Genomic DNA, 72,089 nt, shown 5'->3' on the forward strand with positions numbered 1-72,089 from the left:
CGCAGTACATCCGCAGTGCAGCTGCGGATGGAGTCACTGGTTACTATGACTACAGGAAGTAGGCATGGTAGGAGGCGTCCCAACACACAGCACAGAGCTTCACAGGCAAATTTCAGCAGCAGCACTGCCCTTCCAGTCACCTCATCCACCAGACAGCAGCCAGCAGCCACCAGCCTGCAGCCACAAGCCACCAGCCTGCCACAAGCCACCAGTCATCAGCCACCAGGCGTAACGAATAATGATCGACATGGGCAAACTTGTCGCAATGATGCAGGACTTCCCTAGCATATGGGACAGTAACTCCCCAGAGTACCTAGACAAGAATAGAAAGGAACAATCCTGGCTTCAACTCTCCGCTCAGGTTTATGGTGATGCCTGGACGAACGCAATAGAAGCGGAAAAGAACTTGCGTGAGTATTATTCGCTATTGCGTCAAATGTACTTTTTTTCTTCATTTTAACCCCTTAGTGGCCAAGCAGTTTTACTTTTGTTTTTATTGTGCTTTTTTCCATCCCCACTTTTAACCCCTTAGTGACGGAGCTTTTTTGCTTTTTTTCCTTTTTTTTTCCCCTACTCCCTAAAAAATCGTAGTTCCTTTATTTATCCATCGACGTCGCTGTATAAGGGCTTGATTTTTTGCGGGACGAGTTGTATTTTGCAATGGCACTATTTATTGTACCATATAATTTACTGAAAAACCTTTAAAAAATTGTAATCAGAGAGAAAAAAAAAGACTTTCCACCATCTTTCGGACGTCCTGTTTCTGCAGCGCGCAAAGTGCAACAAAAACGACCTGATATTTTTATTCTATGGGTCAGTACGATTACTACGATACCAAACTTATATAGTATTTTTTTTGCTGTAGTACTTGTATTTTTTTTTTTAAGATATTTAATTTTTTAAAATTATTTTCTGTGTCCATTTTCTGCGTGCAATAACTTTTTTATTTCTTTGGCAACATAGTTGTGTGAGGGCTCATTTTGTGCGGTATGTCCTGACGTTTTTGTTGGTACCATTTTCGCATACAGTTGACTTTTTGATCGCCTTTTATTACATTTTTTCTTGGAAATAGGGTGACCGAAAAAGTGCATTTCGGGCGTATATTCTTTATTTTTTTTTACCACGTTCACCATGCAGGGTAAATCATACATTACTTTGATAGATCAGGCATGCAGCGATACCAAAACGATCACACTGCAGGACAGACGACTCTCCGCAACGCTGGCAGAAAAGAGCACATGACCGGCTCCATTGCCGGACTTGTGTTCTTTCCTCCAGCTCTGTGGAAAGACGTCCATCCTGCATTGCGGCCGTCTTGTGCAGGAAGACGGGTGCATCAGCCGCCAGGATGCGCCCAGGTTACTAAGCCCTCCCTGTTTGTTTTTTGCGGGAGCAGTTGTATTTTCCACTGGTGCCACTGAAGCAGCATTTATTGGGTTAATAGCCTTGTTCAGCAGACACCCGCAATGTGTAGAGGGAGATAGGTAGTATTTCTTGCCAATGCAGGATGTAAGAACGCAAAATCTGTAGTAATGAATTCCTCTTGTGAATTTTTTTGCAGTGACTGAAATAAAGTCACGCTGGAGAAGCGCCTGAAAAAAGTTACATGGATCAACCATGCCCACAAAGACATCTGCTCACCGGGTGAAAGCATGTTGCCAGAATAATTTAACGGTGCTCGCACAAGCAAGAGGGACAAAACGGAGTCTGGGTGTTGGTTTTTAAGCTGTTTTCCAAGGAATGGGCAGTTCTCTAGGGGTTGGGTTTACAATAAGGGGTGTCTGCTGTTTTTTCAGTGCGCTTTTTTCCGCAACACATCCGCGTATATCCGTGCGTGATTTTTCACGCATCCGCACCTATCCGCAAGCACATTTAGGTACCATACGCGCGTGAAAATCCGCTAGCGGAATCTGGAACGCTCGTGTGCAGGCGGCCTAAGCTGGAACTTTGCAAAACTTCATACAGGTGGTGTATGAACAATGAACATTTTGTAAAAATTTCAGAAAAATTGAAAATATTCGAGCAGGGACCCTCTCCCAAATTAGATCATTTGACGTGGAATGACGCACTCCCTACATTACCACAGAGATGATGTCCCCCTGCGCAACAGATGAACGCTGTGACCAATAACATTAAAGGGCTTTTCTGTGCTCAGGATAGGTCATCAATAGTTATCAGTGAGGGTCCACTATTTGGGATCCCTACCAATCAGCTGACTGAAGAGACAGCAACACTCAGATAAGAACCTCTGTCACTTCAGTCCATGCCAGGCACAGCACCATACACTGTATAGTGCCTGTGGCTGGTACTGCAGTTCAAGTGAAATGGACTGAGCTGCTCTCTAGCCATGACCGATGAGCGTGATGTCACATGCCTGAGAAGAGGACGTGGCACTCATCAAAGCACAGCATTTCAATTGGAGGGGATCCCAAGCCCTGGATCCTCCATGATCAACTATTGTTGACCTACTTTTAAGGATAGGTCATCAGTAGTGTTGTTCTGAAAAACCTTCTAAGTAGTAACATATCTCTTGGCTCCTTGAAGGTTGTGACACAGCAACTTCATCGTCCTGATTAGTTTGTTCAGCATCTTGAAGCTCTGGATGCTTGGGTTGTTTTTTTGCTGCGACCTAGGGCCATAAATAAAAAAGTAGAGATTTGTGAAACGTTGTATGGATAAGATACAATATAGCCGGCTTCACACGGGCGGGCCAGATTCCGCATGCGGAAGGGCCTGCAGCCGATTCGGGCTATGAAGCCGGTGACCCCACTTACCTGAATTTTCTGTCCGTCGGTCATGTGCAGTAGTTTTTTTTTCCTTTTTTAATGCTTGTATTTCCGGTGCAGTCGCTTAGCAATGGCGTGGATACCCGCGGGCCATACACAATGTTAGCTGCGTATGGGCTGCAGGTTAGACTGACTCCACTGACTTCAATGGAGGCCGTCTGTGTGGAGTCCGCAGCAAAATATGGCATGCGGCAATTTTTCCCCTGGTCACGGAATAGATAATTCATATCTGCGAGTGTGAGCAAAAATGTGATTTAACATGGTTTACAATGTGGAGAGCGGGACTTGGGAGCCACACTTCATCTGCCGCAAACCTGGAAGGACCGCTGCAGGCCCCCACAGAGAGAGTAGCAGCAGGCCACACACGGCACTCCTCATACCGCTGGTAGTGGGAGCTCCGGCAGCTAGACGCAGCTCAGAGAACCACGTGTGAGGGACCAGCGGCTCCCCATCAGGGACAGAGCGGGAGACGCTCACAGCACTCCTCTGCAGCTTGAGGTACTCCCGGGTGCCAGAGAAGACCCCCTGACCCCGGGAGAAAGAAGCTGCACAGCCAGGGTTGCCACCTTTGTCACGAAAAAATACCGGCCATGGTTAAATGGGGGCATGGCTTGGGTGTGGCTTATCACGGCATTCTGCTGGTGATAGTGCCCCCTCAGTAGCTCCAGTGGTAATAGTTCCCCCCTTGGTGCCCTTCCCCACAATTGAAAATTCGGACCGCACATCACTATATACAGGAGATGCCCAGAGCTCTGCTACATCTCTGTGTGACTGCTCTGCCCCCTGCCCCTCCTGCAACAGTTGTGATCCAACCTGGAAAGTTGGTGTCACTCACTGACTACTGTAGAAACCCCCCCAGACCACCAGGAGTGACAGCAGCCTGTGCCTGACCTCTGGATGCCATATAAGTATGCCATATACTGCCATCCAGGAGCACTATATGGAGCTACAGGAGCACTGTATGGAGCCACAGTAGCACTGTATGGATCTACAGGAGTACTGTATGGAGCTACAGGAACACTGTATGGAGCTACAGGAACACTGTATGGAGCTACAGGAGCACTGTATGGAGCTGCAGGAGCACTATATGGAGCTGCAGGAGCACTATATGGAGCTACAGGAGCACTATATGGACCTATAGGAGCATTGTATGGAGCTACAGGAGCACTATATGGAGCTGCAGGAGCACTATATGGAGCTGCAGGAGCACTATATGGAGCTACAGGAGCACTATATGGAGCTACAGGGGCACTATATGGAGCTACAGGAGCACTATATGGAGCTGCAGGAGCACTATATGGAGCTACAGGAACACTATATGGAGCTACAGGAGCACTATATGGAGCTACAGGGGCACTATATGGAGCTACAGGGGCACTATATGGAGCTACAGGGGCACTATATGGAGCTATAGGAGCACTATATGGAGCTATAGGAGCACTGTATGGAGCCACAGTAGCACTGTATGGAGATATAGGAGTCCATACAGTGCTCCTATAGCTCCATCCAGTGCTCCTGTAGCTCCATACAATAACAGTGCTCCTATAGTAGCCCCATCCAGTGCTCCTACAGCCCCACCCACCCAGTGCTCCTATATTGACTGTCTGCAGTCAGGCACCGTTCAGGCTCTTTTGTGTGTCCCACACTCCCTGGGACCCAGACTCCAGAGTCCCCACTCCCCAGGCAGCGAGCAGCCTCCTCCCTCGTCACCATATCGACTAGTCTTCTGTGCTGCTCTGCAGCCTTTTTACCTCTCTCAGTCACGGTCTCACCACTAGACTCACCCCTGCCTCTATAGCCACCGACGTTCAAGGTCCGAGCAAGTCCCGAGTCAGTACTCCCACTCCTGAGTCCCGACTCCCGCCACACACGCGGGCTGTGTCTCTGCTGCCCGCGCACGCTAGTAGTCCAGGAGGCTAAAGCGCATGTGCGAGACTTCCTGTGCTCTGGCGGACACTCAACAGGGGCGCGTCATCACCATAGTCTGCTGGCTGCTGACTGACGCTGCCCTGCATCATGGGTTGCCTCCTGCAGAGTATACAGGCCAGTATTTTTGTCGCAGCCTGCTGCAGTCCCCGGGGCCCGACAAAAATACCGGCCTTTAATAGGGCCGGTAAAAAAAATACCGGCACCACCCTGGGCGGTAAAAATACTGGCCAGGCTGGGGATTTACAGGTCGGGTGGCAACCCTATTCACAGCGGAGGCACGGCAGCTGGACCTGCAGAGTGCTGGTGAAATGACTGCAGCATCTACCAGGGTGAGTCCCCTGTTGCTCTGCTACACCCCGCACAGCAGAGCCAGCAGCGCATACACCAAGAGGCCACTCAGAACCACAGGGGCACCACATAGGACTGACGGCATCCTGCATATTGTCCCTACTGCCACAATACCTGCAAGCCCTGTAAGGACACCAACTGCACTAAGGCAGGACTCTCCCACCATTCCTAGTTGGCTCCACCCCACAACCAGTACCAGCTCTGTAAAAGGGCATTCTCCACCTTGTATGGACCCATGCAGGGTTCTATATCCCTCCCAGCACTGTGAACAACACCCCACCTACATTGGTCAGTGCTGGTAGTTCAGGACCCACTGCAAAGCTCTAAGTTTTCTCCAACTGCAGTACACCTTGCCAGATATACACAGTAGGAGGAATCTGTTGCCACCTAGTGGTCGGTATTGCTATAACAAGCAAAAAGCAATCGTGCTTTAGTTACAGCGCAGACGAAAGCTTGTGGTAGCCCCTGCAGTACAACATACATATAACGCACGCATCGCCACACCAGTGCATCTTACTGAAAGTGTATCAAGAAAGAGACTCTGGTGTCTAAATAGAATGTTGTCATACTAATGCAACGTTAACCACATACGGCTATGAATAGTGATCACAACTCCGGAGAGACCCTAAGACCCACCCTACCCAGGAACTAGAACAAAGCATCTTTTAGCCTACTTACTTCTAACACAGCAACCATGCACCCCATTCAATGCAGAGCAGGGAAAAATAGCCTAAGATCGCAGCAGGATGCTAAAAAATCATCAACGCTGCAGGAGGCCCCCTATTTCCTCTGATGGAGGACTTACAGCTTCCCTCAAATGCCAACACTGGGAGCCCTAACCATAATGCTTCAGAAAGTCCAACTCTCCAAAATAGCGACTAAACTTTCCAACGAATTTCGAGAGCTTAGCTAGAGGACAATTACTCTTGAAGACAGGATGTGCAATGCTACCATAGTCCTAGACTCCCATGAAAAAAAAATAGAGCAGCTCCCTGAAGAGATACTTTCTTTATCATAAGTTGGAAGTTGTTGAAAATAGGGTGCGTCGGGAGAAAATACAAATCATGGAGTCCCCATCAAATCCTTCAATCAACAGTGAAAGAGAGAAATAACAAACCGTCAGAAAAAAGAGATCCGCGCTCACAGGTAAAGTGCACTGAGGACAAATTCACGTGTAGACAGTGGTGAAATGAAACACTTACTTGGAAGGAGGGGGGTATGATGTACAAATGCCCCCTCCTCAGAGTGTCCACCACAAGGTATAGAGCTGAGCTCCAAGTAGCAAGATGATTCTCCAGTTGTTGAAATCAAATAAAACTTTTAATACGGCAACGCGTTTCGGTGCAGAATAAGGCACCTTTCTCAAGCCATTAACAGATGTTAATGGCTTGAGAAAGGTGCCTTATTCTGCACCGAAACGCGTTGCCGTATTAAAAGTTTTATTTGATTTCAACAACTGGAGAATCATCTTGCTACTTGGAGCTCAGCTCTATACCTTGTGGTGGACACTCTGAGGAGGGGGCATTTGTACATCATACCCCCCTCCTTCCAAGTAAGTGTTTCATTTCACCACTGTCTACACGTGAATTTGTCCTCAGTGCACTTTACCTGTGAGCGCGGATCTCTTTTTTCTGACGGTTTGTTATTTCTCTCTTTCTTTATTATATCTGGGGGAGTTCTTCTTCTAGACCCCCCAGCTTGTATCTGCAGCTCTCCTTTATATTGAAGGATTGGAGCACTGAGGAAAAGACACTTTGTGACCGCATCCACACAGCGTATTTTGTGTGGATTGGATCCACCTGTGGCGCTCTCCACTTTTTTCCACTTCCATTTCAATCAACAGTGACGGCGTTGTTCCAGGAGCTCTACCCGAGCATCACAATTGACCAATTAGAACTTGACAGAATTCATAGAGCTTTGCGAGCACCAAACCCAAACGGCCCCCCCCCCAGGGACATTGTGTTAAAACTCCACTTCAATCGCATTAAAGAGCAATTGTTGCGCGCCACTCGCTCTTCCCGCAAGCTAACATTCCAGGGCTTTAACTATCAGTTGTTTCCCAACTTGGCACCATCAACACTATCCAAGAGGAGGGCCCTTAAGCCGTACTTATTGATCCTGCATCAGGAAAGGATACAATACAGATGGGGCTTTCCATTTAAGCTGATAAGGAATTAAACCTTCAAAAACCTCCTCCTCAGCTGGGCTCTGCAGCTTCATCTCCTACATCCCCTCACCTCCTATACCTACACCGGAGTCAGAGAGAAAAATGCCACAACTCCCAGAAATGATCCATAATCCCATGTTCCCCGAAAATAAGACAGTGTCTTACATAAATTTTTGCTCCAATATGTTTCTTTTTTACATGTATAACTGCCTGGACACTATTTAAACATCTTGCTAGGGTTTATTTTGGGGGTAGGGCTTATTTTCAGGGAAACAGGATCTCTTGGTATCACGGTTATATAAGATTTTCGAGGCAAAGTGACCTGGAACTCTTCTGCTGGCTCTTTCTCCCTCACCTGTTGTGAGCATTTCTTTGCATCCAAATGAGTGGGAAATCACCTCCCAACAATACTCATGAGTTCCCACCCAACAAACAAGGAGAAAAGAGTACAACAGGCATGCTCCTGGTGACAAATCTTTAGGAGAATGGAACAACGCACCTTCTAAACAGATTAATACCTACAAACAAGCTTCCCTCTCTCTCCTTGCTGTCTGCTTCCCCCCCTTCCCCTCCCTACCTCCCATAGGGTCTTTTCCTACCTTTTATCTTTAGCCATCAGCACTATAAACCACCCCATTTCGGAGCTGACTTAGCTCCTAGAGCTAATTGTATTTGTTGGCCACACCCTGTTTCCCCCTGCCTCTTCCCTCTCCCTACTCCCCCCCAACCTACCCTCCCATGGGGTGAAGGATCTAAGACAGTTTCCATTCTTAATAGTCCTTACTTCCACCCATGGACCTAAAAATAATTTCTGAGAATGTACAAGGCTTTAATTTACCTCCAAAGTGTTCAAAGGCGTTCCGATATTACAAGAGCAGACATGCAGATATAGTGTGCCTGCAAGAGACCCACTTCTCCACCAACTCTGCCCCACGTTAGCTTTCTTCTCAATACCCCACATTTTATTCAGCGAAAGCACAAACCAAAACCAAGGGAGTCACCATCTTCTTTAGTAAATCAGTTCCTTTCACACACGCCTCCACTATTGTGGACCTAGAGGGTCGCTACTAGAGATGAGCGAACGTACTCGTTTCGAGTAATTACTCGATCGAACATCGCTATTTTCGAGTACCTGGCTACTCGGGTGAAAAGACTCAGGGGGCGCCGGGGAGCGGGAGATGGCGTGGTGGCAGCGGGGGGTAGCAGTGGGGAACGGGGGGAGCTCTCTCTCTCTCTCTCCCTTTCCCCCCCACTCCCCGCTGCAACCCCCCACTCACCCACGGCCCCCCCGAATCGTTTCACCCGAGTACGGAAGTACTCGAAAATCGCGGTGCTCGGGTGAAAAAGGGGCATGGCCGAGTAGGTTCGCTCATCTCTAGTCGCTACCTATTATTAACAGGCTCCATGCAAGATGTCCATCGTCTCCCACTATACTCTAAATTCAAGGCAAATTCAATATTTCACAAAACTTTTCAAACTGGTTAAGGCCAATAAAAGGGGCACAGTAATTTTCTGCGGTGACTCAAACTGCATTCTTAACCCGAATCTGGATAGAAATTCTATCACTCTCCGTGCCCATCCTCTGTTGCACAACGTTAAGTCCCTCCCTCAGCAATACCACTTAGTAGACTTGGCGGGAACAAAACCCAACCCCTAAAGACTATACACATTTTTCAGCTTCACACTCCCTATACAGGAGAATAGACCACATTCTAGTTCCCGACATTTTCGTACCTCAAATACTGCAGTCTAAAATCCTGTCGGTGCCATGGTCTGACCATAGCCCGCTGTCCATCACCTGTAATTCCTTGATGTCTAAATCCAGAAACACATCTTGGATCCTTAACGACTCTCTTTTATCAATCCCTGAGGTTGTATCCCTATTAACGCCACAACTGGAAGAATATTTTCAAATTAACAACCTGTCCGCCTCCTCCCCCATTTCTCTTTGGGAAGCACACAATATAGTGATTTGAGGTCACCTAATACAAATAGCCGCCTGCCGTTAACAGGAACGTATGTCACAACAACTGGAATTAGAACGAGTCTCTAAGTTTGAAGAGGTGTCCAAAAAACATCCATCTAAAAATAATCTCCAAGCATTATCTCGAGCTAGAACTGAACTGGATCTTTGTCTTACTGACTCCATAGAACAGAAAGTACGCTGGTCCCGTCAGCGATACTATGAACTTAGTAATAAACCCTCCTTGCCTCTCCACCGCAGACTCCGCTCACACCCCAACATAAACCCCTTTTACAAACTACGTACAAACAGTACGTTTCTTGCAGGCCAGTCCACTTGAATATAACGGGATTTCTAGAAATGAGCGAGCACGCTCCACTTGTGTTCAGCGCATTTAATTGATTCGAGGGGGCTGTCATGTTTGTATAGGTCTCCTTCATGTGAACTGCATGACCAACAGGAATAGAAGGAAGACGGTTGGCATTGTGAAGTAATACAGCTTCAATCTAAGCTTGGAGGAGTCTATGAATAGCCTTCATTCAGTTGGATCATGGTTCAAATTCAAACATTTCATCAAGCCATTAACGTCACAGCAAACAACCAGATTGTTTTTCTTCTCAAAAAAAGGAAGCAGATCCCTCTGACGTTCTCTGTACTGTAAGACCCTGACATCACGTTGGAGAAGATTCCATTGCTGTAGTCTTGACTCTAGAAGTTCAGCCTTCTCCTTTGACAAGTCATGGTCTTGAATGAGATCACTCAATTCCCCTCAACTCAGTCTGTGCGTTGTATCATCTTTTACCTCAAACTCAGGGTCATGGGATGTGGAAGGCTTGTTGGGTTCTTCTTTTTCCACACTTTCTTCATTTTCTACTTCAAGCTCATAATGTTGTGGTGGAGAATAGAGATGAGCGAGCACCAAAATGCTCGGGTGCTCGTTACTCGAGATGAACTTTTCGCGATGCTCGAGGGTTCGTTTCGAATAACGAACCCCATTGAAGTCAATGGGCGACCCAAGCATTTTTGTATATCGCCGATGCTCGCTAAGGTTTTCATTTGTGAAAATCGGGGCAATTCAAAAAAGTGATGGGAACGACACAGCAACGGATAGGGCAGGCGAGGGGCTACATGTTGGGCTGCATCTCAAGTTCACAGGTCCCACTATTAAGCCACAATAGCGGCAAGAGTGGTCCCCCCCCCCCCCCAACAACTTTTACTTCTGAAAAGCCCTCATTAGCAATGCATACCTTAGCTAAGCACCACACTAACTCCAACAAAGCACAATCACTGCCTGCATGACAGTCCGCTGCCACTTCTCCTGGGTTACATGCCGCAAATCCCCCCCCCGCACGACGCAGTATCCACAGCGCACACCAAACTGTCCCTGCCCAGCCTTCAGCTGCCCTCATGCCACGCCACCCTCATGTCTATTTATAAGTGCGTCTGCCACAGGAAAAGCAGGCACACACTGCAGAGGGTTGGCACGGCTAGGCAGCGACCCTCTTTAAAAGTGGCGGGGCGATAGCCCACAATGCTGTACAGAAGCAATCAGAAATCCAATCCTGTGCCACCACCATCTGGAGCTGCACACGTGGGCATAGCAATGGGGAACCTATGTGCCACGCACTATTCATTCTGTCAAGGTGTCTGCATGCCCCAGTCAGACCGCGTTTTTTTATATATAGTCACAGGCAGGTACAACTCCGCAATGGGAATTCCGTGTGCACCCACAGCATGGGTGGCTCCCTGGAACCCACCGGCGGTACATAAAAATATCCCATTGCATTGCCCATCACAGCTGAGGTAGTATTGTCATGTTTAATGCAGGTGGGCTTCGGCCCACACTGCATGCCCCAGTCAGACTGGGGTTCTTTAGAAGTGGAAACAGATGCATTTACAACCATGCTGTGGACCCACAGCATGGGTGGGTGCCAGGAACCCATCGGCGGTACATACAAATATCCCATTGCATTGCCCAACACAGCTGAGGTAGTAATGTTGTGCTTAATGCAGGTGGGCTTCGGCCCACACTGCATGCCCCAGTCAGACTGGGGTTCTTTAGAAGTGGAAACAGATGCATTTACAACTCCCTGTGGACCCACAGCATGGGTGGGTGCCAGGAAGCCACCGGCGGTACATACAAAAATATCCCATTGCATTGCCCAACACAGCTGAGGTAGTAATGTCGTGCTTAATGCAGGTGGGCTTCGGCCCACACTGCATGCCCCAGTCAGACTGGGGTTCTTTAGAAGTGGACACATGCAGTTACAACTCCGTGTGGACCGACAGCATGGGTGGTTCCCTGGAACCCACTGGCGGTACATAAATATATCCCATTGCAGTGCCCAGCACAGCTGAGGTAATGTCAGCTTTAATGCAGGTGGGCTAAAAATTAATTTGATTACACTGTAGGCGAGGGCCCACAAAAATTGCTGTATCAACAGTACTAATGTACCTCTGAAAAATTGCCCATGCCCAACCAAGAGGGAAGGTGAAACCCATTAATCGCTTTGGTTAATGTGGCTTAATTTGTAACTAGGCCTGGAGGCAGCCCAGTTAAAATAAAAATTGGTTCAGGTGAAAGTTTCAACGCTTTAATGAGCATTGAAACGTATAAAAATTGTTTAGAAAAATTACATGACTGAGCCTTGTGGGCCTAAGAAAAATTTCCCGTTCGGCGTGATTATGTGAGGTTTCAGGAGGAGGAGCAGGAGGAGGAGGATGAATAGAATACACAGATAGATGAAGCGAAAAGGTCCCCGTTTTGGATGGTGATAGAGAACAATGCTTCCATCCGCGGGTGCAGCCTACGTATTGCTTAGGTATCGCTGCTGTCCGCTGGTGGAGAAGAGAAGTCTGGGGAAATCCAGGCTTTGTTCATCTTGATGAGTGTAAGCCTGTCAGCACTGTCGGTTGACAGGTGGGTACGCTTATCCGTGATGATTCCCCCAGCCACACTAAACACACTCTCTGACAAGACGCTAGCCGCAGGACAAGCAAGCACCTCCAGGGCATACAGCGCGAGTTCAGGCCACGTGTCCAGCTTCAACACCCAGTAGTTGTAGGGGGCAGAGGCGTCACCGAGGACGGTCGTGCAATCGGCTACGTACTCCCTCACCATCCTTTTACAGTGCTCCCGCCGACTCAGCCTTGACTGGGGACCGGTGACACAGTCTTGCTGGGGAGCCATAAAGCTGTCAAAGGCCTTAGAGAGTGTTCCCCTGCCTGCGCTGTACATGCTGCCTGATCTCTGCGCCTCCCCTGCTACCTGGGCCGCGAAAATGCGCCTTCGGCCACTAGCGCTGTCGGATGGGAAGTTTACCATCAGTTTGTCCACCAGTGCCCTGTGGTATAGCATCATTCTCGAACCCCTTTCCTCTTCGGGAATGAGAGTGCAAAGGCTCTCCTTATACCGTGGATCGAGCAGTGTTTACACCCAGTAATCCGTAGTGGCCAGAATGCGTGTAACGCGAGGGTCACGAGAAAGGCATCCTAATATGAAGTCAGCCATTTGTGCCAGGGTACCTGTACGCAACACATGGCTGTCCTCACTCAGAAGATCACTTTCAGGATCCTCCTCCTCCTCCTCCTCAGGCCATACACGCTGAAAGGATGACAGGCAAGCTGCATCTGTCCCCTAGATAGCTACAAAGCAGGTAGCGTAGGAGCGAGGGACTGGGGGGCGGGAGATTAGGACAGGAAAGGGTTAAGCGACCAGAGGAGGTGGGAGGAGTTAATGCAGGAAGAAGAGAGAAGGAGAAGGAGTAGTGTGCCATTCCACGTGGAGTAAGAGAAGAAGGAAGACGTGTGAAGGAAGGCAGAAGATTAAAAGAGAGAAAACATGGACCAGCTTGTTCTGCAGATCAAGGAAGCTGTTGCCAGCCAGGGACCTGAGTGGCTGATGAGGATGGCCGCGGAGTTCGGAGCCACGCCGTCGGGAGAAGCCGGGGCAGGAGAAGAACAGCCGGCGCAGATGGCTTCCAGTGCGCCCCGCGGAAGATCCCAGAGAAGGAGGATTCCCCCTACCAGGCTGAGCCCGAGCCCAGCCGTGAAGAAGGGGGGCCAGAACGCAAGCCCGAGACCTGCGCGTTCAAGTATCGGTGGCGGAGCGCGGCCGCAGCGAGCCGCGGCGGGAAACAACATGGGCGCGACCGGAAGAAGCGCCGGAAGAATAGAAGAAACCCCCGAGGGACTTACCGGGACTTCAGCAGCGGCATCAGGAGCGAGTAAGTCCAGAGTGGGAAGGGGTTGCCCCGCGGCTGTCCAGCGTCAGGCGGAGAGAGAAGGGGGACGGCCTGCGCGCCGTGCCGGCGGCGGGCGGATGGATCCGCGGGCCGGAAGAAGTACCGGCGCCGGGACTCCCGAGCGGAGGGAGATGAGCGCCAGCGGCGGCAGCGAGGCTGGAAACAGCGCAAGCGGCCACAGCAGCACGAGCGCAGTACAAGGGGGAGGGGGGGGGATGAGAAGGAAGAGGCGCAGGGCGGGAAAACAGAGGGGGGGAAGGTGGGGAGTACTATTAGGCAGTATGGCCCCCTTGTCGCCCCAGGGCTCATGCCCTAATATGAGGGGCAGCGGGATATATTATAAAGACGCCTCAGGCCGGCAAGGGGCTTACGGGGTACGAAGGAAGGAGGGAGGGGGAGGAGGGGCAGCGAGCAGCGATCACATGTCGCCCCGGGGTTCTTTCCCTTTTGCGAAGGACAGTCGAGCACAAGCAGTCGAAGGCACTTCAGGCCGGCAAGGGGCTTACGGGGTGGAGCAAAGCGGACAGGTGAGACAGAGGAAGGGTAAAGGGGGGGGGGAAGCTACCTGCCCGGTAGTCAAGGGGTCGGTAGCGGGACGGAGGGGGGGTTAGGCGGCAGGCAGGGGGTTGGCAGCATGGCGCGAGGAAGCTGGCGCAGCGAAGCAAGGATAGATAGCTCGTCATCGGAGTCTGGTGAGCCTTGTACACGTCGGGAGGCGCCCCATTTCGCCAGAGGGTACAGGCGTTCAGAAGCGGTGGACAGGAGCGGTAGGCGCAGCGGCTATGGGACTTCGGTTTGGGCTTCGCAGCAGGCGTTACCATGTTCACCGGCTTCCTCCACAGATGAGAGGCGGGCCTCACGTACCGAAAGGCAGGGCGAACGGGCCGCAGCCTCCAGGGCGTCCTATGGCTATAGCATGCTACCCCGTGGTGTCTCCCGTAATAGGGACAGGGTACGACACGCGGTGGCGAGTCCGGAAAGGAGCCAACCGGGACCGAGTCACCCGTCTTTCCCCTCGGCAGAGCCGGAGGACGAATTGGAGGGTGAGTCCCAATGTGATAGAGTGTGGGGTGATTCATCGCCCAATAACGTGAATAATTTTATGGTAGCGCTGAGAGCGCTGGTGAATGAGTTTGATAAAGGTAAAGGAACGGTGTCGTGTGTTAACCCGGGGAGACGAGACTCACCCGTGGTTGGTGATGTGGCTCACGCTACCGGGTGTTCGCCAGCGGTGGCGACCGGGAAAAGCGAAGAGTCGGTAAAAGATGGTCTACGTTTTTCAGATTCTCTATTTTGTGGCGTGGCCCCGCTGGGGGTGGGCCTCGCGGAGGACACAATTGAGAAAATCAAAAGTGGAATATACGTGGACATTTGGTCGCTCCTATCGGTGGAGCATGTGTCGGTTGATAAGGAGCGCTTCGCTGAACGGGACAAGAAGCCCAAAATAGCTAAAACATTTAGCAATTGGCTACAAGCCATGTTGACCCTGGCTCACGTTATATGCCAGTACCAGCCGGGAAAAGGCCCGGAGCTACTGGTATATATTAACACTATTCATAGCGCTTACAAGCTGCACGGCGGTGCAGCATGGTGGCGCTATGACGAAGATTTTCGTTGACGGATTTCGGGAATGAGTAACGTGAGTTGGGCGACAAAAGCGACGGATGCTTGGATCCAGTTGATCCCGGCGCAAAAGCCGGCGAAGCCCCTTTTTCAGAGCAGTAACGCGGTAACTGGTGGACAGCAGGCACCCGTGGCACATAAGCCCTCGGGTTCCTGCTGGGCATTCAATGAGGGTAACTGTCGGTTTCTTGCAGCATGTAAGTTCCGGCACGAGTGCTCCTTTTGCGGCGGTGCGCATGCAGCGGTACGTTGTTTTCGGAGACAAAAGCAAAACTTGCCCGCGGCCACAGCGTCGCCCGGGGGCAACGCCAGTGAACGCGCTGTTCCTGGAGGAGTGGTTAGGCAAGTACCACAGGATAAGGGAAGCAAACCTTCTTAAAGAAGGTTTTAACACGGGTTTCGTCATTCCGCATCAACCGGGTTCGGCGTTAACGCTTAGTCGCAATTTAAAATCGGCGTAAGACAATAAAGAGATGGTGATGGAGAAGCTGCTAAAGGAGGTAGAACTGGGTCGGATGGCGGGGCCTTTTCAGGAACCGCCATTCGAGAACTTACGCGTTTCACCTTTGGGCTTGGTACCAAAAAAGGAAACGGGTAAGTTCCGGCTTATCCATCACTTATCCTACCCGACGGGCGAGTCAGTCAACGACGGGATTTCCAAGGAGCAAACAGCCGTATCATATACTTCCTTCGATAGGGCTGTCTGCCTAGTACGACTGGCCGGAAAGGGGGCTCTGTTGGCAAAAGCTGATATCGAGTCCGCTTTTCGACTATTACCGGTGCATCCAGATTGCTTTCACTTGTTGGGCTGCCGCCTGGACGGCTTATATTTTGTGGATATGTGCTTACCGATGGGGTGTTCCATCTCTTGTTATTACTTTGAAGCGTTCAGTTTATTTCTGGACTGGATGCTTCGATACGAGACGGGCATCCGATCGGTGTTACATTATCTGGATGATTTCCTTTTCGTCGGGCCATCAGATTCAGAGGTATGCGGGTTGTTATTGGCATAATTTCAGGATCTGATGGGAATAAGCGGGAGTACCGCTGTCACGCGAGAAAACGGTCGGTCCGGTGACATGTCTTACATTTTTAGGCATTGAAATCGATACCATGGCAATGGTATTTCGTTTACCGGACGAGAAAGTAGCGCGGTTGCGGCAAGAAGTTAAGTTGGCTGGCAGTTCTAAAAAAGTTACACTGCACCAGCTCCAAGTAATTATAGGCTTGTTAAATTTTGCGTGTCGGGTCATTCCGATGGGCCGCCCGTTTGCAAGGCGGCTGTCATTGGCGACAGTCGGGATAAAAGAGAAACACCACTTTGTCAGAGTGACAAAGGGTATGAAGGAGGACTTGCACACATGGCAAGTCTTTCTTCAAACGTTCAATGGTCAGGTGATTTGTCAAACTGCGGAAGTTGCAAACGAGGAGCTGGGACTGATGTCGGATGCATCGGGCTCCTGTGGTTTTGGTGTAATTTTGGAGGGCAGTTGGTGCAGTGCACCATGGCCCAGAGAATGGTTCGAAAGACGGTGGGTGAAGAACATAACACTGCTGGAGATTTTTCCGCTAATGGTGGCGGTGGAGATCTGGGGGCCGGTTTTGGAAAACAGGAATATCTGCTTCTGGTCGGATAACCAGGCTGTAGTGACAGCGGTGAACAAGCAGACATCCAGATCTCCCTTGGTTTTGGCAGTTTTACGCCATTTGGTCTTGAGATGCCTGCAAAATAATATGAAGCTGAAGGCGAGACACGTACCCGGAGTAAACAATAACACGGCTGACGCTCTTTCTCGTTTCCAGATGGAGAGATTCAGGGAACTCCACCCGACAGCGGATGTCAAAGGGATATGTTGCCCGGCGATCTTATGAGAGATAGTAGAAGAGAGCTCACGACTCTGATTCGCAACTCCGTTGCGGAATCGACGTGGAAGCGATATATATATATGCAATATGGAAAACATGGTTGATGGCAGCAGGGGGACAATTCCCTGATGGAGCGCGGGCGAGAGCGGTGACGTTAGACATTATGGCGGAGCTGCGGCGTCGGGGCGCATCGGCGAGCTCGGCGCGTAAGCACTTATCGGCCATTGCGTTTTTGTTGCGCCTGCACGGACGGCGCGATGTGACAAAGGATTTTGTCTTCGGACAGATACTTAAAGGTTGGAAAAAAGAAAGGTCGTCAAGAGACGACAGGCGGCCGATAACATTTGAATTGCTAAATGCAATGCTGAACGTTTTGGGAGCAGTGTGCAAAGACGAAAGCGAGGTGCTGCTCTTTCGGGTTGCGTTTTCGTTAGCGTTCTTCGCAGCATTGAGACTGAGCGAAATAGTGGCTCCCAGCTGTAGGAAGCTGGGGGGGTTGCGTTTCGAGGATGTGCTGTGCAGTACAGATGATATAAAGTTATGCATCAAAAAGTCCAAGACTAATGTGTATGGCGCAGGCGAGTGGCTGCGCTTGACGGCGTTGGGGACAGCTGCGTGTCCTGTGGCGTTGCTGAAACAGTTTTTGTCGCAACACAGCGGAAAAGGACAACTGTTGGCGCATGCTTCAGGCGCCCCACTAACCAAGTTCCAATTTGGGGCGGTCATGCGCTCATGCTTGAAGAGATTAGGTTTCGAACCCAGCGAGTTTGGCACGCATTCATTCAGGATTGGCGCAGCAACGTCGGCGTTCGCTTGCGGATTAAGAGGAGACGAGGTGAAGCGGGTTGGACGCTGGAGGTCGGAGGCGTACAGGGCGTACGTCCGACCAAATTTGAGAGTTTTATAGTTAAAGTTACATTGTGGTGTGCCGTTATGTGTTTGTTTTGCAGGTTCGGAGTGGACAGTTTGGGTGGTGGGCCACTCTTTCATTCATTGGGTAGAGAAAAGAGCGGGGACCCGGTCCATTGGCAGGAACCTGGGCCTGAAAGAGGTCCAGGTGAAATGGCACGGGATAAGAGGTTTACAATGGGCCAGGCTGCTGCACGAGGTATTGTGTATCAGCAGATGGTCTTAAGGAAAAGTAATCCTAGTAATTCATGCAGGCGGTAATGATCTGGGGAGGGTGAAGGTAGCGGAGTTTGTCGCCCTCATGAAGGAGGATATGCTGAGGTTTAAAAAATGTTTTGAGGAGACTGTTATAGTATGGTCCGACATAATCGCTAGGAGAGTGTGGAAGGAAGCAAGGGATGTGGAGGCGATTGACAGGGTCAGAAAAAATGTGAATTTTAAAATTTCAAAGTTTGTTAAGGCTATAGGAGGGGTAGCCATTAGGCATTGGGAGTTGGAGAAGAAGGTGCCAGGGATGTGGAGGAAGGATGGTGTCCATTTAAGCGACATAGGCATGGACACATTCTTATCGGGGTTGCAGGACGGGGTTGAGGCGGCGCTGACGCTGGCATGTGGGGGGCGGATGGCAGCGTAGGCAGGCTGCATCCTTCGTGGTGGTTTAGCGGTATTTCCATGCCAGCTGGAAGATTGAGGGTGCGTACAGGCTGTAACGGGCATTCTCACGCCTCGAAAGGTTTAGAGCATTAGAAGTTAAGAATAGGCGATAGGCATGGAAAGAAGGAAATAAGTTGATGTTATATATTAATAATAAATAAGCTGTGGCCTTCCCACATAATTTATGCCAGCATAGAGTGATATATAGATGTCTAATAAAGAAGTTTTGTTAATAAAGAAGTTTTGTTACTAAGAAGTGGTCACGTGTTTTATTGGAAGGGAGCGGGAAGAGTGGGGAGTCCCCCCAGTCCCTCAGCAGTGGGCCAAGCTGTCTCTTCCCCCTCCTCCTCATGCTCCTCCCCCTCCTCCTCAACGCGCTGAGATATAGACATGAGGTTGCTCTGACTATCCAGCGACATACTGTCTTCCCCCGCCTCCGTTTCTGATTCCAAAGCGTCTGCCTTTATGCTTTGCAGAGAACTTCTCAAGAGGCATAGCAGAGAAATGGTGACGCTAATGATTGCAGCATCCCCGCTCACCATCTGGGTAGACTCCTCAAATTTTACAAGGACCTGGCAGATGGCTGCCAACCAGGCCCACTCTTCTGTAAATAATTGAGGAGGCTGACTCCCACTGCGCTGCGCAAGTTGGAGTTGGTATTCCACTATAGCTCTACGCTGCTCATAGAGTCTGGCCAACATGTGGAGCGTAGAGTTCCACTGTGTGGGCACGTCGCACAGCAGTCGGTGCACTGGCAGATTAAACCGATGTTGCAGGGTCCGCAGGTGGCAGCGTGCGTGTGGGATTTGCGGAAATGTGCGCAGAGCTGGCCCACCTTTCCGAGCAGGTATGACAAGTGGGGGTAGCTTTTCAGAAAGCGCTGAACCACCAAATTAAACACATGGGCCAGGCATGGCACGTGCGTGAGGCTGCCGAGCTGCAGAGCCGCCACCAGGTTACGGCCGTTGTCACACACGACCATGCCCGGTTGGAGGCTCAGCGGCGCAAGCCAGCGGTCGGTCTGCTCTGTCAGACCCTGCAGCAGTTCGTGGGCCGTGTGCCTCTTCTCTCCTAAGCTGAGTAGTTTCAGCACGGCCTGCTGACGCTTGCCCACCGCTGTGCTGGCACGCCGCGTGACACCGACTGCTGGCGACATGCTGCTGCTGACACATCTTGATTGCGAGACAGAGGTTACGTAGGAGGAGGAGGAGGAGGGTTTAGTGGAGGAAGCATACACCCCCGCAGATACCACCACCGAGCTGGGGCACGCAATTCAGGGGGGTGGGTAGGACGTGAGCTGTCCCAGGCTCTGACTTTGTCCCAGCCTCCACTAAATTCACCCAATGTGCCGTCAGGGAGATATAGTGGCCCTGCCCACCTGTGCTTGTCCACGTGTCTGTTGTTAAGTGCACCTTGGCAGTAACCGCGTTGGTGAGGGTGCGTACAATGTTGCGGGAGACGTGGTCGTGCAAGGCTGGGACGGCACATCGTGAAAAGTAGTGGCGACTGGGAACCGAGTATCGCGGGGCCGCCGCCGCCATCATGCTTTTCAAAGCCTCCGTTTCCACAAGCCTATACGGCAGCATCTCTAGGCTGATCAATTTTGCAATGTGCACGTTTAACGCTTGAGCGTGCGTGTGCGTGGCGTCGTACTTGCGCTTGCACTCAAACTGCGGCGCTAGCGACGTCTGGACGATACGCTGAGAGACATTGCTGGATGGGGCCGAGGACAGCGGAGGTGAGGGTGTGGGTGCAGGCCAGGAGACGGTACTGCCTGTGTCCTCAGAGGGGGGTTGGATCTCAGTGGCAGGTTGGGGCACAGGGGGAGAGGCAGTAGTGCAAACCGGAGGCGGTGAACGGCCTTCGTCCCACCTTGTGGGGTGCTTGGCCATCATATGCCTGCGCATGCTGGTGGTGGTGCCTCCCCAGCTGATCTTGGCGCGACAAAGGTTGCACACCACTGTTCGTCGGTCGTCAGGCGTCTCTGTGAAAAACTGCCACACCGTAGAGCACCTTGACCTCTGCAGGGTGGCATGGCGCGAGGGGGTGCTTTGGGAACCAGTTGGTGGATTATTCGGTCTGGCCCTGCCTCTACCCCTGGCCACCGCAGTGGCTCGGCCTGTGCCCACACCCTGACTTGGGCCTCCGCGTCCTCGCCCGCGTCCACATCCTATAGGCCTACCCCTACCCCTCAGCATGGTGTATTACCAGTGATTTGATTTCCCAGGCAGGAAAGAAATTGGCGCAAGCCTGCTGTTAAACGTAGCTGGCTGCGTATGTTTTTTGTTAACGTTCTGCACCCACCACACACGTACCCAGAACGCTGAGGACTGACAGAGGCAGGGCACATAGAATTTTTCCCTTTTTTTTTTAAAGAAAAGGCCCACTGACTATATTCAATCAGATAAGAAATCTGTTCCACAGAAATGCAGTTATATGAAGTGCAGCAGAGCGGTGATTTTTCCCAGGAAGGCAGGAAATAAATTGGCGCAAGCCTGCTGTTAAACGTAGCTGGCTGCGTATGAATTTTTTACTATCTCCACCCACCACACACGTACACAGAACGCTGAGGACTGACAGAGGCAGGGCACATACAATTTTTCCCTTTTTTTTTAAAAGAAAAGGCCCACTTACTATATTCAATCAGATAATATATGTCTTCTGGCCCTGCCTACACAATTCTCTCCCTGTAGTATTACTGCAGGGCGCAATGCTCTGCACAGCCGATTTTGAAAAAAAATAAATGCAACACTGCTAACAGCAGCCTGCACAGTACTGCACACGGTTAAATGTGGCCCTAAGAAGGACCGTTGGGGTTCTTGAAGCCTACACTCACTCCTAACACTCTCCCTGCCTAACCACCACTTCTGTCCCTGGACTATTACTGCAGGGTGCAATGCTCTGCAGACAGCCGATTTTGAAAAAAAAAAAATTGTGCAACACTGCTAACAGCACCCTCCACAGTACTGCACACGGATAGATGTGGCACTGAGAAGGACCGTTGGGGTTCTTGAAGCCTACACTCCGTCCTAACACTCTCCCTACAGCAGCACCAGCAGCAGCACTTTCCCTCAGCTAACTCAGTCACAAGGCATCTGAGGCGAGCCGCGGGAGGGGCCGACTTTTATACTCGGGTGACATCTGATCTCCCCAGCCACTCACTGCAGGGGGGTGGTATAGGGCTTGAACGTCACAGGGCCAGAAATTCAATTGGCCAGAAAAGCGCTCTAACGTCTCAGAGAGGAAACTGAAAGTAACCCGAACATCGCGTGGTACTCGTTAAGAGTAACGAGCATCCCGAACACCCTAATATTCGCCCGAGCATCAGACGAGTACGTTCGCTCATCTCTAATTGTAACATATTTTAAATATGATCCTTAATTTATGATTATGATGGCACTGGTTATTAACAGGCTTTTCTAATATGCATATGCATATTTTATAATGTTTGTGTACAATATATTTTTAAATGAGATATAATTGGTTAACAACATTTTATCTATACAGTATTATACTGGTAGATGGTTTTAGGGAAAGGTTTTAAGAATGAATTTATAATAATGATGAAAAGAATTCTATCTCCAGTGTATGACTGAGGGCGGAGCACTTAGATAAATCCTGTTGAGATCACAGGATGGTCAATAAAGTTGATAGAGAAATTGAGACGCACCTTGCGGTCCAAACTAAATCGGGTGATGATTCACGTTAGAAAGAGGGGAATCCCTCCCACATCCATTACGTCATGAATTGGAAGGCGGAAGATGTAACTGTGTAACAATGTATTAAACTTCACAAAGTCACAATAATAGTTCTGAAACACGTAGCGGAATAAAAGATTTTATCAATAGAAGTTTCGTAGTTCATAATGGCGCGGGTAGGTTTTAAATAGTATATAGTGATATTCCTGAACTGGCTTTGCCTGAGAGCAAAAGCCTGTGTTACCCTGGACGCCTCTTCCCCACCAAGGAGAAAGTGGACAGAAAAAGAAACTTCCTAAAGCCGACTTGGACAACAGGTGCCGGAGGGTTCTCCCAGTGAGATGAATTAACCTTTCGAGCACCAGGTGAGTTACATATTCACCTTCCACTTTTATTTATATACATATAATTGCTTGAGGCACATTCTGATGTTATATAATTTCTTTCTGGTGACGGGGCTTTAAATACCCTTCCTCCAGCAAAGCGAGCGCTGTGATTGGATCGTGCGCCAGCCAGTCATAGCCGGCGTTCGATCCTATCACAGTGCTCGCTTTGTTGGAGGCGGGGTATTCAAAGCCCCGTTTACCAGACAGAACTGATACGAGGGGGTGCTGATAAGTCTTTGGCTTTGTGTTCTTTTTTTGTTTCTATGGTAACGAATGTTACATCACATGAAAGCCTTATATGTCTAATATATGTTTTCAAAATTTTTTGTTTGTAGCTTATGGCAACAGTGATCTAGGCAGTCGGGGAAACAAAATGGTGGAGTCTAAGGCGATATTCACAGCAAATGAGAGCAGAGGAGTGATAAAATTCTTGTTTCTGCAAGGAAAGTCCGTAAATGATATTCATGGTGATATGTCACAGACATTTGGGGATCAATGCCGTTCATATTCTACAGTTAAGAACTGGGTTGCCAAATATAAAACGGGCAACTTCAGCACCAATAATGAGGAACGTCCTGGACGACCGAGAGAGGTTGTTGTCCTGGAGATCGTCGATGCTGTGCACAACCTCATACTGGAGAATCAGAGAATTTCAGCTAAAGGAATAGCAGACATCATGGGGATTTCTCGTGAACGTGTTTGTGTCATTATCCATGAACATTTGAACATGAAGAAGCTATCTGCAAAGTGGGTCCCCAAATGTTTGACAAAAGATCAGAAAAGCATGCGAGTGAAAACTTCCCAGTCCATTTGTCAGCGTTTCCAGACTGATAAGAACTTCTTGGATCGACTGGTCACTATGGATGAGACCTGGATTTATTTGTATGACCCTGAAACCAAGGAGCAGTCAATAGAGTAGAGGCACAGTGGTTCTCCTCGCCCAAAGAAGTTCAGGGTGCAAAAATCAGTCACTAAGGTGATGGCTTCTGTGTTCTGAGATAAGGAGGGCGTGCTACTAGTGGACTACCTTCAAAATGGTTCCACCATCAATTCAAGGTATTACATTGAACTTTTGGACCAATTGAAGGCAGCTCTGAAGGCCAAAAGGCGTGGCAAGCTGTCCAAAGGAATCTTGTTCCTGCAAGACAACGCCTCTGCTCACACTGCACAAGCAACCACGGCAAAACTGGTGGAGCTAGGCTTCCAGCTGGTTGACCACCCACCTTATTAACCAGATCTAACTCCCTCCAACTCTCATCTGTTTTCAAACCTGAAGAAACACCTCAAGAGTACCAAAATTCACACCAATTCTGATACCATGGCTGGTACGGATGACTGGTTTGAGGCACAACCGAAATCCTTCTTTTCGCAAGGCTTACAGAACTTGGAATACCGATGTAAGAAGAGTGTTGATATCAGTGGAGAGTATGTGGAATAAATGTAAAGTTTCATCTTCCTATCTTGTTTCTTTCTGGGTAAAGCCAAAGACTTATCAGCATGGCCTCTGTGATAAATTCTTGTAGATCAATCATATAATTGCTGTAATGTCTCAAATGATACTGTTAAGCCAACATAGCCACATCATGTGGGATACAAGTATGAATAGAAACCGCATCACGTCCTATCCAAAAAAAACTGAGAAGACCAACTTTAGGCTCAGAATTCCTGTGGACACCTGTGTAGTCATGAATGTACCCAGGAGCTTGCCGTACCAGAGGCTGCAAGAGTCCCAATCCAATTTGGCAAAAATCTGATCGATCACGGTGAACAGCAGTACTTAGATCAGCATATGAAATGCTAGTCTGAGTGATTATGCTCCATTGCTTCTCGGCAGAAAATATCCTTGATATGGCAGCTTATGGAGGCACCATAAGGCAGCACACAGTGCTTACAGCTCTACCTTGTACACAAGTCCTTCAAAATGCTAAATTCTAAAGAAAGCATAAAACTAAATTATGTACCCATCAAAAGTATTAACATTGATTATGTTTTGTGCAAACATTCTGAAAGACCGTCTGCTGGTGAACCAATTATCTTTTGTGGGTTCATTATTATTTTTTTGGCTGAAGCCTTTGTTTGTTTATCCAAGCTCCTTTTAATGTATATTGCCCCCTCCATACATTACTCATATAACATGATGATTATCTTGCTGGGTACAAGCAGGATGTACATTTTTAAGAGCCCTGCATAAAGCATTTAAAGGGGTTGTCCCGCGAAAGCAAGTGGGGGTAAGCACTTCTGTATGGCCATATTAATGCACTTTGTAATATACATTGTGCATTAAATATGAGCCATACAGAAGTTATTCACTTACTTGTCTCCGTCCTCGCGCTGTCTCTGTGTCCCCATCACCATGGTGCCGTCTAATTTCTTCTTCACCAGTCCGTTTTAGACGTGCTTGCGCAGTCTCTTCTCTTCCCTCTGTGAACGAGCCTCTCCAGCGTGCCCACGCGATACAGCTCATCTGCGCATGCGCAGACGAGCTGTCACTGCACGGGAGCGCGCAGGGGCGGCTATTCAGTTCCCGGCGTCCCTTTAAACACGGGTGAAGGAGCAGTCTAGCCTTTCACCCCGAATCAGCAGCAGCCAGATGGGACCATCCAGGAGCAGCCAGACGGGACCATCTAGGAGCAGCCAGCCGGGACTATCCAGGAGCAGCCAGCCGGGACAACCGACCAGCAGCCAGCCGGGACAATCGATCAGCAGCCAGGAGCCACACGGGACCAGCAGCCGGGAGCCACACGGGACCAGCAGCCGCCAGCCGGGACGAACACAATCCAAGCCGTGCAGCTGCCTGGGTAAGTGAGGTGTCTGTGATGCTGTGGGCGCTGGGGGGGGGTGAGGTGTCTGGGGTGCTGTGGGCGCTGGGGGGGGGTGAGGTGTCTGGGGTGCATGAATAAATGCATGGCTGGATATGTGTGCATAAGTGCGTGCGGATGCATGGATGGATGAGGCTGAATGAATGAATGCATGCATGGATGTGTGCAGGCCGCATGAGCGTTGGGATGAGGCCGCAAGGGCGGATGTGTTTGTACGTGATGATGGGTGCATAAGTCTGTGTGGATGCATGGATGGGGCCGCATGGGCGGATGTGTGTAGGCCGCATGGGCGGATGTGTTTGTACGTGATGATGCGTGCATAAGTCTGTGTGGATGCATGGATGGGGCCGCATGGGCGGATGTGTGTAGGCCGCATGGGCGGATGTGTTTGTACGTGATGATGCGTGCATAAGTCTGTGTGGATGCATGGATGGGGCCGCATGGGCGGATGTGTATAGGCCGCATGGGCGGATGTGTTTGTACGTGATGATGCATGCATAAGTCTGTGTGGATGCATGGATGGGGCCGCATGGGCGGACGTGTGTAGGCCGCATGGGCGGATGTGTTTGTACGTGATGATGCGTGCATACGTCTGTGTGGATGCATGGATGGGGCCGCATGGGCGTTGGGATGAGGCCGCAAGGGCGGATGTGTTTGTACGTGATGATGCGTGCATAAGTCTGTGGATGCATGGATGGGGCCGCATGGGCGGATGTGTGTGTGATTGTGTGTGTGTGTATAGGGATGGATGCATGCATGTATGTGTATGTGCAGATGGATGGATGTGTCTGTTGGTCTGTATCTGTGGGTGGGTGGGTTGGTTGTTGTAGCTTAGCATCTCTGTTGATCTACACCTTCTTGTCTTTAAAATGCAGAGCGTACACGTCGGAGCGCATCGGTGGCCATTGGAGATTCCAGGGTTTGGACTCGTGATATTCTTCCGAAGTTACTGCAGGAGGGTGAGTATTTGCACCACATTTTCTTTCCCACACACAGCAGATCAGTCACTTTAAAACACAAAATCACAATGCCTAGCTGCGTGGTTCCAACTTGCACTACATACTGGAAGAAGGGAGGCGAAAGTGCTTGTCTTCATGTCTTTCCAACGAAATCGAAAAAACAAGACTTTGGCTACAGCAGGCTCCTCACATCTTTGTTGACGTTGAAGAGTGGCTTACTAAGATTTCCCCAAAAAAAGATTCTTACAGTTATCGTTTGTGCAGCAAACATTTCTTGGAGGATTGCTACATAACAGTCGGCGACCGTAAAAAATTGAAGCCCAATGCTGTGCCAAGTATATTCCCAACAGCGTTGGAAATTGAGACCCGGTTAGCGAAGAAAGGTGAACCTTCAAGAAAACGCAGAAGAATTGGGGAGACGCAGCAGCCAGAAAGTTCAGCCACAGAAACTTCGAGGGAAGAAACTTCGAGGGAAGAAACTTCGCGCGAAGACACTTCGCACAAAGAATCTACCCTGGTTGCACCTAGCGCGGTTCAAGAAATGACAGTCGACGTGTATCTACAAGGTGATGAAACACAGCTAGAAATTCCTATGACAGTAATCAGTGAAGGTTGTACAGTAGATGCAAAGGTAATTGTCAATTTCAAAAGACAGTTTGAGCAAAGAGAAACCGACAACGAAGCAAGCAATGCAGGGAGGGGTAAATGCAAGGCCTGTCAAGCAGCGGCAAATAAATCGCAACACAGGACACAACTCCAGTCAAGAAGCATTGGCATCCAATGCAATGAAGTAGAAGCCAGTCCACACCGGAATCCAATTTCATTTAAAATCCCACAGGGCACTCCGTGCTCTTCTACACCATTAAAAACCAATATGGGTAATACTGCCTTCCAAGAGATACCAGAAGAGAGCCCAATATCCAAAACAGCCAATGAGGCCGATAGAATCAATATGCAACCCTCAAGTTGCAATATTGCTTCTACTTTTGAGGAAAGCCTTTCAAGTGTTTTTTCTGATGATCAAAACGACTCGACATTCAAAGCATCGCAAGCATCGGAGAGTTCCGGTAGTGAGGATTTTGCCATTCCTTCTGATTCCAATAACCCCTTGAGCTACCCCTTACCAGAATTTGTAACCTTAGCTCCGCTGAAGAAAAGTACATAGTTTTCAAAAGCTCCTTGATGGGTTTATTTTCAATGATCCCTTGCCCTTACCAAAATCAATGCTTTCTTAAACTAACTCATGTCAAGATTTTCCCAAAGGGATCAATGGTAATTGTGAAATCTTTCTGTGAAAGAGGCTACACCTGCAACTTGTGGCGAAGCCAACCACTCATCCACAATTGCCCGGCGGGGAACATTTTACTTGCTTCCAGTGTCCTTCTTAGCGGATCTAATTTTGCAAAAGTTAGTAATATGCTACATATTCTGAAACTTCAAGGAATCTCAAAAACCACTTTCTACCGCCACCAACATCACTTATTATTCTCAGTGATAGATAATCATTGGATGCAGCAGAGGGCAAATCTAATAGCAGAAATGAAATCAACACCCTTGTATTTAGCTGGCGATGGGCAATCCGATAGCCTGGGTTTTTCAGCAAAGTACACCGTTTATACTTTTTTGGAGTTGAAGAGCAAAAAAATTGTGGGCTTCACGGTGGAACAACTTGTTCCACCTGCTTCGTCAGTTTCGCTCGAAACCACTGCATTCCGGAAAACACTACTTGAATTGATCGCCGATGAATTAAACATTCAAATAGTCACAACTGATCGGCATGTCTCCATACGTAAGGTAATGCGCCAGGAATTCCCAGAAATTATGCATGAATTTGATGTCTGGCATGTGGCCAAAGCTGTCGGCAAGCAGTTGCTTGTGGCTTCCAAAAGCACACACTGCGCAACCATTTCCCCGTGGATATCGAGCCTCAAAAATCATCTGTGGTGGTGTTCGCATACCAGTCAAAAAAATCCCGAATTACTGGTAGAAAAATGGAAATCGGCAACAAATCACATTATCAACGTTCACGAGTGGGAGAACAATGCCCAATATCACCGCTGCAGTCACGCCCTTCTTGAACCAACCACCGCTTGGTTAGCCCCTAACACTACAGCACATACCAAATTCAAAACCGTGGTTCTGAAAACAAGTTTACTGAAAGACATCCGCCATCTTTCCAATTTTTGTCACACTGGCGATTTGGAGATTTTTCACGCAAGTGTATTGAAATACAGGCCCAAACGAATTCATTTTTTTTATGACGGAATGGTGGCTAGAACGCAACTTGCTGTTCTAGACCACAATTACAACGTAGGTAGGATTCAAAAGCTCAGAAAAACGCAATCAGAAGACGGGATAGAGGACCGGAAGTGTTACCGAGTGGAGTACTCAAAAGCACGGAAGCAGTGGATTTTGAAAGCTCTTTATGAGCCTAAGTCCATTGCATTTGTATTTGACATAATTCGTGAGATTGTGATGTTCGCCAAAGGTGAGATGTCCATCTCCTGGCATTCAAAATCCTCAGAATTCCCTCATAATATTGCACCTGTTGTGAAACCCAGTGAAGAGGAATTGGTTCACAAATTTCAAAGTCGATTTCCAAGGTAATCAAGAAAAAATTTTGGTGGGTATAAAAAAAAAAAATAAAAACCAACACACTTTAACGAAAAATTTTGTAATATTTTTGTATCATGTGCAACCATTGTTTCATGTCTGTCTATTGTAAATAAGTGAACTACAATTTTCAACGGTTCGTCTGTCTCTTTTATCTGTGTCTCTTTATTACTTACTTTGTCTTTTGTATAGTTTACATGTGCGTTGCAATCTTATTTCCATGTGTGTATAGTGATATTTATTTAACATTTTGGTCACTTATCCTTATTTATTTCCTATGCCCTCTAGTCCCTTTTGTTAATCGCATTAACATCCCTTTTTACTCTTTGCAATCATCTGCATAAAATGTCTTTTTTGTATAGAATGTATAACTGGTACAATGTGAAATGTTGCCGGTCTTATCCCATAAATCCTATGCATTTTTCCACGGGTGTTTCTAACTAATTTTAAATTTTTTATTCATTTTTTAAATTTTGTAAAAAATTCGGTCCTTTACGGTAGAATTTTTAGTTAGGGAATTTTTAATTTTTTTAGATTGGTCTCGCAAGAGAATGAGGATCCTTGTCGTGGATTGCGGGCTTACGGTAAAATGACCAAATTAATGACACTCGTATTTAAAAGTATAGCCATAATATTTATAAAATGTTTTTGCACAAAAATTCTTAATTTGGTCATTTTATTAACCAATACCTCATTGCAAATTTTTTTTAATGTAAGTTATTGTACTAACATGACTTACAAAGTAGGTGCATGGGTTTGCGAATACATACGCACGCGCACCTTGTCCAAGTGTCCACTTGTCCAAGTGTACAAGCGTACATGTGTACATGGTTACGTCTGTCTGGGAGATATATATATTTATATATATAATCTCTCTCATACACACCCACGCAGACGTATGCATATATGTATGTATTACACACATACACACACACCTGTGGGTATGTTACATACATGCATACATAGACATACACGCGTATACTATATATATGTGTGTACACGCATATATACCCACACATATTTTGGCGAAGAAAACTATTTGTTCCATCACACCATCGATGTTGGGAGTGCATTGCAGCTATTACAGTACTTTCTGCTGAGACTTCAGCACTCGACAGCTCCTTGCTATAACGAAGCCTTGCCTCGCTGTGCAGGGGAAAGGTTCAGCACTGGACAGCTCCCTCCTCCCTTATAGAGACCTGCAAAGGAATACACAGGCAGGCAGGCAGAAAAACAGATAGAGGCAGACAGACAGAGAGAGAGGCAGACAGATAGATAGAGAGAGGGAGACAGATAGAGAGAGGCAGACAGATAGAGAGAGGCAGACAGATAGAGAGAGGCAGACAGATAGAGAGAGGCAGACAGATAGATAGAGAGAGGCAGACAGATAGATAGAGAGAGGCAGACAGATACACAGGCATACAGATATATATGTGTGTCAAAATACATACACACACAACCCACAGTTTGTGTGTGTATATATTATACACACTAACATACGCATATGTAGTCATGTATATACATAATGATAGAACGATTAGTGATTATAGTCGAGACGTTCCAAATAAAAAAACCACACACTATATTTCACAAAAAAATGTATTAACATTTTAAAATCTGTAAAGCCTGAATACAAAATTGCACAAATTAAAACATCCTACAAGTTCAACTGGAAATCCAAATTGCTTTCAGTCGGGTCCATGTAGAACTGGAAACCAGTGTAATTTCCTTGCGGATCAGGGTAAGCTGTCCGTATTGATTTAATCACACACGCTGGTATGGGGATTCTATTGTTTTTCCCCAAGAATCCATGTATCCACGCTGTATAAGAGCGATATGCGCCCACACGCATAACCCTAAGAAAAAACGAAAGGAAATATATTAATATTTCTAAACTTATTAAAAAAATTTTAATAGTCTACATGAAAACAAAAAAAAAAAGACGCATTGATATCTTATGTTTTTCCATGTTGCCTTTTTCACTAACCTTTTTTCCTTTTCAAATAAACTTTTTCCTTTGTTAAAAATTATACTTGCATTGTCTTGTGTGTTGTACAATAAAATTGTAATAAATACCTATTGTTTGTGGTGTCGTACTGTCTCCGGGTGACCAGTGCAGATAGTCTTATCGCGTGTTCTATGTTTTCGCGCACAAGCGCATACTGAGCAAATAACGGATGTTGTGTAACACATACGCAAGCTTCTGGTAACATCTGTAGGACTACTTCGTGTTCTCGACAACAGACACACTCCGCCACTGTGGGCATGCAAATGCACTGCCCACAGTGACACCACTCTTTGTTGGCAAGCCTGCCATGGGGATCTTCAGTGGATCCTGAAGCACCCGCTTCTGGTGCACCCTGCGGATCGTTTTGAAAACACTGGAGACTGCTTATGTCCGCCTGAGCATATAGCGAGTCTGCCAGTTGTTGTTGAACCTAAGAAGGGATTAATATGAAGAATACTGTATTTAATGTTTTAGGAAAAAAGGAAGGGGTACATTTTTAATTGTATGGTGTTGCTGAAAGCGGCATGATCATCCTTATTAGGCAGGGCACAGATTCCTGTATGTATATGTGCATACATACACAGACGTACGTACGAGTTTGTATGTATATACACAGATGTACGTACGTGTTTGTATGTATATACTGACTTACGGGTGTGTATGCATTAACACGTACACGCGTGCGTACCAGTGTATGCCTAAACACGTACACGCGTGTGTCTGTGTGTGTATATATATATATATTAAATATAATGTGTGTGTACACACGTAATTAAGTGTGACTGTATATACACATACACTCGTTCCTACGTGTGACTGTATATACACATACACTCGTTCCTACGTGTGACTGTATATACACATACACTCGTTCCTACGTGTGACTGTATATACACATACACTCGTTCCTACGTGTGTATGTATATACAGATACACACGTACGTTCGTGTGTATATACATACACACGCGCATGTATGTGTGTATATACACACGAAATAATGTATGTGTGTATATATACACGTGTGTGTATGTATATACACACACGAAATAATGTATTGAAATAATAAATTGTACAGGACTGATGCATAGTTGCGGTTTCAAACAATAAACAAAAAAAATTTTATACATATTTCAACACATACCGCCGAATAATGCCGAGTTTCGGGGAAATCCTCATCATTTTCCTCGCTATCAGATTAAAAGTCCTGCTAAAAAAAAAAAAATGTATTCTGTTTATTACCATTGGTTTGCTGCAACCTTTCTATTTTCAGCAAAAACTTACCTCTCCAAAAGAATCGGATGAATAATCAAGCTCCTGAAATTCAAGATCTTCCTGGTACATGTTTGTTCTTGAATTGGACTACAAAAAAAACTTTAAAAAAAAACAAAAAAACACCAAGTTAGTGGCACTTCAATAACAGTTATGGAAGCAGCAGCATTTTCTAATAACAATCTTTTAAAGGTCCATGGCAGGCATAATTTAGGCAAATTTTTGATTGATTACTGGGCGATTGTGGACAGATTGTTGATAGCTAGCATTATCCGCAGTCTGTAGGCAGATAGCATGCATATTGTATGTAGAATGCAGGTTAATAGTGTCGATTGAAGGCAGTGTTTGTGTGTAGATTGCATGCAGATGCTATGTCTATTCCATGCAAATTTTCCGAAGATTGCATGATAATTGTATGAATGAATTGTGCGGAATGTAAGCTGATTCAAAGCAGTTTGCAGTCACATGCACATTGCAGCACATGGCAGGCACATGGAAGCACACGGCAGGCACAAAAAAAAAAAAAAGGCAGGCACATGGAAGCATACGGCAGGCACAAAAAAAAGCAGCAAACGGAAGCACACGGCAGGCACATGGAAGCACACGGCAGGCACATGGAAGCACACGGCAGGCCCCCCCCAAAAAAGAAGCACACGGCAGGCACCAAAAAAAAAAAACAGCACACGGCAGGCACAAAAAAGAAAAAAAAAAAAAGGACATGGCAGGCACACGGAAGCACACGGCAGGCACAGAAAAAAAAGCAGCACATGGCAGGCACACAGAAGCACACGGCAGGCACATGTTAGAACCCGGCAGGCACATGGAAGCACACAGCAGGCACAAAAAAAAAAAAGGGAAGCACACGGCAGGCAAAAAACAAAATAAAACAAAAAAACACATGGAAGGCACACAGCAGGTATATGGAAGCACATGGCAGGCACAAAAAAAACGAGAACACGCCAGGCACATAGAAGCACACGGCAGGCACCAAAAAAAAAATAAAATACCCCTGGCAGGCACACGGCAGGCACATAAAAGCACACGGCAAGCACAAAAAAATAAAATAAAATACACTGCAGGCACATGAAAGCACACGGCAGGCACAAAAATAAAGAAAAGAAAAAAAAAGCCGGCACAAAAAAAAAGAAAAAAAAAATACACGGCAGGCACATGAAAGCACACGGTAGGCACAAAAAAAAAAAAAAATAAGCACATGGCAGGCGAATGGAAGCAGGCGGCATGCACAATAAACACTGCAGTCGCGATAGCAGCACACAGCAGGAAAAAAAAAACGCAGCACATGGCAGGCACTGTAAAAATGTAAGACACATTACTATACAGGGCATGCACAATACATTTTTCATGCACAGACTCACTGCATAAGGCAATGATCCTGTGCTAATAAAAGCATGAAAGAGTACCGCGGAAAGGTGCACTTACCTGCGCTTCTGTGTGGTCAAGAGATGGGAGAAACAGCTGTTTGCTGTTTTCTCCGGTAGACTCCACCTCCCGCTGTGACGCTTTCTGCCGACCAGCCAATGTGGCGGCTGGAGCGGCGTTTCATTCATTTGCAAGTGCACGCCTCCACCGATGACGTCAGTCACCTGCTCACGTGACCGGCGTCTCGGGAGCGCGCATGAAGGCCTCCAGGAAGAGCGAGCATTGCACCGTGGAACGCACCCAGGGACAACGCAGGCGCCATCTTACATGGAGAAGTTTAAAAGTTATTATTTCTGCTAAACTGTAAGTAGGATGCGGTTTATAACCGCTCAAAAGGGCTGCTTTATGACGGGGGGTGACAGGGGGAATGGGCTAATAATATAAAATTTTGTGGTTTTGCCTCGGACAACCCCTTTAAAACAAATTAAATTTCAGAAAAGCTTTGGGAGCTCAAGATGAATGTTTATGCGAAATCCAAGAAGCTGTTGTACAAACAGGTAAACTAAACATAATAATTCAAACTAATTGACTTTGAAGTTAATTTTTGTTTATTTAGCATCTATGAAAATATACCTACTTATCTTAACTCTAAGCTGCTCCATTACTTTACTGGGAATATAAAGTTTTGTGCTTAGCTTAAAGCCATATATAAAAGTTCTTCTAAATGTATATAGTATGATCATTTTCCTTAGGACTCTAAAATGTGGCAAAAAATGCCATTCTCACACCGTTATCCTACCAGCTGCAGGGTGTATTTTTTAGTGCTGTGCCACAGCTGCTGCAGAACATCAAAATATACACTATCAAAATAATTTTCAGACATGAATGTCTCTTTACTTCTAAGGCCGGAATCACACAGGCGAGAAACTTGCGCCAGTTTTCTGCGATGCAAGAGCCCGGAAAATGACACAACTATGAAATGTATTTTTTTCAATGTGTTTATTCCCATGTGCGACTTTTCTCTTTATGTGATCCTGCGAGAATTAAAAACCGCAGCATGTCCTGTCTTGTTTCAGAATGGTATGTCTTCTTGCCCATGTGTTCCTAAGGACCCTCTGTATTCTCGCATTGCCTTGTGTTGTCTTGCAATGTTTCTGTGATGCATTTTCATGCGTATTGCTATGGGAATATATGCAAATTTAAGCGGACGTGCTCATCAGCTTCTTAGCAGTGTGGAGGCCTGTTTGGAGCAGCGTGGAGGCAGGAGTTGTTGGCAACTTTCAAAAACACGACATACATTTATATAGACGAGGAGCACTTGATCTATCTGGTGCAGGGGCACCCCATCCTGTGGTACATCAGGAGAGTGGAGTACCATATCAGGAGCCGGAGGGACTTGGTGTAGGAGGAAGTTGCAGAGCTTCTTTTAGGGAAGCAGTGGGAGTCCCCACACTCCCTCCACAATACTGATGCCAGCCATAAGCCCCGTTCCCTGCAAATGATGCAACAGGATACCCGCCTGTATCACATCTTGTATCCAAGCTAAAGGCAGCCCAATAGGTTACTAGAGCCTCCATGCCCCCCTGTATCACAATTTGCATCCAAGCTAGAGGCAGCCCAACAGAGTACTAGAGCCTCAATGCCCCCGTATCACATCTTGTATTCAAGTTAGAGGTGGTACAACAGGGTACTAGAGCCTCCATGCCCACCCATATCCCATCTTGCATCCAGGCTAGAGGCGGTACAACAGGGTACTAGAGCCTCCATGCCTGCCCATATCACATCTTTTATCTAAGCAGGAGATGGTACAACGGGGTACTAGTGCCTCCATAGCCACCCATATCATATCTTGCATCCAAGCTAGAGGTGGTACAACAGGGTACTAGAGCCTTCATGCATGCTGTACCACATCTTGCATCCAAGCTAGAGGCCGTACAACAGGATACTAGAGCCTCTATGCCCACCGTTATCACATCTTGTATGCAAGCTAGAGGCAGTACAACAGGGTATTAGAGCCTCCATGCTGCCCTTATCACATCTTGTATGTAAGCTAGAGGTGGTACAGCAGACTACTAGAGCCTCCATGAGAAGGAAATATATATATCCTTGTAGGTAGATAAGAGAAAACAATGGAATATATACATTTATATAGATATAGTTATGTGCCTTTCTTTTTATATGTATACTAACTTTATTCTCATATGTACTAACTCTATGAAAAACAATACTTCGCCTTACATCAGATATGACAAGATGCTTTGCAAGGCAAACAGAGAAAGAATGTCCAAAGAAACTGGATGAAGGTTAAAGTGAAGGAGAGAAGAGATATGGAGAATGCATGCTTAGCTGCTTTTTTAGAATTGAGTGGGTGATTCTTTGCACTGGAGTTAATTGAATATGTGATTTTCTGTACATAAGCCAGAGGCGCCATATCAAGATAACGACTGTTCAACTATGCATCTGAACTTTCACTATCTCAGGCCGGAAATCCGGACTTTCCATATATGGTTATACGGTGGAGTTGAGCCAATGAGCTCATCACCCATTTCTAGTTATGAGACCAAAGGGTATAAGATCCCATGTAATCTGTAATAAAGCGCGCGGCGCAGTCATGTCCCCGTGTGAGGAACTATACCAGACTTCCGTGTGTGGTGTTTTCTTCCTTACCGCCGGCAGCGGGGCAAGTGGGGTGGGCCTGATTGGTGCTGTACTTAGAATTTCTCTGACAAATGGTGCCGAAACCCGGGACGACAAAACCGGAGCCGTGCAGCCCTGTCCACCCGGATCCACGCGACGGGGAAGCCGTCCTGCTGCAAACCGAGCCTGATCAACTCACAGAACTCCAGGTAAGACCAGCATATATTTATGTTGTGTTTTACACTGCGAGTCTTGCAGCAGGAGGGACTATCTGTGTTTTGTGACTGGACGGGTTGGGTTAAGAGTTCTACACGGTAACTCGTGTGGGCTTCGGGTTTGCCGTCATGGACCACTGACCGTGATATGTGCACCAATCGCTCACCCAGAAACTAGTCTGTAATCTATTTGTACTTTGAAGTCCATAGTGTTTTAACAATAGTGGAGATTGTTGTATCTGCAGAATTTTTTTTCCTCTTACTTTTCATTTTGTCTCATAGTAGAAGGGACCCTCGGTTTTAGTTTAGTTAGTTAATGGTTTAGCAGAGGAGGAGATGCACTCTATGAGATAGGTCTCATAGAAGAAGGGACCCTCGATTTTAGTTTAGTTAGTTAATGGTTTAGCTGAGGAGGAGATGCACTCTATGAGATAGGTCTCATAGAAAAAGGGACTCTCGGTTGTTTTGCCTTATATATGGGGCTAACGATTTGATTTCAGAGAGATGCATTCTGTGAGGCTGGTTCCATAGGAGAAAGGACCCTCGGTTGTTTTGCCGGTATATAAGGGGCTGACAATTTGGAATTAAGAGGGATGCACTCTATGGAGCGTGTTATTATTATTGTTGTTGTTCTAATATGCGTAAGATCTTATTAAAGAAGACAGAGCCCTTTATGGGCCGCCGCCGTGCGGATCAATTGGTGGAGGAGAGACAGGAGTTCCAATGTGTAAAATGTAAGAAAACTTATGAAAATGTGTAACAAGGACCCGCACGGTAGATTACAGCATGGTGTCTGGGAGGAGGTCTTTAGGACCAAGAAGCGTGCCTTGAAAGACCAAGGTTTGCTAGAAAGTGCTGGAGTGAGGAGGAGAGAGAGACAGTCAGAGAAAGTTAAGTATGTACACATTATTTGTTTAGTAAAGTATCCCTAAGTGAAATGTTGGAAAGTACAGTAAGTGATCAAGAGGGTGTCGGGAGAGTGTCTATTGAAGGTTACATTGGCAGTTAGGTAGGGAGAGAAATATGGGGAACAAGCAAAGTCGAGAAGAAGGTTACAATGCATGTGATTTGTTGGCAAAGAGAGAGGAAAAGGTGTATAATATGTATAATCCATACTGGATGGATATATATATGTGTATATATGTATATACTGTATGTGCAAATGGTTAACTGAGCTTGCTTTTAGATGAGAAAGATTGTTTACATGAAGCTGCAGAGCTTGTGTTTAGTTTTCAAGGTCAAGCGATAACAAAGTAGAGAGAATGAAATAATGACCCTGGAAAATATCTTTGCTTGCTTAAATGGAATGAAAGCTTATAATGAATTTAATTAATTATACTGTCTTACAAGGCAGGAAATATAGCAATTTCTAAGGTATATTCTTACTTATACAGGGGTTGAAAATGCAAAACAACTCAGTCAGTGAATGCATATTCGGAGAGATAACAGTTGGTTTTACAAAGGTGGGGGCTTTCAGATTTCACTCCAAACTCAGGGTCACAGAAACTAAAATACTTTCGCGTTTAATATAGCATATAATAGCTTCAGTAAATAAGAAAGAGAGAATGTCTCAGTCACTCAGCAAACTTTTTTCACATAATTTGTCAAAGATAGCGCTCATTCACAATCTCATCTCAATAGAATCATGTACTTTATAAGATTATAGCACTCACCTCAATGTTTTTCAACTGATGTATGTTTGTTTGTCAAACTTTTTTTTGTCTGTGCGTCTGTGTGTACTGGGACACCTTCAATAGGGGGTGACGGAGCAGACTTGAGCGCATGGATGGATGAAAGTTAATGCCCAGTGCTCAGGCTGTGATGAATGTGGGATGTGTGATGCAGATATTGACTAGGGATGGAGGTCCCCCCCCATGCATGGGACTTTACTTGGTTGTGATGTGGATGCTTGGACGGTTAAGCTGAAATGAAGGTGTGAAAAAAAAAACGCAAGCGATCAATATCGAAGGGGTGGAGCTAGATGATGTAAAGGACGTAATGTTTCATCCCTCTTGTCCACAAGGGAGGGGGTGAGGATCTTGAGCAGCTAGTAAAAGTTTTTTTGTTTTTTTTTCTCTCTCTCAAATTTGATAAGACATTGCAGGCAGGATCAGATTAATAATGAATTTGCTTAAAGGATATCACATTTCCAATATTAATAGATGTTTGTAGATTATTCTGCCCCGATGTAACTCATGTCTCTGTTATTGGTGCTAACATCTTACAGGCCTTATCTGCATCCATCAAATCTTTTTACAATGTGATACTACCTTGAACTCGGCTACTCTTCTTACAATTGAGTATCCTGGTTCAAAGGGGGGGGGGGGAGGAGAAGGCATAGGTGATCTAGGTATTGCAAATCAGCCATTTTTAAATTTTTTGCAACAAGATTCTGATCTTTTTGAAATAGAATATCAGCCTGATTGTCTAGCATTGATGCAACAAGAAAATTTAAGTTTTAAAAAGTTACTGAAAGCCCTTGTTAACAATGCATATTTTGAGTTGTTTTTTATAGATGGTACCAGGGTGATTGACGACTCCACACTGGATATGTAGTGGTCACACAACAAGATGTCCTAAAAGCAGAATGCTCCGCATGTCGCAGTACAAGAAGCGGAACTAAAAAGGCCATCACTGAGGCGAGTAGAGTGGCCACAGGTAAGACGGCAACCTTTTACACTGACTCCCGGTATGCATTTGGCATAGCTCATGATTACGGCCCAACAGGGAAGGCCAGACAGTTTTTTACCTCAGCAGGACAGCCAATTAAAAATGATGCAGCGGTCTCACGGAGGCCCTACTTCTACCCGACAAAATGGAAAGCTCACATCAATTCCTACACCGGAGAAGCAAGAGGCAACACCATCACAGACCACACAGCAAAAGTAGCGGCCCTCAAGCCGTGGAAGAAAAGAAGAATTTAACAATAACTTTGGACTTTGACTAAACCTTGGACTTTGATATGATCTTGGACTTTGATATGAATTTGGACTTTGATACAAACTTTGAACTTTGATATGCTAAAGACTTTACAGTTACAAGCCAGCAAGGAAGAAAAGGAAAAATGGAATAAAAAGGGACGGCATATGGTGAACAGTCAACAGCACTTGCCTACCACGGTCCCTGTGCCCCATGATGGCCCAGCTGACGCACGGAAAGACGCACCTCTATGTCAACGCATGAACGAGGACGGGTGGCTCCTTGGTTTTCTGTAGCTGCTGCATCATTTGTCCAATTTTGCATGATCTTTGCCGTAAGCAACAGGGCAGAAGTAAATTTGCCACATAACACTTGCCTAGACCACTCTACCCATTTCAGGGATTGCAAATTGGCTACACTCAGCTCCCACTTGTTGGGAAGCATGAATATGTGCTTGTTGTTGTTGTTGATGTTTTTCAGGTTGGAGACCTACTCTGTTGCCAAAGTAAATAAGCAGGTAACCGCATAGAAGCTCATGAATGAGGTAATCCGCAGATACGGGGTACCGGAAGTGATTGAGTCAAACAAAGGTACACACTTCACAGGTGAAATAATGCAACACATCATGTCTGTTTTGGGTATATTCCAGGCTTTTCACACACCCTACCATCCACGGAGTAGTGGGAAAGTAGATACAAAAGGCAATGAAGAAAACGGGCAAATCTTGAATTGAGTGTCTCCCATTGGTTTTTCTTTTTCTTAGGAGGGTACATGCCACAGTATCAGAGTTTGGGGAATGATTTTCTTGTTAATTTTGTCATAGGTCTCTCCAAGGAATTGTCAATAATGCATTCTGCAGTCTCTGCTTTTCTCCCAGGTCCTACAGATGAGTGTCACAATCTGAACCCAGGTGACAGGGTCTATGTAAAAAGTTTGAGAGAGAAACCCTGTTTAAAGGTCCTTACCAGATGTTGCTTACCACCCCAACTGCAGTCAAGCTCGAAGGAAAGCCCACTTGGATCCACACTTCACACTGAAAAAACTCATGATCCTGCATATCCTTTACATGCTATAATGTGGTACAATTCCTCTAACACACACCTTTGACTACTGTACACTAGCCCCCTGTTTCAGAACAAATTAATACAATCAAATGTGCAATATGAAGAGTACACTGAGGGTAAGAATCCAACACCGCATTGTGCTAAGAGAGATGTTGACACTCAAGGTGGTAACTTTGATCCACATGTATACATAGATGTAATAGGAGTGCCAAGGGGGGTGCGGGATGAATTTAATTCTTGAGATCAGATTAAAGCAGGTTTTGAGTCCTTATTTGCTATTGTCACTGTTAATAATAATGTAGATTGGATGAATTATATCTATTACAATCGGCAGAGATTTGTAAACTACACCAGAGATTCTCTCCTAAGATGAACTGTCAGTGGACTTCCCATTTGCCTAGGGATAGTGCAGAAGACCTTAGCTTCCGGCAAGGGGACACCCTGTGGGGTGTTAACTTGTACAGATAGAGGGTATGGATGCCCGGAAATAAGCCCAGGGAATCCATGGCCTCCTTCTGAGGTGAGGTAGGGATCCCCCCTCCTAGGAGTAGGGACTTACGGGCAGTGGAGAAACCCTGACACAAGGGAGAGGCGACCGAGGAAGAGTGCAAGGTCTGGTGCTTGATCTCCGTATTAAGTTTTTAGGGGGGTTTGAGAAGGAAATATATATATCCTTGTAGGTAGAAAAGAAAACACTGGAATATATACATTTATATAGATATAGTTATGTGCCTTTCTTTTTATATGTATACTAACTTTATTCTCATATGTACTAACTCTATGAAAAACAATACTTCGCCTTACATCAGATATGACAAGATGCTTTGCAAGGCAAACAGAGAAAGAATGTCCAAAGAAACTGGATGAAGGTTAAAGTGAAGGAGAGAAGAGATATGGAGAATGCATGCTTAGCTGCTTTCTTAGAATTGAGTGGGTGATTCTTTGCACTGGAGTTAATTGAATACGTGATTTTCTGTACATAAGCCAGAGGCGCCATATCAAGATAACGACTGTTCAACTATGCATCTGAACTTTCACTATCTCAGGCCGGAAATCCGGACTTTCCATATATGGTTATACGGTGGAGTTGAGCCAATGAGCTCATCACCCATTTCTAGTTATGAGACCAAAGGGTATGAGATCCCATGTAATCTGTAATAAAGCGCGCGGCGCAGTCATGTCCCCGTGTGAGGAACTATACCAGACTTCCGTGTGTGGTGTTTTCTTCTTTACCGCCGGCAGCGGGGCAAGTAGGGTGGGCCTGATTGGTGCTGTACTTAGAATTTCTCTGACATCCATAGCCACCTGTATCATATCTTGCATCCAAGCTAGAGGTAGTACAACAGCGTACTTGAACCTTCATGCATCTCTTATCACATCTTGCATTCAAGCTAGAGGCGGCCCAACAGGGTATTAGACCTCTATGCCCACCCTTATGACATCTTGTATGCAAGCAAAAGGCGGTACAACAGGGTACTAGAGCCTCCATGCTCCCCCTTATCAAATCTTGTATGCAAGATAGAGACGATACAGCAGGGTACTAGAGCCTCCTTTCAAGGGGTCAGTTTTTCACAATAAATTATCCTTTTGCACTGATATTGTAATCACTTACTTGTATCAAATATCAGAGAGAAAGTTTCATTCCATTCCAACAACTTCTCTTATGGGAGAGATTGTTTTTTGACAATGAGTGTACATGGCGGATTCTAAATCTGTATGTGGGTTTTGAGAGCAGAATTCAACCTTTAAGACCTAAGGCAAACTGCACCAAAATCCATGGCAAAATTCTTACCATTTTGTTTTTTCATTAAACTAAGCTTTTTATGAAGGGGTAGAAGAAGAACATCTTTTGGGTCCACAAGAGGCTCAGCAACGACATTTTTCTCGGCAGAGTCAAGATTTATTGCAGGCCAGTCCGCTTGAATGTAATTTGATTTCCTATCCCTACTCCAAGTGCTGCAGACCTCTTTTCAAATATTTTCCTATCCCTACTGTCCCACATACATAAAAAGCAACAGTATTTAGTGTACCCCAGTTGCATTCCTAAGAGTACAACCATGACTTTTAGATTTTCCTCTTGTGTTCAGCATATTTGATTGAGTCGAGGAGGGCTGTCATGTTTGCATAAAAGTCTCCTTCACGTGAACTGCATGACCAACAGGAAAAGAAGGAAGACGGTTGCTGTTGTGAAGTAATACAGCTTTCAAACTAAGCTTGGAGGAGTCTATGAATAGCCTCCATTTAGTTGGATCATGGTTCAGATTCAAACATTTTATCCAGCCATTAACGTCGCAGCAAGCAACCAGATTGGTTTTATTCCGAAAAAAAGAAGCAGATCCCCCTGACGTTGGAGAAGACTCCATTGCTGTAGTCTTGACCCTAGAAGTTACGCCTTCTCCTTTGACAAGTCAAGCTTTCGAATGAGATCACTCAATTCCGCGTGACTCAGTCTGTGCCATGTATTATCTTTTACCTCAAAGTCAGGGTCATGGGATGTGGAAGGCTTGTTGAGTTCTTCTTTTTCCACACTTTCTTCAGTTTCTACTTTAAACTCATAATGTTGGGGTGGAATAGGAACTGGTCAACTATCTGAATGTGGAATAGCAGATGGAAGATTTGGGTATTGAACTGTTCCTGTTTTCTTCATTGACAATCCTTCCTTTATAGGCTGAGTCAAGCAGAAATAGCAGTCATCTGTATGGTTTGTAGGCTACTGCCAAACCATAGGCACGGCAAAAGCCATAGATAATTTTTTATTTTTCAGCCAATCTCGTAGTTTAACTGAGCAAGAGTTGAAACATATATGTGGAGCCCATGACTTATCCTGGTCCCCTACATTCATACCAAAATAATGCTGATAGGCAGTCTTTATAAGATTGCGTTTCTGAGACGAAAATGTTATTTCACCACAAATGTAACAAAAATTCTTCACTAAATTTACACATTTTTGTGGCATTTTGATATAGAAAATGTTACACTTCAAAGGCACTCCAAAACCAGAAATTCTGAGAAAAGGTAAAGCAAAAACAATATGAAACTCAGTCATAGCAACACTTATTATGTTTATAACCTACAAACATATGGAGAACGTTGTGTTATGTCAGATGAGAGGTGTGAGAACTACCCCCACCCCAAAAAAACCTCCAACAAAATAAGAATGTAAACTCTAAGAAATGATATGTCACTGTATCTCCAAAGCAAGAGCTAATCGGTCATTTTTATGTTGATTTTTGAATTCAGCAGATGAAAATACATAAGAATACGCTAATTTTGAGCCCGAAACAAAATCATCATTGGGCAGTGTAATCAATGTTAAATTTGTACGGCTTCTAAATGGTTAAAAAAACGAAAGCTTTTCAAATCTGCATCCAAAATAAGGTAAACGGATGGAAATATATATCCTAGCAAAAATGTGTACAGTATGTTTGTACATATTTATTATATTACAATTGAAAATGTGAAAAAATGAGAATTTAAAAAAAAATTGCCCAATTTTGGCGCTTTTAATAAATATACACAAATATTATTGGACTTCTGACCTAGTTGGGATAATTTGCACTCACAATGCCTAGGCCTGTGTTCCTTCCAGATTCCGTGGGGTCTGCTCTGACTCGTACTTTCGCTGCTGCAGGGAGGAAAAAGTCTCTCTGACGGCTGGGTCCACCATCTTTGTATCACTATCTCCCTGGCTTGTGATTGGCTCAGACTGGCTGGTCTGAGACTCAGCTTTCCCTCTTGTGTCCGATCTCTCCTACCACATCTTCTCTTCTCTGTCTCTCTCCCTACATTAAACTCTGCCCCCCAATCAATCCTAACCCAGACAGAAACCGCTCACAACACACAGAGCAGGTTAGGGTGACAGGGGTGCAAGAACATACAAGTTGGTTGGGACAACAATGACACAGACATACACACATACACATTCCACATGAGATAGCCAAACAAGAGCTGTGGGGGCCCCAACCTCAGGCAACTACAGTTGTTTGTCTATAATTGTCCTGTATATAACAACCAGTCCACATTTTTTACTAATTAATGTAGAAAAAGAGTTAATTACAAAGGGTTCACTTACTTTTTCTTGTAGCTATATGATATTAAAATCCCTTTTAATTCAGAATTGATCAGGAACTGTCAATCAACACCAGTGCACTGAAACTGCAAATATTAACCCCTTCAGCATTTGTATTTGTTGATGCACCATGCAGCTACAATGTATATATACATCCTCTACTTTAGCGGCACATCTTATCGTGTAGCTTTCTGCCAGTAGGTTAGCTCTTGCTAATAAACAGTGAGGAATGTAGTGGTCAAAATGAGTCAAATTACCAGCTAGCGACAGGCGAAACCAGAAAATTGAAATGGGGATCTTTGTTCTCAGGTCTTCTATTGATGATAGGCATGGGTGGACTGGCCAGTGAACTCACCAGGAAAATTCCCAGTGGGTCGATTGGGTCCTGGGGCCGGTGCTGGGGGTGACAATTTTTTTTAAATTTGACTGCAGAAGTGACATAAAATAAAAAAAACACATTTACTCACCTGGGTCTGTCTTCTCGGCTCATGGGCTCTGAAGTTCACTCAGCATTGGTTTTGCACTGATTTTCACATTACACGGTCACGTGGTTGCTACAATCAGTCTCCAGCCTCACCAATGCTAGGGACTGGCACTAGACGTAGCGATTACGTGACCATGAAACCCAGGTGAGTGTATGTGGTTTTTAATTTTAATGCATACAATAGGGGGCAAAGGGGATATTATTATTATGATCAGGAGGAGTATTCTTATTACCAAAAGAAGGACAAGTGAGGCATTATTTTTATTACCAGAAGGTGGCCATGAGGGGCATTATTATTACTGAACGGGGACAGTAGGGGCATTGTTACTTAAAGGAGCCCGTATAGGATTTTATTACTTACTGAGAGTATAAAAGAAGGCACTTTTACTTTGTATGGGGCACTAAAAGTGGTACTTACTCTGTGGTGCCTACAGAGAGCACAAAAAGGGAATACTCTTATGCTTTATTACTATCTGGGCCACTCTGGATAGGAAGATTATGTAGAAGTATGCAAAACAAAGGCAGGTGGCTAGAAAATTGAGGAGTCACAGATGTCTATGTGTCAAATTCTGCAGACACAGGTTGTGACTGGGAGAAGTCATGATCGCAGTCTGGGCCATATGGATAAAAGGGAAGGGGTATTGGTATTCTTTAAAACCCTTTACTTTCCTAGCACATAGCCAGGTCGTTTCTGAACTGCTCATACTTGTCGAACGATCATATGATGTTGTCTACTGGTGGTCTGTCGAGGGGGTCCTGAGCCCAGTCCCCTTGTGTGCCCTTACACATCCACTGGTCCCAACACCTCCTAACAGTCTGGTCAGAACGGTCCAGGTGTCGGCAATTCCTTAATATGACCATCCAGCTTCTTACATCCCAAGAAAAACCTTCTGTGTGTCTTAGAGGCGTCTAGTGGTCAACAAGCTCTACACAAGCAGAAGAAGAGGTCACTGCACACAAGTAATCACTGCTAAAAGGGATGAAGCTGATTTTTAATCTGCATGAATTATTTTAGCTCCTGTTGTTCTAGCGTATGAAGCGGGGTTTTAAAAAAAAAACAAGAAAAACCCCAACATATTCTGACTCTTCGAACTTCGCGCCAGTGTGTGTGAGCGTGAAAAGACGGGTCCTGCCGTAACTCTTCTTGCACACAACATGCGAGCGTCCCGGTAGTGGAAACTAAACCAGTGATCAGTGGTTTCGTATCGTCCCATCATGCGGCCACATAACGGCCCGTGTGTTGAGGCCCTTACCAAGGATATTCATCGGGGATCTTACAAGATGCTATATACTACAAACCTGCAGCAAGATAGTGTTACATGAGACTGGATTTATCACCAAATCACAGCAAAATCATGGAGATTCTGATCCTGCCCTTATACTTTGTATTACTGGTCAGCATTATTATAGTATTACTACTGCTGATTCCGGAAGGTCTCAGATGCTCCTCGAATCGCTTCTCTAAGATGTGACAAATGTCTTCTCTAGCAGTATAAGGCTGCTGTCACGCCTGCGTTGGGGTCGCTTCAGGGTTTCCGTCTCTCTGCTCCATTTTTGGAGAAGAGAAACTGAAATAAAACAGAAAACAACGAATCCATTTTTTCCCCATTGATTCCAATGGGGTTTCAATAAAGCAGAAAGGCTTCCGTATGCTTCCATTTCATTAGATTTTCGTTTCTTTGGATGATAAAATAGCGCAGTCTGCAGCGTGATTTTTCTGTTTAAAAAACGTAGGCCTGACAGAATGAAGGCAAACAGAAGCCTTTCTGTTATTTTTCAAACCCCATTGAAATCACTTGGGTAATAAATCATTTTTTCTCTCCTCTAAAAATGGAAACCGTGAACTGACCGTCACGCAGGTGTGAGCGCGGCCTTATTCTGTAATCCCTGTGCCTCGTGTTTTGTATGTGGGATATATGTGTTTGTCAGAACTTCCAAGTCATTTCATGTTTTAGAATCTCAAACATTTTGATCTTAATTAGAGATGAGTGAACCTACTCGTATTGAGTAATTACTCGATCGAGCACCGCGATTTTCAAGTACTTCCGTACTTGGGTGAAAAGATTCGGGGGGCGCCGGGGGGCGGGGGGAGGCGTGGCGGAGCGGGGGATAGCAGCAGGGAACAGGGGGAGCCCTCTCTCTCTCCCTCTCCCCCCCACTCCCCGCTGCAACCCCCCACTCACACACGGCGCCTGCCGAATCTTTTCGCCCGAGTATGGAAGTACTCGAAAATCGCGGCGCTCGGGCGAAAAAAGGGCCTGGCCGAGTACGCTCGCTCATCTCTAATCTTAATGTAACACATACAACAACAGTAGTTTCAGGCCTCCCTCACACAGGCGTTGTGGTAAGCGCTACGATTTATATTGCGGGGCTTTGCAGCATTTTACTTTAGTTTTGATGAGGAACGCGAAACGCTCAAAAATAGAACAAACCCTGCTGGAAAATCACAGCGCTAAAAGTCACTGCAATCGAGCGGCTGTCTGAGCGGTCTAATCGAAAACAATGGGAGCGCTATACCGCGATGCTGAAAACGCCGCTCTAGTCGTGGTAAAAAATGTCTCTATGAGGGAGACCGTAGGCAGGTGTGAAAAATGCTGCAAAGTGAGAATGCTTTCAGAAAGAGAAGAAGTGTTCTCAGTTTCATCAAAAACCAAAATGCAAAGTGAGTGAAGAGAGGAATCTAAATCAGTATTTGGTGTGACCGCCCTTTACCTTCACAACAGCATCAGCTCTTCTAGGAACGCTTGCACACAGTTTGTGAAAGAGCTCGGCAGGGAGGTTGTTCCAGACATCTTGGAGAGCTAAGTACAGATCTTCTGTGGATGTCGGCTTGTGAAACCATTGGTCACGTTTTGCGGGCGTGATTTTAATCGCTTAGTAAGGTTGGACTTGATGGATATTTGTCTGTTTTCAACCTGCATAAACCAAGTAGCTGAAGAGTTTGTGCCTGCTGCTGACGTCTCCTGATGCCCCCCACCGATGACGGTTGTCCCACCAGACCCCTTGTTCCCCGTCTTCCAGTAGTCAGGCCATATTCAGCGTCAGAAACATCCAACACGGACTTCAATAGAAATCAATGGCATAAATCTGCATGTTAACGGTAGATCTCGGACATGGATCTGGATTAGAGCTGCCGTACGTACGCACACCAACTACTTGCATTCAGTCTGTATGTGGATACACCGCTGCGGAATCCACATCAACAAGGGACATGTCACTTCTCTTCTTTCCATGAAGCCTTTGGGCCATGTGCTGTCTGTGGTAAATCCCGGGCAGCACATGACCCCATTATAGCCTATGGGTCTATGCAGATTAACGAGGACCGCTAACTCATCGCATGCTCTATTCCTGTCCGTATCACGCTGATGCATGGCTATGTGCTATATCCAAGTGAGTCCGACAGCACATGGACAAGTGTCCGCGTGTTGTCCGATGCAAGTTAAACCCCAATCACTCGGGCGCAACTTGCACACACGGTAGGTGTGCACACAGACTAATGCAGATTCCACCATGTGAACACGGCCTAATGGATACAAGTAGTAATCTTGTATATACTCTATGCAGCACTAGTTACAGGAGGTCCAACCATGTGAACACGGACTAATGGGTACAAGTAGTAATCTTGTATATACTCTATGCAGCACTAGTTACAGGAGGTCCAACCATGTGAACACGGCCTAATGGGTACAAGTAGTAATCTTGTATATACTCTATGCAGCACTAGTTACAGGAGGTCCAACCATGTGAACACGGCCTAATGGGTACAAGGAGTAATCTTGTATATACTCTATGCAGCACTAGTTACAGGAGGTCCAACCATGTGAACACGGCCTAATGGGTACAAGTAGTAATCTTGTATATACTGTATGCAGCACTAGTTACAGGAGGTCCAACCATGTGAACACGGCCTAATGGGTACAAGTAGTAATCTTGTATATACTCTATGCAGCACTAGTTACAGGAGGTCCAACCATGTGAACACGGCCTAATGGGTACAAGTAGTAATCTTGTATATACTCTATGCAGCACTAGTTACAGGAGGTCCAACCATGTGAACACGGCCTAATGGGTACAAGTAGTAATGCTGTATATACTCCATGCAGCACTAGTTACAGGAGGTCCAACCATGTGAACACGGCCTAATGGGTACAAGTAGTAATCTTGTATATACTCTATGCAGCACTAGTTACAGGAGGTCCAACCATGTGAACACAGCCTAATGGGTACAAGTAGTAATCTTGTATATACTGTATGCAGCACTAGTTACAGGAGGTCCAACCATGTGAACACGGCCTAATAGGTACAAGTAGTAATCTTGTATATACTCTATGCAGCACTAGTTACAGGAGGTCCAACCATGTGAACACGGCCTAATGGGTACAAGTAGTAATCTTGTATATACTCTAAGCAGCACTAGTTACAGAAGGTCATGTGAAAGACCTGTGGATGTGAGGCATTTTCATATGGCAGCAGCGCCAGCCCCATTGAAAGCAGTGGGAGAACTCTGGGAGATTCTCTGTGACAGCAGCAGCAGGGGATTCCTTCATCCCCGCAGGGAATCGCTTCACCCCAGTCAGGGCTGAAGGGATTTCCCCACCACATCTTAAAGGGGTTGTCCTGAGGCAGCAAGTGGGTCTATACACTTCTGCATGGCCATAATAATGCACTTTGTAATGTACATTGTGCATTAATTATGAGCCATACAGAAGTTATAAAAAGTTTTATACTTACCTGCTCCGTTGCTAGCGTCCTCGTCTCCATGGTGCCGACTAATTTTCGCCCTCCGATGGCCAAATTAGCCGTGCTTGCGCAGTCCGGGTCTTCTTCTTTTCTGAATGGGGCTCCGTGTAGCTCCGTGTAGCTCCGCCCCGTCACGTGCCGATTCCAGCCAATCAGGAGGCTGGAATCGGCAATGGACCGCACAGAAGCCCTGCGGTCCATGAAGACAGAGGATCCCGGCGGCCATCTTCAGCAGGTGAGTATGAAGACGCCGGACCGCCGGGATTCAGGTAAGCGCTGTGCGGGTGGTTTTTTTAACCCCTGCATCGGGGTTGTCTCGCGCCGAACGGGGGGGGGGGGGGGGGGGGTTTAAAAAAAAAAAAAAAACCCGTTTCGGCGCGGGACAACCCCTTTAAGGGATTCCCCGAGAGGATGAAGGAATCTCCTGCCGCTGCTGTAATGGAGGATGACCGAGTTCTCCCATTGCTTTCAATAAGCAATGGGCGATATCGCAGCCAGATAGAACATGCTGCGATCTGCTTCTCACATAGCACCGTGCTGCCATGTGGGATAATATCTCTCATGTGTATGAACCTATTAAAATGAATGGGATTCATGTTTGTGCGTCTCGCAACGCAGAAATCTCACCCGATCTTATCAGCCGTGTGAAACTGGCCTTATTCTTTAGTTGCGGGTTTGTAACTAATTGCAACCTCCGTCCCCCGGAGACTGAGCCTAGCTATCGGGTTGTTCAATATAAAGTTGTCTTCAGGTCCTTTTAGACGAGCCGATTCTATTATTGTTCGACCGGGCGAATGGCGTCACCGCGGCCTCGTTCACTTGTGCTCTCTGTTTAGACAGATCCATTGTTGAATCATTCAGTCTGTATAAACGGAACAATAAGTGAAGGAGCCGATGGTGGCGTATATGCCTGCAGAAAATGAATGAAACGCGAATGAATATCGTTTGTCGTCCAGTCGTTGGCTCGCTTTTAGACTGAACGATTTTTATTCACTTTCGCTTGTTTGAACGATAATCGCTCCGCCTGTAGGCACCTTTAGGCCTCATGTCCACGGGGAAAATCAGGCCCGCTACGGATTCTCCATGGAGAATCTGCAGCGGGTCCCTCCTGCCCCGCGGACATGAGCGCTGAAAATCAGAATAAATCAGAATTAACTCACCTCCCGCACGCTCCGGATACTTCCTTCGCCGCGGCGTCATCTTCTCTGCGTCGCGGCCGGATCTTCTTTCTTCGGCCCGGCGGATTCGCAGGATGACGTCGGTGACGTGCCCCGCGCATGCGCCGTCCCGAAGCAAAATGATCCGGCCGCGACTGAGAGAAGATGACGCGGCGGCGAAGAGAAGAAACGGAGCGGGTGAGTAAAATCTGATTTTTGTTTCCCGCGGATCCGGACGGCTTCCATAGGCTTCAATAGAAGCCCGCGGGAGCCGTCCCCGCGGGAGACCCGCATGAAAATGGAGCATGGTCCAGATTTTTTCATGCTCCATTTTTTTTTTAAATCACTTTTATTGACCATCCGCGGGTATTTATCTACCCCGCGGGTGGTCAATGCATCCCTATGGGGTGCGGATCCGCGTGCAGGAGAAGAGTTAAAATCTGCTGCGGATTTTAATTCTTCTTTTGCCCGTGGACATGAGCCCTTAGGGAACTGGGCTGTCATTATTCTGACTACCTGGAGAGGGATGCCCTGCCTGGGGGGCTCATACATTTGGCCCCAGCATGGCCGGTAGGCTGCAGCCGCCTGAGGGAAGAGAGGGAGACCTTCAGCTGACGCCAGGCCCGGGAGCGATGGCCAACATAATGACCATATTTGCGCATGCTTTTGCGTACCTAAAGCAAAGGTGTAATAGAACGTCAATGTATTTACTCCGATGAGTGCGTTTTGCACGAGGATTTTGCGTACTTGGACAAAAGTAGGAACTGTTGTATTTTCCTGTGGTTTGTGCAGCAAAGTCCCCCAGAGAAGTCTATGGGAGGAGCGCAAATACGCAAGAGGGAGCGTGAAACACTGCGCAAAACACGGGGAATACAACACATCTGGAGCTTTTAAAGCTAAATGGTTTTTAATCCACGGAGGGGTGTGTCGTGTGACCTGGCCCTGCGTTCGCACAAAGTACAGAACTACACGCAAACACGAGCGCAAATATACTTAATTCACTATAATGCGCTGCGGCGAGTGTTTTTCTGCATATGGTCGTGTGAAGAAGCTCTAAGGCCGGGCTCACACGGCCAAAAGTGTAAAGCGCAGCGTGGAGCCGGCTGTGACCCTGCATATGGCGGCAAAATCCTACTGCACATGACTGTGTACTCACGCACCCCGCCATGCGCAGCACACCTGTGTCTTTTTATACTCCCCTTAGTGATGATGCGTATACCCCCCGCCCGTATGCATGTAATTGTATATACATACGCGTATATATGCTTGGCAATAGAGAATAATGGGCTCTAACTCACGTATTAATGGTGCTTGTGTATTACGCAGTTCCTTCTGATAAGCGTACAGCAATGTAAGTGATGTTGAGTTACCGCGTATCGCACGGCGTACAGATCCCATGTAATACGCTGTAAACATACGGATGTGTGACTAGCCCTGAGACAGGCTGTGAGGTAACAGCCATCGCAGGACCTTCGGCCACCAGCCATGGCTTCTTCATCTGCCCCAATAGGGCCACCAGCTGCTTCCCTACAGAATGGGGGCCGCTGCCGCAGTGTGTGAACGGCCGTAGGAAGGGGACTGCAGCCGTCTGTCGGGACATGTATTCTGTAGACGGCCCCTGTCGTGACATCCTCCAGGCTGGTGACAGAGCAGAGCCCTCCTCCTCGGCTGCCTCACTCTCCGCCTCAGTGCTACAGTCTCGGACGGAGGACATTACTCCGGTGATGGGAGCCGGGCTGCTGACAGGAGGATGCGGCAGTCATCACTGGCGGGGAACACGGTGAGCCGGGGGAGACGGGAGGATGAGCTGTGATATATCGTGCAGGGGCGTAGCTAGAGGCTCATGGGCCCGGGTGCAAAAGTTTAGCTTGGGGCCCCCTTCCAGACCCGTCCACCCACCACTCCTTTTCACAGCTACTCCTTGTATATCACTTTTAGCTACATTACTGTTTTTTTTAATGACCCATCAATGGATCATTAGTAATCAGGGGTTTTAGATTTTTAAAACATCCAGAACACAAGCCTCAAGGCACGCTTTGCTTCCTCAGGAAAGAAAAAAATAATTCTATATACACATACATAATACAGGCACACATACATTGGAGACAGCATGAGCTAACTTTTATCACATGTTAGGGCTCATGTCCACGACCAGGTTTTCACCACGTATTATGCACACGTGGTAATCCCAGCATGCTCTCTTTCTCTGCGTACCACGTAACGTGAGCCCTGTACACTTGTATGATACACTGCCCATACACATTACATTGTTTTCATACGCATTGTCACTCTAAACAGAGTGGGGAATTAAAAAAAGAATCCCCCTGTGCATGTGCAGTGCTACACAAGGCCATATGTGGTCCCTGCCGGCAGCGTGCATGGTTGGGAAATGTGTGAGATGCCGGTGGTCTCCCACAGTGTTGTAGGCTTACAGCTGTGGCATTGAGCCCTCAGTCACCAATACAGCGGCTCGGTTCTAGCATACCTCTAATAGTGAAGTCAGGTGCCGGCTCGCAGAACCCCCCTCACTCACCCCCACTCCCCATCACACAGAACCCCCCTCACTCACCCCCACTCCCCATCACACAGAACCCCCCTCACTTACCCCCACTCCCCATCACACAGAACCCCCCTCACTTACCCCCACTCCCCATCACACAGAACCCCCCTCACTTACCCCCACTCCCCATCACACAGAACCCCCCTCACTTACCCCCACTCCCCATCACACAGAACCCCCCTCACTTACCCCCACTCCCCATCACACAGAACCCCCCTCACTTACCCCCACTCCCCATCACACAGAACCCCCCTCACTTACCCCCACTCCCCATCACACAGAACCCCCCTCACTTACCCCCACTCCCCATCACACAGAACCCCCCTCACTTACCCCCACTCCCCATCACACAGAACAACCCTCACTCACCCCCACTCCCCATCACACAGAACAACCCTCACTCACCCCCACTCCCCATCACACAGAACAACCCTCACTCACCCCCACTCCCCATCACACAGAACCCCCCTCACTCACCCCCACTCCCCATCACACAGAACAACCCTCACTCACCCCCACTCCCCATCACACAGAACCCCCCTCACTCACCCCCACTCCCCATCACACAGAACAACCCTCACTCACCCCCACTCCCCATCACACAGAACAACCCTCACTCACCCCCACTCCCCATCACACAGAACCCCCCTCACTCACCCCCACTCCCCATCACACAGAATCCCCCTCACTCACCCCCACTCCCCATCACACAGAACCCCCCTCACTCACCCCCACTCCCCATCACACAGAACCCCCCTCACTCACCCCCACTCCCCATCACACAGAACCCCCCTCGCCCCCCCACTCCCCATCACACAGAACCCCCCTCGTTTCCCCCACTCCCCATCACACACAGAACCCCCCTCACTCACCCCCACTCCCCATCACACAGAACCCCCCTCACTCACCCCCACTCCCCATCACACAGAACCCCCCTCACTCACCCCCACTCCCCATCACACAGAACACCCCTCGTTTCCCCCACTCCCGATCACACAGAACACCCCTCGTTTCCCCCACTCACCATCACACACAGAACACCCCTCACTCACCCCCCTCTTAATCATACCGAGGACGTTCCCTCTCACTGACTGCACTTACTTTCACTATGGTCTCTGCGCAGGCAGCCCCTCTTGCACATCGGCGTTTCCTCCCAGGAACTCCGCTCAGACTCCTCCCCTCTGATGATCTCTGTGCTGGAGAACCAGATGGGGGAGGGGTCTGAGCGGAGGTCCTGGGAGGAGCGCCGATGTGCCCGGAGAGGCTTCCTGCCTGCGCAGAGACCATAGTGAAAGTAAGTGCAGTCAGTCAGTGTCGCCTGACTGACTGCAAAGTAAGCCCCGTGGGCCCCCTGGGGCTCAGGGGCCGGGTCGCAACCGCACCCCCTATATGTACGCCAGTGATATCGTGTATATCCCGACAGACAGACAGACTGCTGTGTGTATATACTGTATGTGTGCATGGGGGTCGGGAGGACATGTCAGCTGTACGGCACGGGGGTAACAAGTTGGTCTAGTCAGCATGCAGCCCGGACTAGTTGTTGTACTTGGTTACCAAGGAGCAGGACTGTCAGCCACAACACAAGGCTGCCTGAGGAGAGGAGGCTGCGGAGGGAAGCCCTGCACGAGGGGGTGTGAGGGCTGTCAGAGAGGGGAGGGGAATATGAGGGCTGGCATTGAGGTGAGGGGAGTATGAGGGCTGGAATGGAGGTGAGGGGAGTATGAGGGCTGGCATGGAGGTGAGGGGGGTGTGAGGGATGGCATGGAGGTGAGGGTGTATGAGGGCTGGCATGGAGGTGAGGGGGGTATGAGGGCTCGCATGGAGGTGAGAGGAGTATGAGGGCTGGCATGGAGGTGAGGGGGTAGGAGGGCTGGCGTGGAGTTCAGGTGTGTGTGAGGACTGGCATGGAGATGAGAGGGGTATGAAGGTTGGCATGGAGGTGAGGGGGCTATGAGGGCTGGCATGGACGTGAGGGGGATATGAGGGCTGGCATGGAGGTGAGGGGGGTATGAGGGCTGCCGTGGAGGTGAGGGGGATATGAGGGCTGGCATGGAGGTGAGGGGGGTGTGAGGGATGGCATGGAGGTGAGGGGGTAGGAGGGCTGGCATGGAAGTGAGGGGGGTATGAGGGCTCGCATGGAGGTGAGAGGAGTATGAGGGCTGGCATGGAGGTGAGGGGGTAGGAGGGCTGGCATAGAGGTGAGGGGGTAGGAGGGCTGGCATGGAGTTCAGGTGTCTGTGAGGACTGGCATGGAGACGAGAGGGGGTATGAAGGCTGGCATGGAGGTGAGGGGGCTATGAGGGCTGGCATGGACGTGAGGGCGATATGAGGGCTGGCATGGAGGTGAGGGGGGTGTGAGGGCTGGCATGGAGCTGAGCGGGTATGATGACTAGCATGGAATTAGATCAACAGTTTAGGGACATGAAGTAATCCTGCCGTATTCCGCCCCTCAGGGTCCTGTAATGTAAGGCTGGGTTCTCACATGCCGGATTCCCGGCGAAAAACTCGCGGTTTGGCTGCAGCGAAAAAACGTGAGATTTCCTCCGGGAAAAGCGCTGCTTCAAAACCCGTGGCACTGTGCCGCAGGTTTTGAAGCGGCCTGGCCAGCAAATCCGCGCCGCAGCACCGGCTTTTGCCGGGTTTGCCGCGACGGATTCGCTGTCCCGTGTGGACAACATTTCTGAGAAATCCGCCCTGTGCGAACCCAGCCTAAGAAAGCCGTTGCGCTGTCCGTGTTTTAATGTCATACGACCCCTTTATGTATGCTGAGTATATGGCCGGGCTCACACAGTGACATTCATACTCGCTGCGCCCGCCAATCCCCACGCACACGTAATACACGTCCAGATAGAACATGCTGTGGATTTATTCTCTGCACCAGTAATACACGTGTGAAAACCCGCAGATGTGAGCGATCCAATACAAGTCAATGGGCTAACGACATCACGAGCTGCATATAGGAGAAGTGCGCATGCACAATAATAATACACCCGTGTGACACCTGTATGACTTGAAACGCGATAGCGAAGCCCAAGCACTTTTACAACACTGTGGCTATGAATGTTTTGGGGAGAAAGTGAAGAATTCCTATCCTATCCTCTGCCAGGAAGTTAAGTTGACTAAAATACTTCTTTGGTAATTTTTAGAGACATGTTTTCACAATTAATGCTAATCTGACCACTCCATAGTGTTTTTACGTCCTGCCTAAGTGAGCTGTAATTCCCGGGGACGTAAAAACATGCTGCCTCTGGGGATTAAAGCCCTGCAGGCTCTGGACATCGCAGTTCCTGGCTGCCAGCTCCCGGAGGTAACCGACAACCTGGAGCTGTCATGGGGGGCCGCAGGAAGCCCCCTTCCCACAGTTACACGATCGCCAGTATCGCCCGAATAACCCATGATCATAGTATGAGTAGTCAAAAGCACAGAGCTGTCACCGGAAGCTGCTGTATGTGGTTCCCGGTCACTTCATTGCTGTTATCCAATGGATAACAGCGACCATGTAAAAGTTTAAAAAAGGTGTAAAAGAAAACCTCTCCCGTCATGGATTATGTCCGTGAGGGGAGATGAGATTACGATCGGCCCTCGGATTTATATGTGGACCTTACCCTGGCTGTTGCGGACGTGCCTGTCGCCAAAATAGCGGACGCATGCACAAAAGCCGGGATAATATAAAATCCCCCCGCTCTTGGCTACGAAACGTTGCCGAGAGTCTGGAGATGCCACAGGGGGCCGTGGTCCTTGGTCACATGGTCGCTGCTATCCAATGGATAACGGCGATCACGTAAAAGATTTTTAAAAAGTTTCACCTCCCGTCACGGATCTATACTTGTGACTCGGCTTTTTAAGAGATAAAAAGGTTATGGCGGTGAGAAGACGGCAACAGAAAATACTATATTATTAAAGAAGACATTTTATTATTAAAATTAGTAAAGAAAAAAAAACGTATATATATCTGCGGGCTGTACCGAAAGTGCAGAAGTGGTCATAAATTCTTTATTAATTGATGTAGATTGTTCAACTTGCACATGTAGTTGGAGGGACTCTTCCTCTATACGGGGCCTTCAGAATCTTGTTCTTCCTTGCAGGTCAGTAATGGATTCCAAACAGAAACAACGTGCTGTCATAGAGTTCTTGATGAAGGAGGGATGAAGGCTGTCCGACATCCACAAAAGGCTGCAGAATGACACCATTGACAAGAGGAATGTTCACAGGTGGATGAAGAGGTTTACAGAAGGTGAAACCAGCACTGAAGACAAACCACACAGTGGGAGACCATCAGCTGCGACCACTGACACAAATCGTCAGCGAGTGGATGAGTTGATTCACGGCTGGACTAATGGGTTGAGGCCAAACAGTGACCTCCAGGACTGCCAAGTCTGGTAATATTCCCAACTAGTAATAACACGATTATGTGTTACAAGTACAAGTAAATCAATAATTCATCTGTGCACCAAAATGGATCTATTAGCCCCTTCTCCTATAAACAGTATATAAACAGATTAAAATGGAATGTGTAGGCCCTGTAAGAATGGTAGAGGGTGATGGGGAGAAAGCAAATCTGTTAAAAGGTTTATTCCCCAGTGCATTCACACAAGTTAATAAAATGTTAGATGAAATGCAGAGTGATTTTTCTTGGACATAGAGTGACCAAAAAGGCGCAATTGTGGCATTGTGTAATTTCTTTTTTCTGACCGCGTCCACCCTGCAGGATAGATAATGCATTATTTTTTAGATCAGACTTTTACATTAGCCGCGGTACCAAATATATTTGGGGGGGTTTTTTGCTTGTATTTTTTAATTATAAATACAAGAAAAGTTGTTTTTTTTTTAACTTTTAGTATGTTTTTTACAATAAATTTTTTTTTGTCCCCTTAGGGTACTTGAACTTGAGGTTGTTTAATCGACTTTAAAGGAGATGTCCCGAGGCAGCAAGTGGGTCTATACACTTCTGTATGGCCATAATAATGCACTTTGTAATGTACATTGTGCATTAATTATGAGCCATACAGAAGTTATAAAAAGTTTTATACTTACCTGCTCCGTTGCTAGCGTCCTCGTCTCCATGGAGCCGACTAATTTTTGGCCTCCGATGGCCAAATTAGCCGCGCTTGCGCAGTCCGGGTCTTCAGCAGTCTTCTATGGAGCCGCTCGTGCCAGAGAGCGGCTCCGTGTAGCTCCGCCCCGTCACGTGCCGATTCCAGCCAATCAGGAGGCTGGAATCGGCAGTGGACCGCACAGAAGAGCTGCGGTCCACGAAGGTAGAAGATCCCGGCGGCCATCTTCAGCAGGTGAGTATGAAGACGCCGGACCGCCGGGATTCAGGTAAGCGCTGTGCGGGTGGTTTTTTTAACCCCTGCATCGGGGTTGTCTCGCGCCGAACGGGGGGGGGGGTTAAAAAAAAAAAAAACCCGTTTCGGCGCGGGACATCTCCTTTAACATTTGATGGAATACTTATTGCTGTATATGGTATTTTTATCAGCATTCTATTATGACAGGCCACAGGGAGCCCTGAGGGCTTCAAAAGGCCTTGGGCTGCCATGACAAGCGAACAGCACCTCGCAATCTCATCACGAGGGCGCCGTTCGGGACTCTCAATCTCCGATTGGATATTTATAGGGTTAACCATCGGTGTTAGCGCTCACGCTGATCATGGCAGTTGTGGTGAATTATCAGCTGTCAAAAATAGTCGGTTTTCACCATCTCTGGAGTAAAATTGGCTCCCAGTCCCGCTCCACACAAACCTTCCCCAGGAGGGCGTATATATACGCCCTTTATGGTGAAGGTGTTCAATTTTAAAACATCTGTCTTCGGTAGACCATCCCTTTTTTTTTAATAGAAATCAATAGTGATCAGCCCTGATCCGGCTGCTCTGATGCCCGGTAATGTCATGTATTTATGGGTTGTGCTGCCAATGCAGAAATTGGTCTTATAGAGCGACACACATACAGAAGGATCCGGAGCCGGGAGCCACCTTCTATGGCATCCACAGGGATTATAGTCAGGGGTTTATGTTTGGTCAATTTCACTTTTGCAGTCTCTTAAAGGGATTGTCCAAGAGTTTAAGAAATAAAGCTAACAGTAAAATGTTATAAAAATAGCAATCATTACACTTCCGTTAAATCACCCAGCGCTCTGGTGCCGATGCTCCTGGGGTCCCAGCCATTCTTTATTCTCCTGGTGCAGTGATGCACTATACTTCTGGTTAACAACCTCAGCCAATCCGAGGCCTCAGTAGACATGTGCCATACATGCTAGCATGACTGCCGAGGCCAGTGATTGGTTGTAGAGGTCACATGGCTGTGGTAGTCACATCGACAAGCCAATTGCTCTACTATCTTTGGCTGTCATGAATGGAGAGGTAGTGCACACGCATGACCACCGGTCCGAACATTCATGGACATGTGAAAGTTCCTAATTTCTTGATCGTTGGGATCCATGCAGTCAGACCCTTGCCAATCAGATGCTTATTCTTTATCCCTAGGACATTCCCTTTAATCATATCTTAGAAGTTACCCATATCTTCCTGCACAGAGGTCTTTAATGTCTTTTACACCCCTTACATGCCCTAACACAGCAGAAGACCGGGATATTGGCGTGTAGAATGACTTTTCCCGGCGCGGATCATACAGCAGCTATATGGACAGTCCCTCTACGGGGATCACTGCTCTCACACCCTCGGTGTATATATATTTGCAGTATTTAATCATCTTAGAGGGCATTAGGCTTGAAATGATTAAACTCATTATACAGCACTTACCTGTTTAGAACGTTTATAGTGTTCTTGCTGATGGTTTTGTTGCCTTTCGTACAAGTCCGGGGTTAGAGTATATTAGAAGCATCTTGGATAGTACTAGGTAGCAGTTACGTCTTCGATATATAAAGTACTGGCGCATCGCTCACACGGATGACTATATTTACGGATATTTCACTCTATACACCGCGGCTGCAGGAAATGCGCTTTCAACAGTAATTGTCTGCTTGGCATAAATAATACTGCATATCCTGGCCTGCCAATCTTTGTCGGAATTGCTAATGAGATTTACAGGTTTTAGCATTGCAAGAAAGCATGCAAGTCTCTTCTAAATCCTACCTCTCTGTCTTTTCAGGCAGCTTAAGGACAGGACCCATGAGAAGAGATTGAAAGCGGCAGCGCAGTCGTGAGTGGTCTGCTGTTGTTTTGGTGCCAGTGACTCAAGCATCAGCCGCCTAGTGGGAATAGGAGGTAGAGCATGCTTCAGGAGAGCCGTGCAAGATATTGTGTGACATCTTAAGAGCTAAACTTGGAGTCAACATTCCTATAGCTAAGGATACCCTGAAGAGTCAACATGGCCACCTCACGGCTCGCGAACAGAAGCACCAGGGACATCGCAAATGTGATGCAAAGGTTGCAAGGTAAGTGACCGTCAAATAAACTGACCTTTAGCGCATTATCACTTTAGAATACGCCTCTGCTCTGACAATCGTAGCTGGAGCCGTCCAGGTGTCATGGAAGCCAGAGGCCTTTTTTTCATGCACCCACAGAAAATAGTGGGCATTCTTGAACAAAATCACTCAAAATAGAACCTGCTGCAATATTTTTAATCTTTACCATTGGTACGAGCAAAAAAAATTCACAGGAGCGTATATCGGCCGCCGTTTTCACGGCCGGCGATATACACTACCATTTGAGCTTTCTTCTTCTTTTCCTCCCTCTCAACAGCTCTCTACATCTCTACTCCCTTCTGACTGTTTGCAATGGGAGGGGTGAGACAGAGGTGGAGCTAAGCTGCTGCCCCCTCCCCACCTGTTCTCCACAGCCATTGCAAACAGCCGGAGGAGAGGAGAGGCAGTGAGTCGGGGAGGGGGAGGGAAAGTGGAAGACAGCTCAGATGGTAGCATATATCCGCCGGTCGTGAAAACGACGTCATGGCTATCATAGATAGTAAACAAAAATTATTTTAAAAATTGGTAAAAAAAGACAAAACAATACAATAAAATTATACACGTAAAAAAGAAAATGACCCAAAGCCGACACCAACCCAAACCGTCATCGTATGCATCCTGTAATCCGAAGCTATACAAAAAATATATATCTAAACATCCAAAGCAAAATGAGGAACCCATTCCTGTACTTTATTTTAGCGTAAATAAACTAAGAAAAAAACAGGTATAAATTTCAAAAAATCTTTTGAAAAAAAAATAGAAAAAAAATCATTGAAAAAAGATATAAAAATAGCCCCATATGTCAGGGGAAAAATTATGTTGGTAGCTGAAGGAAAAACAATAGGGCAGTAAAACCAGCACATGGGTAAATTCTTTAAAAAGTGTCCAGTCCCTAAGGTGCATAACAGCCTGTTCCTTAAAGGGTTTTACTAATTAAAACCCGATAATAGCACATTTTATTTTTGTAATCTGTTTTTATTTTCCGATTTGTAGATTTTTCTTCAATTCTATTATCAGTGCATGACTATGGGGCCGCCCATTCTGCATTCAACAGCATTTAGAGATACGCTTTACAGCAGCCTCATGGATCATTTACACAACGGACAGGAAGGGACTCATTGCTTCTATGGGAGACTGTTCTAGACATGTGCTTTGACATGTTCAATGGTAATTTCGCAGGGAGGGGGAAGAGGTGAGCTGTGACCATTACCTATTTTAAATGGTACACCCTGTTTTATCTACATGTATTGTAGGTGTTACCTTTCATTGCAATCCTGCCTGTGATAATAGTGACTGCTGAAAAGTTTTCCGTACAGAACAGGAAAAGTTGGGTTGATGATCAGTATGAAAATATAGGATTTTAGGGATTTTTTTTTTTTTAAATACAATTAGTGACCAATTCTTTTCTTTTTTAAAGGTCACCAAAAAATCTTATGATTCTTACAATTCTAAACATTCTCATTAATCATTGTGTCCCCTGTATCAGCCTCAGCAATAATAGTATTACTATTGAGGCCTTTGTGCGGGTCACTGTTATTACTGAGGCCACTGTGGGGAGTCACTATTATCACTGAGACCAATACAGGGGACAGTATTACTACTGAGGGTCACTGTTATTACTAAGCGCGACAGTAGAGGGGACAGTATTACTACTCAGGCCTCTGTGGGGGTCACTATTACTACTGATGTCAATATAGAGGACAGTATTACTGCTGCGGCCAATATATATATATATATATATATATATATATATATATATATATATATATATATATATATATATAAAACATTATTGCTACTGAAGCCACTGTGGGTGTCACTATTATTACTGGGGCTGATATAAGGGACACTATTACTACTGAGGCTGATGTAGTGGACACTTTTACTACTGATGCCACTATGAGGGTCACTATTACCACTGAGGCCAACACAGGGGACAGTATTACTACTCAGGCCTCTGTGGGGGTCACTATTACTACTGATGTCAATACAGAGGACAGTATTACTAATAAGGCCACTGTGGAGGCTACTGTTACTGCTGGGGCCAATAAAGGTGACATTATTGCTACTGAAGCCACTGTGGAGGTCACTATTACTCCTGGGGCTGATATAGGGGACACTATTACTACTGGAACTGATATAGGGGACACTATTACTACTGAGGCCACTGTGGGGGACACTATTACTACTGAGGCCACTGTGGGGGACAAGATTACTACTGAGGCCATTATGGGGGACAATATTACTACTGAGGCCATTGTGGGGGACACTATCACTACTGGGGCTGATATAGGGCAAGCACTATTACTATTGATGCCACTCTGCAGGATACCTTAAGCTGACTTAGGTTATGTTTATACTTGGCGGAAATGCTGTGGAATGTGGCAAATTATGCAGCATTTCTGCTTCCAGATGCGGTCGTTTAAAGCTCTTTTTTTTCTTCAGCGCCGTAGAAATATGGCGCTGCATTAGAAGTCTGTCGCAGGTCTCTTCTGCCAGAGGGAGCAGGTGCTCAGCTGTCAGATAATGGCTGAGCACTTGTTCTAACAGTGGGGACTGAAGATACCTTTTGTTACACGCTATTTAACTCTTTGCACGTTGCAGTGTAACGGCGGAATATAAGAGGCAGATAAAGGAAGGGGGCTCCCTCTGTCACCTATTGGACCCCCGTAATGTGATTACGAGGTCTCAATGGGTTGCTATGGAACCCTGAAGCTTGGATGTAGCCTCCGGGTCTGTGGCCGAGGAGGCTCAGCCTCTACTAACCTCATAGGCTTTCTAATGCACTACTATACAGAAGTGCAGGAATTACATACATTGACACCGATATGTGTCTGTCATGTTGTGCTACTGGGACCTGTAGTGCTACGGGTTTCCAGCAGCACATTTCCACAGGTGTGGGATGATTGAGCTGGCTGGTTGTGTATTGCTCCAGCTAGCCAACCTCCACCGGTCTGTTGCACATATATACCAACCCCTCTTACTAGAGGGTTCTAGTCATTTGTCATTTATATCATTCCCTCTCAGAACTGTGGAGCTTGGCATCATGCATGTTCTGCTTTGGTGTTATTGCACACATGAGGTTCTGGGTAGGATTCCCTTGTCTCTTCGTTGGTGTGAACAGTGACATGTTCAAGGTCTGTATGTAGGTGTTTACACATTAGGTGAGAATTGTCCAGTTCAGTGTGTGTTACTGCCTGTCGCCATCTAGAGGACGTGGGCTTGTGGGCTTACATATTCTGGCCAAAATACAATCCCTTGTGTGTACTAACTTGTTAGATATTTCCATCTGTCTGGGTGTTGTAGTAGATTGGTGAGTATTTTGGCACTTATCGTTCAGTGTACGTGCATGCACCGACATTTATGAATTACTGCATATTTACTGTGAATAGAGGCAGATGGGCCGGAAAGATCCCCAGCTGCCTACACCTCCATTCACTGAGCGATGATCAGGCCTCATGCAGACCGCTGGGTCGGATTCCGCTGCGAGAATTCTCACAGTGGGATGCGAGCCGTGCTCCTGCAGTGACCCCCGCGTCTTACCTCCTCCAGCGTCTACTCCGCTCTGCTGTGTGCCGTCTTCCGCCCAGCCGGCACATGTGCAGAGCAGAGGCGGCGCGCCAGAGGTGACACGATTTGTTTACCGCGCGGGTTTTCACTCGGTCAAATCGCAGCAGTCTGCATAGAATTGCATTATCTAATGCAATCCTATGGCAGCGTGCACGAGCGGAAATTCTGTGGGAAATCCCGCTGAAGAATTTCCGCCTGTGTGCATTTACCCTAAAAGCGCAGAAATGATCATCACTGTGTAAAAGGACCCTAACTCCAGTCACCAAGGCCTTTTTAACAGTTCTTCCTAAAAATTCCAAAGCAGAGAAAAAGCCCTTTAAACTCCCTGGTTCTCTTGGGGCTCATTCACATGACAAGATTACAGCTTCTTGGAGAATGTTTCCATGTATACCATTCCCGACAGACGTGCACAATAGTGTACAGGGGCTATAAACCTTTGTACTAGGACTTCCGCCTGGGACACAGAGGGAGCAGGACGTGTTTTACAGAGCTCCTGCAAACACAGCCTCCCAGAGCCACCGGGACCCTCTGGTGCCCTATAAAAGCAGCTGCCGGGGACGAACATCTCCCCTGCTTGCGAGGCAGAAGCCCCCACACCCCAAAGACACCCGGGAAGTCCCCGGGAGACCCCGCAACGCGACACGCGGAACCCCCAAATCGGGACACGGGCGGGAGGAGAGAGAGGACACGGGGCCCGTGGCACACCGAAACTTAACCAGCGGAGGGACCTACCGGATCGCTGACCGCGACAGGAGACGCGCCGAGGATCCCCCGAGGTGCCGCGGCCTGGGAGACATCTGAGACCGTGACCCAGACTTCCGGTCGCGAAGGCCGCGAAACCCCCCGATCGGAGAGAACCCCCGAGAAACCCCAGGGGGAGCCCGGAAGACCCGCTGAGAGCCATCGGCACACGGGGAGAAGGCGGAGAAGCGGAGGCTAAACGGCGGCGGGAGCCGCGATCCAGCCACCCGGCCGCGACAACCGGCACACGGAGCGGCGCGAGAGAAGTAGTCCCCCCAAGGTATCCGGACGACCCGGAGATCCCCTCCAGGGCGCAACCGCCATCCGCGGAGCGACCGGAGCGCCGCGGCCTAGCAGTGCCAGAAGCCGCGGCCTAAATTCCTGGCCGCGACGTCAGCGACAAACCCCGCCCACTACGGTGGCCGCGGGAGCGGCGCCTGGGAGACCGGCCTTCCTGACTGAGACGCGCCGCGGCCCGGCGGCGCTCGAATCACCGGCCCCGACTGAGGGGGGGCTGCCGGCGGTCCGTGACCCGACGAGACCCAGGGGCTGCGGCACGGGGCCTCGGTGGTGATACCAGCGAACCAGTAAGTAAGGGGAAGGACACAGAACCCCCCCATAGAAGACTGGATAACCCCCACCCACACATCACCCTAGAAACCGGCCACAGGGAAAGCAGCAAGGGGAAAACAAAAGACACACCATACATAAGCCCCCATACGAACAGTAGTCAAACCCCACCCGACCGTGGCCCTGGGCAGTGCCCCAACAACACAACAAGGGTATAAACAAGGCCTGAGAGGAAGGGGAGAAAAAGAGAGAAGAACACAGAAGGGTAACGCGCCTAAAGAAAAGGAGAACACCCCAAGAGGGGGGGGAGGTAGAAAAGGGGAAGAAAACGAACAGGAGGAGAAAGACACCAACAAAACAGAGACCCCCCAACCCCGCGGAATAGAGTGGAAGCGAGAAAGGAGACAGAAGTAAACATAACAAGAACAAAATCCACCAGAAAAACTCAATAGAACCACATAAGCAAAAATGCAAGAATAATAATTAAACGAGAAGCCGCATCCGCACCGAAAAAACCAGCAACAAAACAAAAACAAACTTGGATACAGGGAAAAAGCAGCTCTCTGTATACTAAGTCTGCATACCCACCAGAACCGAAAACTGAAATATGGACAAATATCTAAACGAACGTAGTTCAAACACTTCAACGCGAGCAACACGCCAGTTAGATATAGACAAAACAAACTCAGGGGGAAAGCAGAAGAACAGACCGACCAAAAGTACAAAAGAAAAAGAGAGCAAGAACACTCAACAACCCATACCCTCCCCAAGAAACGCCTCACCCCGAGCTACAACAACATCGGACCAAAACCCTGAAACTCCGCCTCCACAAACCACTGCATCACCGATGGATAACAGTGCAGAAATGACACAGGCCACAATGGTGGCGCAAGAGGTCTCAAAAATATTACTACCATTATTTGACAACAGACTAGAGACATTGCACAAATCTATAAACTCAGCTCTATCGCAAATTACAGACAACACCCAAAGACTGACAGAGCTAGAAGCAAAGTCCCAAAACACAGACCAATCCATAGCCACCTTAGAAGCCTCATTACAAAGAAGCCGATTAGAAACCGAAGCACTCCGGGAGAAAATAGACGATCTAGAGAACAGACATCGACGCAATAATCTACGCTTTGTGGGAATCCCGGAATCGGTAACCAACGCCCAACTCTCAACATATCTAACCACAGACCTACCACAAGCCCTTCAACTCAACATGCCAAATGACCCCTTAATAATTGAAAGGGCCCACAGAGTTGGCCCACCAGGAGACGGATGCAACAACAGAACCCGACCACGACCAGTAATAGCCAAATACATGCATTGGGCAACGAAAGAGGAGGTTATACAGGCCTACAGACGACGAAAAGAACTGATAATTCAAGGAACAAAAATCCTCATATTTCAGGACTTCTCAGCTGCAGTCTCTCAAAAACGCAAATTATTCACTCCAATCTGTCAAGCCCTACACGAACAAAACACACGTTTCCAACTGCTGTATCCCGCAAAACTTCGGGTCCAAGAAGGCAATAGAACTTTGATATTTAACAATCCGGAAGACGCAAGGAGACACCTACAACTGGAAGAAGAAGACGGACGAGGATGAGACAGAAAGAAAAAGGGAACTGGGTCCCTGATCCCCCAACACGACCCTGATCCAAATAATGCGGATGTGGCAACACTAATGCAAAAGAAAAGACTACATACATGTTTCATGTTTATATAAGTTTTTCTATGTTTTTCACTATGACCCATTTGAATTCTAGGAGGGAACCCAACAGGGAGATCGAAGGGCCCCGCCGACACGGCACGACCACTATTCAGTTGCACCCACGGCTCGCTGGGACCGGGGGATGCGACGACAGAAAGGCACTCACAACGGTAAATATGACCAAAACGCATACATTAACATGCCTATAGACGCAGAGACTACAGATTACCACACACCCAAAACATTACTAATTCTATCTTGGAATGTAGATGGTCTTAACACACCTATTAAGTGAAAAAAAGTACTAACACACTTGAAGAGACACAAACCAGACATTGTATTCCTGCAGGAAACACATTGGAAAAAAGAGGGAAAGGGGGAGCTGAGAGCACCGTGGATAGAAACATGCTACACAGCCTCACATACGTCAGCATCACGAGGAGTAGCCATCCTAATAAGGAAAAACATACCACACACGATGAGACAAACCATAGCAGATCCACAAGGGAGATTCCTGGTGTTGAGGGTCAGCATAGACTCACAAACATATTGCCTGGTGAATATATACGCCCCCAACACAGACCAACCAAAATTCTATGCAACATTAACAGAACAGCTACAACCTTACCTAAACGACCACATAATCCTGGGGGGAGACTTTAATGGCATACAAGACGACTCACTAGACAGAACAGGACCTTCCACCCAACCAACCCCAACCACACAAGCGCTAATCACACTAATAGACCAACTTCACGTGTGCGACCCGTGGCGACTTTCAAACCCAACCAGCAGAGAATACACATGCTGCTCCAACGCCCATCACTCGTTTTCTCGGATAGACTTTTTCCTAATATCGAACAAAATATTTGATTGCCACCGGCAATCTATAATTCATCCGATATCTCTAAGCGATCACGCACCGATCGCAACAACACTACAATTGGTCCCCTCTCGGAGGCTGTCACGGCTGTGGCGCTTCCCCTCCTACCTACGGGAATCGGAAGAGTTTAGAGAGTACATAAAACTACACTGGAATAACTATGCAGACGACAACAGTGAACACATAGACAACATAGCACTCTTCTGGCAGGCCTCGAAGGCAGTGATGAGAGGTCACATCATAAGCTACGTGTCCCACAAAAGGAAAAAATTCCAAACAGAATTCGAGGCCCTACACAGCTCCCTCTTGACAACACAAAAAGAACACATAGACGCTCAAGATGATAACTCATATCAAATATTCCTCACAGCAAAACACCTGCTAAATGAATTCGTACACACACATGCACATTGGCAAACACAACTAACAAAAAATAAATTTTATAGGTGGGGCAACAAGACGGGGCGACTGTTAGCAAACCTAACCAAACAAAGACAGCCACATAAACCAATATTAACCCTAAGGCGCACCAACGATAATACCCTGACGACAAAACAGGAAGAGATAACCCAAACACTATACGAATATTTTGAAAACCTATACCGGGCAGAACCAGCAAACATACAAGACATCCACAAATTTTTAGAAACAATGAGCTTGCCGAGACTCGCAGAGGAACAAAAAACAGTACTGAATGCAGACATACGAGAGGAGGAGGTTCGGGACGTAATCGCAGCGGCAGCGGGGGGAAAGACGCCGGGACTGGACGGTTTCACAACAGAATATTACAAAATACTAACAATGGACATAGTACCAGTGCTGACCCAACTATACAATGCAATATACATGGAAGATACTCAAATAGAGGACTTTGGCACTTCTAGAACAATTCTACTCCCCAAACAAAATAAAGACCCGACTGACCCGCGATCATACAGACCGATCGCACTACTAAATTGCGACTATAAATTCTTATCCAAAATACTAGCCGACAGACTTCAAACCATTCTACCGTCCATACTAGATACATCGCAAAAAGGCTTCACGCAAGGACGTAGTGCCCTAAAAAACATCAGGGCCGCCATAGCGGCAACTGTGGCAGCACAAAACCCTGAGAATCCCATAACAATGCTTCTCAGCCTAGACGCTGAGAAAGCTTTTGACAAAATGGCCTGGCCATTCCTAAACGTACTGCTGAAAAAAAGAGGGTTTGGACAGACCTTTGCAAACTATATTAACACAACACAAACAAACGCCACCACAATCCTCACAGTCAATGGCCACAATACCCCCCACATCGACCTTTTTAGAGGAGCTCGACAGGGCTGCCCCCTTTCACCATTACTTTTTAACATATCAATTGACCCGCTACTCAGATTCCTAACACACACCACGCTCTTTACAGGGGCGTGCTACGGAGAAACGAGGATAAAGGTAGAAGCATTTGCTGACGACCTCTTACTTATAGTCAACAACCCTAGGGAAACACTATCACCCCTATTACGGGAAATAGAAAGAATAGGCAAACTCTCAGGCTACACCCTGAATCTGGACAAAACAGAAGCACTGCTACTTAGAGGACCAGCGAAACCCACATGGGCAAACCAACACCCATTTAAATGGGAAAAACATTCCATACAATACTTGGGGATTCAACTCACAAAAAACCCTTCTGCACTCTACAACACAAATATTGAACCATATGTCAAAAAACTAGAAACGACCCTAAATGTATGGAAGAACTTCACGGTCTCCTTTTTGGGGAGAATCAACCTCTTAAAAATGGTAGAATTCCCACGATTACTATATATCCTGCACTCACTTCCCATATTTCTAAAATTGAAAGACATAAAGAAGATCAACTACCTATATGGAAAATTTATCTGGGGAGGGGGAAGACCACGCATTGCCCTTAAAACCCTACATAAACATAAGGACAACGGCGGCACCAATCTACCAAATATAAGAGACTATAACCTAGCAGCACAAGCGCGATTTATCCATGACTGGATTTATTCCAAGTCGCACTTTACAAACACGCCACTAGAACAAATAATGGCTAAGCCAACACAATTACAAAATATACTCCACCAACCATACTCAGAACTGCCAAAACAAATCAAACATAACCCCCTGATACTAGCGGCATGGAAAGCATGGAACAAACTACGTAGAGACAGTCAAACGTCACCACACATATCCCCACACCTGACATTCATAAACAACCCCAATTTTCAGGACGGAAAACCCCACAACATCTTTTTTGAATGGAAAGCACACGGGTTGGACTCAATAGATAAATTACTGCACAAAAGGGAGAGAAGAATCCTAACTCATGCAGAAACAAAACAAAAATACCCCGAAATCCCTATTCCACTGTTCTCATACCTACAGGCCAGACACTATATCACAGGCCTTACACCGCAGTTCCGGGAACATGACTGGACACAGGCAGGAGACACTTGGATCTCCAAGAAAACGGGAGCACGGGGAATGATATCTAAAATATATAGAGCAATAAGGAACATGAGGGAAGAAGAGGACATCGATCCAGGGGTTGGGAAATGGTCTCTGGACAACCCAGACCTCACACCCACACTAATTAAGGAATCCCTAGTGTCAGCCCACAAATGCCTGCCATCAGCCAGGTTTCTGGAGATGAGACTACAGATAGTCCATAGATCATACCTCACCCCAATTAAGGGATTTTACATGGGAATTTACGACACCCCAAACTGTTTCAAATGCCAGGAACCAAACACCAATCTATACCACAGCCTGTGGACGTGCCCACTGATAAAAAACTTCTGGTCCCGAATACGCGAATACACTACAACACACCTGACAAACTTCTGCCCACAAGAACCAGCATGGGCAATATTTGGATATCTAGACCCCAAGACATATCATTGTGCCAGGGGAGTAAGAAAGTTACTACATTTTATAGCAGCAGCAGGCCTAAAAGCCATCCTGCAGACCTGGGTGCAACCAACAGGCCCCCCATTCAGATTGTTCCTGGAAAAACTTGCATTCTTATTTCAAATGGACTGGGCGGAAACTTCATTATTTAAGGAGAAAATGGTACAAACTTTCTTCGAAACATGGGGAAGTTTCATCCATTTAATGCCACAGAGAGTAAAAGAAAAACTAAAAAATTGCTTTCACCACACCTATTGGTTCCAGGAGCAAGCGGCAGTGGGGGACACACCAATATAGGGTGAATCACTGGTCGTGCCGTGGCCGCGCGGGGCCTCTATACCTTTCGAAGATCTCCAGCACGAAGTTTGAAAGACTAAGTGTACAAATACCAATTGGGTCAAAAGTTTGGTTTAATGCAAATGTTCTCTCCCCTCCCTCCCCCCCCCCCCCCCATCCCTTAATGCCAGACCCACCCCTCCCCCCTCCTCTCCCCCCCCCCCTCTTTTATTTATTTTTTTTTTTTTTTTGTGAGTGTCTTTCCTTCCCTTCCTTTCGTCTCGACTCCCTGACCCCTCACGCCCCTCCCTAGCTTTCCCAGTTATATAAAAATGTTATGTAAAAGTGAATTAGGATGACATTTTTATTTGTGAAGTCAAAACAGCAAATGCATCTGAAATGTCAAAGTTTGTCCTGATTCAATCAATAAAAACAAGTTTAAAAAAAACCAAAAAAAAAACCTTTGTACTAAGGAATTTATAGCCATATTGCCAAATAGGTCCATAACCGGGCTCTGCTGT

General features: G+C 47.0%; 1 long non-coding RNA gene across 1 annotated transcript; it reads right to left on the minus strand.

Annotated features, from left to right (window-relative positions):
- Positions 1 to 32,051: 32,051 nt before the first annotated feature.
- On the minus strand, positions 32,052 to 54,615 carry LOC136619801 (uncharacterized). Its single transcript, XR_010791042.1, has 3 exons — positions 54,569 to 54,615; positions 32,255 to 32,344; positions 32,052 to 32,180 (listed from the first exon to the last, which is right to left on the minus strand). It is a non-coding gene; the product is annotated as an uncharacterized lncRNA (long non-coding RNA).
- Positions 54,616 to 72,089: the final 17,474 nt, after the last annotated feature.

The sequence above is a fragment of the Eleutherodactylus coqui genome, chromosome 3 (genome assembly GCF_035609145.1).
Source record: "Eleutherodactylus coqui strain aEleCoq1 chromosome 3, aEleCoq1.hap1, whole genome shotgun sequence".
Taxonomy (NCBI): domain Eukaryota; kingdom Metazoa; phylum Chordata; class Amphibia; order Anura; family Eleutherodactylidae; genus Eleutherodactylus; species Eleutherodactylus coqui.